The following is a 71,230-nucleotide window of genomic DNA, read 5'->3' on the forward strand; positions in this document are numbered from 1 at the left end:
GTGGAGCCACAAGAGGAAAAAGAAAGAGAGATTGTAGAGAGAAATAAAAAGACAAAAGTGAGTTTTTATGCTAAGGCCAGCTTTTATACTAACGAATTTAACGACTCTTTGCCTAGTGTTGTTGTTTCTTTGTTGCAGGGATATGAGATCGTGATTCCTAGAGGTGTGTTTAGGGGATTGTCACCTATTAGGGAGATAGAGCACTACGTTGATCTTGTGCCAGGTGCGACAATTCCTAACCGACCTTTATTTGAAGAACATGAGTGCCTGACACACTTAAAGGGACAAGGTAAGTTGTTGAGTAGAATGCATGCTAAGTGGGAGGATTGTATTGAGACTTTTCCTCATGTATTCAAATACACACAAGGTATGGAAACTTTTGTGGTTGATGCTTTAGCAAGAAGGTATGTACTTATCTTCATTTTAGATGCAAAATTGTTGAAACTTGAATATGATAAGGAATTGCATGCTAATGATGATGACTTTGCTAGTGTGTATGAAACATGTGAGAAAGCATCGTTTGGTAAGTTCTATAAACCAGATTGGTTCTTCTTTAGAAAGAATAGATTTTGTGTACCTACTAGTTTTGTGCATAAGTTGCTTGTGTGTGATGAACATGGTGGTTTGTTGGGTAACCATGGTGTAAGGAAGACTTTTGTTGTGTTGCATGAACGTTTGTGGGAATATCATTTGCCTTTCAATGACGTGTTGCATGAACGTTTGTGGAAGTATCAATTGTCATTCATTGATGTGTTGCATGAATGTTTGTGGGACTATCATTTGCCCTTCATTGAATTTGTATATATTTGGAGTAGTCATTCTGGTGTCAAGAAAATATTAGACATTTTGCATGAACATTTATGTTGGTCTAATATGAAGAGAGATGTCAATTGTATTTGTGGCAGGTGCATTACATGCAGAATGGCCAAATTTATACTTTTGCCACATGGGTTGCATACGCCCTTACCTATTCCTAGTGAGTCATGTGCAGACATATCTATGGACTTTGTCTTGGGGCTGCCTAGGAAAGAAAGGAGTAGAAATTCTATTTTTGTGGTTATGGATGGATTTATAGAGTTTGCATATAACAGGACCATGCATACAACCACTTCATATTCTCATTTTGAAATTGTTTATAGACTTAATCTATTTACTCCTTTAGATTTAATGTCTTTATCTGTTGACAACAGGAGTAGCTTGGATGGATGTTCTCAAATTCTTGAACAAATTAATGACAATGCATATGAAATCAATGATAATGTTACTAACATTTTTCCCTTTGATCCAGGTGGAGATTCGAGGTCGAATCCTTTTGAGGAGAGGGGGAATGATGGGAACCAAGGTGGGCCTAGTCTTAAAGATATGTTGCACGTTCCAGATGGGCCAAATACAAGTTCAAGGGCTTAAACGATGAAGATTATGCTTTGATTCATTTCATAAGCTATGGAAAGGGCAACAACATAACTTATAGGCTTTGGACACTTGAAGGCTTTCAACTTATTTAATTAATTTCAAGGACCTATTTTATTTGCTTAGAATAATTGGGTTTATACCTATGTAAGGGCATGTTGGGAAAGTTATTATTTTATTCAACTAGGGTTAGGGTTACTGTAGCTGAGTTACTGTAGCTCGGCACTGTAGCCGCGGCACTGTTCATCCAGGGGTACTTTTGGAGAATGGCGGTTTATTTTGGCTAGGGTTTCATTAGGTTTTCCTTTAAATACTCTATGTAGCCTCATTTTAATCAGATTATGAAGTTTATGAAATTTGATGAATTTATTCATTGTGAGTTGAGTTTTACTCCTCTTGTTCTTAATTGAACTTTTGAACTTATCAAAGGTAAATCACAACCTTTGTGGCGTTCCTCCTTTGTAATCTGGGTTCTTGAGACGGGTTCTTCAACGGGTCTAGATTTTAATATAATCTAGGTTCTTGAAACGAGTTCTCATCGGGTCTAGATTTTCCATCCTTGACTTGATTTTTGGCTTTCTTGGGGAGTTTTCAAATTGTCTGTGGGTTCAAGGGAATTCATTCCCGCGGGTTCATATCATTGAATGGAGTATTAGTCCCCCCTCCGCGTTGACGGAGTTGTTGGGGTTTGGGATACCCTACCCTGCTTAGTCAGGGTATGGGGCTTTGTAATCTCTGTCGTGGACAGAGAAGATATTTTCTCTGAAGATTTAGGTCTTTAGAGATTTACTGTCTGGACTAGACTATGTCAGTCACGAAAGTGTACTGGGGAGTTATTAACGATTGTAATTGATTTGTTTTTTCAAATCAACTTTGTAAGTCCTCTCTTAATGAAGGTTGACACCTGTTTATTCAAAAAAAAAAAGAAGCCAAGTGTGTGAAAGCACTCTATTTTGGTTCTTCTCCACATTGTTACAGGGTGATCAAGGCCTATGATTTTTTCAACTGAGATTTCAATATAGAAAGATCTTTTTCTTCACCGCGGATTCTCGCATCATTTTCTTGAAAAGATATTAGATCACCTTGGGACTAATTCCAATGAGTAATGCTTACCATTGCATTATTCACAAAAACCAGATGTAAAGACATTGCAAATGTGCTAGATTAAAGAAATAAGTATATATTTTTAATATTCTCATACTATATTCTCATTTTTTATATTTTGAATTTATTTTTATTTTTATTTTTATTTGGCTTATAAATCTCTATTTTATGTGTATAATATAATACATAATTGTATGACATTGTATATGAAGAGATATTGTAAATTTATTGATAGTTAAATAAAATATTTGAAATGAATTAAAAATATTAAAAAATCTAATATTTAAATGACATAGAAAAAAAATAGATAAGTTGATTTATGATATATTATAAAAGTCAGTATGTAAAATAGAAAAGTAAAATTTTAATGTATTTGTTCTTGTATTTCTGCTATTTTTGTTGTGGAAAAAGCTACTCTCACCGAGAGTTGGGTTCTGATGATGGTCCCGACAATCTTTTTTTATTATTATTTAGTGATGAATGAAATGTTTTTTTAATAATGGTGTAAATTTTTTTATAAATATTGAATGGTGTTAAAAGAAGAAGAATTTTACGAATTAATCACTATTCACTTTCACATCTCATAGTTATAGTTTTTTTTAATTTTTTTTATAGAGTATGCAAGTATTTTTTATAGAATGTAGAGTGTAAAATAGTAAATAAGAAAAAATATATTTATAATCATGAATTGTGCAATCGCTGTATAATTGTTTTATAAAAAATAATAAAATATAAAATCTATATAAAAAAAAATAATTTTTTAATAATAAATTTTATTAATTTTTTAAATAATTATATAATATTTACGTATTTAATAATTATAAATAAAATTATTTAATAAATAATAACTGATCCATATTACTAGGTACTTAACTTTATCGGGATCCATGGCTACACCCTCGGCAGGTGTAGCACCACTCATTTGTGGTCCTGGTTCGTGTAATTGCAAATTTACTTTTCTAGCCTTTTTTTTTTTGTTTTATAGCGGGTTGTACGTACCAGAACTCTTTCTATAATCTATTCATTTTGTCAAAAAAAAAAAGGTAAAATCTAGGGGGCAGCCGCTTCTTGGACATCAATCATGAAAGGACCCTCATTAGCACCTTTTTAGATATATATATATATACATATATATATATATGTATAAAGAGAGAGAGAGGGGGAGAATAATAGAAAATGCACTCTTATCGTTTATTTTTACCGTTCTAATCTACTGTTATGATTTTTTAATTTTTTTATTTATTTAGTGATTAAAGAAGTATTTTTTAATAATATTGTTATTTTTTTATTTTTATTAAAATATTTAAAAATATTAAAAAATATATATAAAAAAAAAAAAAAAAAAACCTAACGGAGCCGCTGGGAGCGGTAGGCGTAGCATCACTCGGAGAATAATATACCTGTTTATTGAAACGAGGTCGAATCATCTCTCAATGATCTAACAACAGATGCTCTAGCATATTATTATGATTTTCCAAAATCATATTGACAACATTCAGAGACCGGAACTGAATACCCAGTTTACAAACAGCTAAGGCCACGAACATCATTAATTCGTTTTTCCGTTATTTCAAGGATTGGGATCCAGAGCAAAGAAAGACGATTGGGATCCGTGTTCGAATGCAGTATACTTGAAACCCTGTTCGACTCTCGAGCCTAAGAAGGAATTTTGTATAATTTAATGTACAGCAGCTCAATAGACATGAATCGAAGATAATCCTAAGAAAACGATTATGAAATAAGTACCGGATAATAATGAGTATGCTTCTTTTTATTTCCTGGAAACGATGAGCAGCTCAGAACTGTATTGAAACCAGAGATCAATGACAGTAAATAGCAACACAGGATCATCACGGACAATAAAAACTTTATATTCGTTTTGTTTTGTTGCTGTCTCCGTAATGTCTATATCAAGGCCATCTTCACAAGAATCGAAATGTAAAAGGAAGACATACGTGAGGGAAAAGGAAAACTTGTTTCTTTCTTCCTCCTAAATTTTCGATAATATTTATGAAGAAAATACCAATCTCATAATTTCCCAAGCTGATAATGGTATATATATACATATCCTATGACGTTGCATGCCCCATAAAAATAAATAAAAACAACATGACAATGAAACCAAGTTCAGACACTAAAATAAGGATAAAAAATGAACCCATTTCACATTGAGAGAGAGAGAGAGAGAGAGAGGGAGTATAACAACAAGCATCTTGTCAAGATTCGCCATTTCCATGTCCATGTGTATGTCGATGAGCCTCCTCTTCTTGCTTTATCTCTTGAGGGATCTCCACCGGTTCCGCCTCCGGTGTAGGCTCTTCGGAGGCCGTTGCCTCCTGCTGCCGTGGCGGCGGAGGGTCGATTCTGCCATCGAGGCACGATGAGCATTTCCTCTCGATCCAGCTCTCGAAATCGTACTGTCCATGACCCATGATCGGCCGACCCGAACAAATCCGGCCGATCATGCCGGCTATGACTCCAAGAATAGTGATCACTGCAAGAACGGCGATCACGGGACCCACAGACCCGTGGCCCGAGTGGGCGGTGTAGGCTTCCTGGGTCACCGCCAGGGGTGGTGTCAGTTGGTCTATCGGAGTAGACATGTAGCCAGACTGGCTATGCAACTCTTTTTGGGTTTTTAAGAGGTTTAACTTTTAAGGGACTTGGGCTGGCTTGAGGGTTTCTCGAGGAATCTTTTGTTTTCAGAAATCAGAAATAACAAAACACAACTAACAAGGGACATAAATGGGTAAAACGAAAACTAGAACTTTGTTTGTTTGGAAATAATGAATTCCGAGAGTGAGAGTGAGAGAGAGAGAGAGAGAGCCATTGGGAAGTTCCTGGAAAGAGAAAAAGGAGGAAGTTTGTGCCTGGTGGTCAAAAACTTGAGAAAGATCTCACGGGCTTTAGGGTTTTTGTTCTTTTTCCTTTGAACTTTATATATATATATATATATATATTTCACACCTCAAGGCAATGAGAAGTGGGAATTATGTGATGAGGAGCAAAGCACAAGAAAAACCTTTTTCAGATGGTGGGCAGGCAGCAATGAGGGTCTCCTGGTTACCTTTTTCTGGTTAATGAATACATTGCGAGCAAAACCGGTTTGACATGGTTGTTTGGAAGCCTTGCAACGGAGGGAGACAAGAGGGAGGGAGTACTTGCAAGATTTATGTAGCATCTTTTGACAAAATTCATGCTTTAGAAACAACAACTCTCTCTAATTGCATTAATTGATGCTTCTATTTCGCTTCTTTTTTTGGTGCTGCATCTACGTACAGTGACACTGTGACAGGGCATGCAGAATGATAGTACGGGCTCACTTTATGTGGTTGGACCGGCCTTCTGTTTTCACTCCAAAGCCCGGTGTATTCAAATTGGTAATTTTCACTCACAAATATGCAAGTTTTTTAGAAAGAAAAACAATCAGAAAATATATCAAAAGAAACCATGCGACCATGTTTAGACCTAAATACACATGGCTATCAACAATTCCAATCGATAATATTTCAATAACCAACAAAATATTATAACTAGCTGGCCTGCATATATTTTCCAATAGCTATATAGCTTGTGAAAATCAGTCATTACCGTTGTCTCTGCTGTAGTGACAGTAACAGCAACTTAGTTTTTTTTTTTTTTAGATTATTTTTAGTGAGTGACTTTTACGCCTAATTTGTTTTTATATATGAGATGATTTGAGATAAAAGTTAGAAATTAAATAAAATATTATTAGAATATTTTTTTAATATTATTTTTATTTTTAAATTTTAAAAAAATTGAATTGTTTATTTTATTTTATGTAAAAATTTTAAAAAATTGTAATAATTAAATCAGATAAAATTAGTTGAGAAATTTTATAAAAACAAATGAAGCCGACGTTTGAATTATTATAGCCCGACCACCCATGTCCATATATGTGTGTATAGTACTATATTTGATTTTGTTCTTGTTTCGGTATTTCATGGAGATCATTTTTCAATTTTAAAGTTGTTCTCTTTCGGTACAGGATAGGTTTCCTTTTTATTTTAAGGTCAAAAAGTCGAACATTATTTTTCTAATTAATCTCAAAAAGTTAAAACTTTAAGCTAATTTGATATTCTAATCCCTCTCTTTTTCTCTCCCACCTCAATAATTTTTCGTCACTGAAGTCTATAATTCTTATGCCTTGTCGTTCTATGTCAGGCTGGACAATCGATAAGATGGCACTTCCTGATCAAGCCTTGAATTGAAAAAATTATTCTCATCAGTTACTATTTATTATTTCACATTTATTTTATAAAAAATACTCTCATATCTTATAAAAAAAAAAAAATTATATGTATAAAAGTGTAAGAGTGAATAGCGATTGATGCATATCATTCTTCATTGAATCGCCCCATTTTAAAATTTAAGGGTCAACTTCCATTATTTACGTAACCATTAACAATGTCCTTTTGGTATACAATCCGAACCATAAGTTGCAATGTGTTTGATGCAATTCAACATCCTTTTACTCGTATTTTTTTTTTATTGTATTAAGAGTAACGTGAGATTAAGATAAAGTGTACAATGATCTAGACGTTAGCTTTCATACTAATCACATAAATTTAAGTGTTTATATAATCTTTATTCATATTTTACATGTTTTATTTATTATTTAATTTATGAATGAGCATTGAGTATATACCATATCATTGTCCAAATTAAGGATCATCTTCAACCATTCGCCCGTATTATAAAGATCCGAGTGCGCCGAAAAATTGCATCAACGCAATGCGTATCATTTCTCAATATTTGAGTTAATTAAGACTATCATCATGTCATCTTCTGACTTTTATATATTAGTATTTACAGTCATATCTCACTTACAGTGCAAATTATAGTTTATATTTTGAATTAAGATATATATATATATATATATATATATATTGTAATTTATATTTCATGAATCTTTGATAGTTTGAGTAATAGATTGGAAAGGGTGTGACAGTTGAAGGTATAATGTATTTATAAGTATTCATTTTAATTACTTCTGAGTAGCATTGAATTGTTTCAAAACATTGGATCGATAATATGATTGAGCCACGTATCCAAGTAGTTGGCCACAAATATCACTGCAAAAATTTGGATGTTGTTGATGTTTCCTACTACTATTATATATTTATGACAAAGATCGATTAAATACTAAATAAGAATAAGAAACAAGACGAAGAAATTAAGGACGTCGTCATGCTTGCTTTTACTACAACAGCAATATCTTTGGCGATTCAGGGAATTGCTGGTCTTCATGAATTAATTGTTTAGCATACAATAAAATAAAGGATCTTAAACAATATTCTTCAATAAAGTATTCGATCGATCGATGGAATTAATTAAAGACATGATGAAAGTCAGTTTTTATATGTTATAATATATATATTGGACTTATAATAAGGTTGCATCCATCGATCAGTTTCATGCGTAGCCGCGCGCGCGCGAGTATGCATGAAGACATTATTCCCTTCGGAAAACAAAATATTACTCGATCCCTAGATAGCTAGCTAGCACTACTTATCACAACTCTCTTTGAAAACATTTGTCTCAGGCGAACTTAATACTTCAATTTCAATAATAAGAGGGAATATATCGAATATTGAATGATTCGAAAACAAAGGTGTCAATGATCATACGACACTGATCATATAAAAATATATTTTTTTTTTTCTAGTATGTTTATTAGAAAACCTTGTCTTTAGATGATGGAGGGCTCGGACTAAGTTGAGTGGTAATGATCACACTATTACTATATATCTGGAGTGATTATAATCACAGTATTTGAAATAATCTAAAAAACCATCTGTCAAAACAAAATTTCCATCAGAAGCTGAAGGGCAGTGTCTGTGGATGTCCAGCCAACAAAAGATGGAATTAATGGAAAATAATGCATTTAAAAAAGTGGGATATATAGATGGTGCGATTCATCAGCACATACGGCCGAGACATTCATTCACGTGAGGTGAGATGCTTTAGCTTTTGGAGCGCTCTGCATACGAAAAGTCTCCGCGCGTCCTCTTGACTGATCCACACATGTTAGCATGCAGGGCAGGCAGGCTTCTTGCTATTTTTACAGGATGAAATCCTCTTACGACTCAAAAGGCCATTTTGCACTTGAATTAGTTCTTCAACCTAATGGAGAAAAATGTAAGCCATTTTAATCTATATCAGCAGTACTCGGGAGATGTAAGCTGATTAAACATTTTTATTACGCGATAGCCTTTACTCAACCTTGATTACACGATAGAATTAGTTCCATACATGCAGTAATTAATTAACATTACAGGCAGGCACCATCTTAATTCACAGACCTGCATTTCCTCCGAATTTCCCCATTTTCCCCTGTGAGTACCCCGACATTACCGAGCTTATACATTGATGCTGCAAAATCATGGGAAAAACTACGCGGATTTATGCTATAACTTTCAACCAATGCAGCAGTTTGTGGGTTCCCCATTAATGCTCGGTCAGATTCAAGAAGCCCTGCGTTGTTCATGAGGCCTGTATAATATGAATTGTCAAAACTGGCAGGACTTGTGTCGAAAGGAGCAAAGTTGCTGTTTACTGTGTCTCCATTGGGGCACATACTTTGCAGGTACGCGAGGAACGAAGAGTCGAGTGTAGGATCAGGCTTTCCAGTGCCTTTGAAGTTAGAGATCCTCCCCTTAATGAAGAGGCAATTGGCAAAGCCTAAGGTGTGTCCTCCTGTAATGGATCACAGGACTAGAACTAAAGCCCTCAACGTCAAAAAAGGGTTATACCATTTACAAGTCTGGTATTTACAATTCTAGTGTGCAACATACCACTTACAATAGGACCCATTATATTTATAAAGAAGTCAAACTACTAATACTTTTCACATAAGCTGATGTAGCAAGCTTCCACGCAAGCTTTCACATCAGCGGTATGATTGGTGTGTCAATAAAAAGGCTTGCAAATAGATCTATTCATAAAAAAAATACAAGAAGTAAGGGCACTAGCTTTTGCTTGGAATATCCCATGAATGAAAACTCAGTAGGTCCACTTTCTTTTCATGGCTTTCGAAAATAACTCTACCATATCAAAGGGATAGTATGATTCACTGAATGAAGTTCACCATAATGGGGACAGCATCAGGTCAAGAATGGGAGTTAGGTACTTCAAACAACTTCCTAGAGTACAAATTTGTTAGTTATAAGTAGAGAGAATCAGGGCAAGAACAAAAACCTGAGAGGACTACAACATCCTTCAAGTCAAGACCCTTTGATGTGAACTTGGCAATGTTATTCTGTAGAGAGTCTACAGGTGACGGTATTTGCTCAAGAACTGCCGACTGACTTGCTGTTCTTGCATCGCGTCGGCCTAATGGAACAGGCCAATCAGTCCCTCCAACCTAATTAAAAAGTTGCAAGAAAAAGGATAGCATATAGAAACCAAAACAATAAGTTGGACAGAGAGTTTAATTGCAGAGTTCTCTGAGATTTCATATAAAAGTGTAACAAATACCAAAACAACAGCATCTCTTGCCGCGAGAGTCAATATATCTGCACAAGAAACAGTTGACGGGCAAAATCTTTCAAGATCTTCCTTTATGCTATCGATGACTTCAAAACCTCTAAGCGAATTGTGATTGGCAGGAGAGTTCTTTTCACCCGTGAAATCTTCTGTGTCATCAAGAAGTACCGAGGCATCACATCCCTACACCAACCAATCACACACTTATATAAGCAACTTAGCAGCTCCATAAAAGTCATAGGTGATGTAAACATAAGAAATAATGTTTGACACAGGCGTGAAGGGGTGGGGCGCAAGATCTTTTCAGTACAACCCGTATGGGAAGAAAAAGGGTCGGCCCAAGGTCAACTGGCCATATCATATGCTTTCTCAGGTGCAATGAACTTTCCAAATATCTAGCTGTTTAAAACCCCCCCAAACTCCCATCTGATCATCCTCTCTCTCTGTACTTTACAGTAGCTGAAGGCTGAAGCTCCAACACATTCTCTGTAATTGTTATTATGCCTGCCATCTAGCAGGTAGATATGTATAGTTATTTTTATGTTTCTTTTTGTGCATTCGAACCTTGATTTAAAGTTGGCTAGATTTTTTTTTTTTAAGTGCTAATGAAGTTATACTATAATTTTTTAAGATGGATAGCCTCTTCTTTTAGAACATTATATTTGGCCTTCTATGGCTTCACCACTGATACCGGGGTGATATTTAATGTCCCTGAAACATTTCCAAAACCATAGTTGCCTATATTCATGTCATGTCATGCCTGAAACACTGAGCAAAGTACTTGAATGTATCATGTAAAGGGAAAGAAACTTATGATAATTAAATATCTGCCTAATTTTTTTTTCCCTTATTGGAAACCTTACAAGACATCACAGATGCACGAGAAAACTAGTAACCAATATAATTGTTGTATAAGTTGTTCTTTACAAAATTTTTTTGCAAAGAAACATGTCTTTATGCATTTGTATATTTTTTCCAATAGCATGGACAACAGGAGATGCAAGGATGCCAAAAAGCAAGAGCTAAGAGGTTTTAGGCAAGAATAATTACGTTAACAATACAATCGTGAAAGTGCAGCCGAAGGAGAGATGCTGCCATCCTGGTGTCATCTCTTAGAGCTGACCAAACTCTGTACCAAACAATGTTCAACAAGAAGGGGCATGATCTAGCATAGAAATTGTGATTGAGTTGGCCAATGGGGAAATTGTAAATTGGGGGATGGGAGTAAATGAGGGGAGACAAGGACACAATGAAACACAGAGTAAAAGTGAGGCAGAGGAAGTGTTTTTGACCCATAGCTTGTGAGCACGATCTATTTGCTGTGAAATGCTAATTCTGTTACACATGGTGTAAGAGCTTGGTATTGATTTATATGCAAAAAAATGGAAAACTGAAGGAATTTGATTGGTTAAACTTAAGTGGGTTAGCCACTAGAGTTGTTACTTATTACTGTGGCCACATTTAGCTCTAAGATATTTTACTAGTTTAGATGCGGTAAGATTTCAATGAAATTATCAAGTACCTTTTAATATTGCTTTCTGTGTGCTCTGATAATTAATTGATTGTTCCTAACACTACAAAAGAAACAAGGACTCGAGCTGTGGGAGATAACCCTCCAATAAATATTATCTTGCTTTAAATGATTATAAAAGTCAAGCCATGCGCATTTGAACCGAATCGATTCATTGAAGGTTAGTGATTGTTTCCCATGTTAACATACATGCCAAAATCCACAAATGTGACTAGGATCTCACAAAAAAAGGTGCAATCAATTCAACGCTAGTCAAATTTTAAAAGACAAAAAACAGTAAATTCATTCCAGTATTGACCAAATCATGCCAGTGGAAGTACAAGTGTCCTGATGAGTAAGGCTTACAAAAGAAATTTCCACCACCACTTTGCATACCACAAAAGCGATTGCACTTCGTATGTAGTTTATTCAGAAAAATAACAATGAAGTGCATGACTTCACGACAAAATATATTTTGGGCATTACTTGATGCTAAGAGACAAAAAATTAAAAGCAAAAGAAATTATTCCCTTTCCTGTCAATGGCATCTAATTATATACATTGGAGGTGATTCGATGGGCTGCATCCCAGTGAGGAATGACTTCGGGGATTGCTAAAGCAGAAAGGAACCATGTGGATATATAAGTTAACAAAAGAAAGAGAGACTAATTTGGCATGTCCAGTAATTAGAAGAGGTTGTATGCGATTTTGTATCCACTCCAATCGCAAAGCCACCATTACTTCAGTCTTCAGACCCCAACAAATGCTGAACGATTCTCGTTTGGCAAATCGGCGCACTGTAATTGGGTAGACATTTGTAATTAGGAAGTGGCAGTTTCACACATGCACCAAGTGTTGGGGAAATTAACACAGCAGAAGGAATAAAAAGAGCACCCATACACACTCAGTGACACCAAAAATTTAACGTGATTCGGCAACTACCTACATCTACAGAAAATAGCTTCACTAATAAATAGTGGAACACAAAAAAATATTACGGAGGAGGAGGATCACACTTCACTCCACTCAACTCAACTCTCTTCTTTTCTCTCAGAACTCGCCCGGCTCTCTCTCTTTTCTTTTCTCCTTGAGTGTGTCTGAAGCTCTCGCATGGAGCTTCAATTTATAGGCGAACATCGCCTCACGTATGAATGCATTTATTTGCATTCAATAGGTTGTTGAGCGCTGAAGGTTGACCAGCAAGGGCAGAGACTTCAACAATTCTCCCCCTCCTTGTCCATTTACCTAGATGCTATCCATTCCAGCTATGTCTCTGCATAACTCAAGCTTCTCACTTGTAACCACCTTCGTCAGTATGTCCGTTGGATTCTCTTTCATATGGATTTTTACAAACTTCAACAGCTGTTATTCCATCGCTTCGTGTATCAAATGATAGCGGATGTCAATATGCTTTGTGCGGGAATGGTATATTGAATTCTTGCTCAAATCTAGAGCACTTTGACTATCACAATCTACCTTGTAGTCTTCTTGACTAACCCCTAGTTCTTGGAGAAAACGCTTCATCCACAACATCTCTTTCCCAACTTCCGATGCAGCAATGTACTCTGCCTCTGTTGTAGATAAAGCAACACACTTCTGCAAAGATGAAGAGAAATCCCGAAGTAGATTTCCTACTATCCAGATCTCCTGTCATATCTGAATCTGTATAGCCTTCTAAAACTAGTTTAGCTCCCCCAAAATACGAGCACATCTTCGATGTACCTTTTAGGTACCTAAGAATCCACTTGACTGCTTCCCAATGATATTTTCCTAGATTTAAAAAGAATCTGCTCACCATGCCTACATCATGAGTAATATCTGGTCTGGTACAAACCATTGCATACATCAAGCTTCCTACTACTGAAGAGTAGGAGACTGTTTTCATTTCTTCAATCTATTTCTTTGAAGAAGGAGACGAGCTCTTGCTCAACTTGAAGTGATTAGCAAGTGGAGTATTGACTGGCTTAGCATCTCTCATGTTGAAACGTCTGATGACTCGTTCAACATATTTTTGTTGTGATAGCCATACCATTTTGGCTTTTCTATCATGAACAATTTTCATGCCCAAGATTTGATGTGTTGGGCCTAAGTCCTTCATGTCAAAGGACTTGGATAGTTCCTTCTTTAGTTTGTTAATCATGGACCTATCCTCACCAACGATTAACATATCATCAATGTAAAGAAAGAATATGAAAAACTTGTCATCCTGGAACTTTCGAACATAGACACAACAATCTGCAACAAGTCTCTTGTAACTATGACTCATCATGAATGAGTTGAACTTCTTGTACCATTGCCTTTGGTTGAGGCCATAGAGACTCTTCTTTAGCTTGCAAACTAAGTGATCTTTCCCTGGAGCTTCAAACCCTTTTGGTTGCTCCATATAGATCTCTTCCTCCAAATCTCCATGGAGAACTGATGTCTTCACATACATATGTTCGAGTTCCAAATTCAAGCTGGCTATCAATCCGAGTATGACTCGGATTGACATCATTTTCACCATTGGAGAAAATATCTCATCAAAGTCGATTCCCTTCTTCTGCTTGAATCCTTTGACAACCAATCTAGCCTTATGCTTTATCAGTTTTCCTTGGCCATCTTTCTTCAGCTTGAACACCCATTGGGGCTTTCTTTCTTTCAAGAAGTTTCACCAACTCATAGGTCTGATTTTTAAACAAAAAAACTCATCTCTTCTTACATTGCTTGCACCCATAGGCTTCTATTAGTATGAGTTTGAACTTCTTGGAAGCTCTTTGGCTCCCCCTCATCAGTAAGCAGAATATAGTCTGATTTTGGATATTTCCTCGACAAAATCAATAGGCGGCCTCTTACCGATCTTCTTGGTTGAGATTCAACAACCAAAGAAGGTTCATCACCATCTAACCCTTGTGGTGGTACACCAGCTTCTGGTGGAGAGGGTTCTTACTCCCCATGCTCGACACCCTGAGCTTCTTCTTTTGCTTCTGGATCTCGATCTTGCATATCCTCATTATTTGTGGTGAATTGTAATGGTCCAGGATCTGAAGTATTGGTTTTCATGGAACACAACATCCCTACTTCTGACAATTCTCTTTGTCACTGAATCTCATAACTTGTATCCGAATTTTTCATTTCCATATCCAACAAAGATACATGGAGTTGATTTGACTTCGAGCTTCTGTCTCAGCTCCTTAGATACGTGTGCAAAGGCTTTGCACCCAAATACTCTCAGGTGAGAGTAAGAAACATTTTTTTCAGACCAAACATTCTCAGGAATTTCAAATTCTAGTGATGCAGAAGTTGATCTGTTGATTAGGTAACAGGCAACAAGAACAGCTTTATCTGTTACCTCTCAATGACTCTTCTCCCATGGGACCACATACATCAGAGTGTATCAGACTCAACATCTCTGATCTTCTCTTCATAGAGGAATTAAACGAGATTCTGCATTGTTTGCCAAACAAACAGTACTCACAAGGGTTTAACGTTGTTCCTTTGGAAACTTTGACGAGTACCTTGTTTACAAGTGTATCCAACCCTTTTTCACCCATGTGTCCGAGTCTCTTGTGCCACAAATTCAATGAAGTCTCGTCTTCCGCTGCATTGAAGCTATCAAATCCAATCTTCACATGGGTTTTGTACAACGTACCGAAAATATGTCATCGGGCGACAACCATAGCACCTTGTGACAGCTTCCAAGTGTCATTGCTGAAGTAGTTGTCATAGCCCTGTCGATCAAGAGTTATTCCCGAAATCAAGTTGAGCCGAAGGTCAGGAATGTGTCGAACATCCTTCAACACCATGGTGCAACCAATGTTGGTTTTTATCTACACTTCGCCAACTCCCACGATCTTTGAGGAACTGGCGTTCCCCATCCTTACTGTACCAAAGTCTCATGTTTTGTACGTAGTGAAAAATTCATTATGGGAAGTGGCGTGGTATGATGCTGTTATGTCTACCACCCACTCAACATCGTGGCTTGCAACATGCAGACACGTCTCGTCACTGGTGGAGAGTATTGTCACATCTACCGAAAGAGTGACAAAAGTTTCACCATCTTCTTCCTTTAGCTTACTGCTTTGACCTTGCTCCCTTAAAAAATTGTTGCAGTGTTTCCTCATGTGGCCTTCTTTGCCACAACAGTAACACTCTCATGTTACCTGTTTGCTGGTTCCTACTACTGCTGGACCTTCCACGTGGCGGATACTTCTCTTTGTTTCTGCCTCCACTTCTCCCTCTATCATTACCTTGAGGCATTTCTCTACTCTCGATGACAAGTGCATGAGATTGATTCATGCTCGTCTCCTTTCGTCTGGCCTTTTCATTTAACAGGGCATCCTTAACCATCATCATGGTAATTTTGTCATATGGAGTAGAGTTACTTAGGGAGAGCACCAGCGTCTTCAAACTGTCTGGTAATGAACTGAGAAGTAGCATGGCTTGTTCTTCATCTCCAAGATTCAACTTGACGGACCCAAATTGGTTAACTAGGTTTTGAAACTCGCTAGTGTGCTCGGCAACATAGGTGTCACTTTTCAACTTCAAGTTAACAAGTCGTGTCATCAAAAGGGTCTTGTTTCGAGCAGTCTTAGCTTGATACATATCCTCCAAATTTTTCTAGTGGTTATATGCATCTGTCGCCTGGGCCACGTGGTGAAAGACACTATGGTCAATCCATTGCCTGATCTGACCGATAGTCTTCTTGTGCATCTTTTTCCACACTTGATCTGTAACCTCATCTAACTTCTTCCTTTTATCTTCCAATGGGTCAGACAGATCTTTACAGTTCAAGAGATCCTCCATCCGAGATCTCCAAAGACTGTATTTTAAGGCAGTCAACTTTATCATAGTGTCTGATGATGAATCCTCCATGTATTTAGACTGATTCTAAATACAAAATGCAAGTACAAGATATTCAAGGTGTGAATATCATAAAACGAATAGTATCGTTGTGTCTAAAATGCCTGATTTTGTTGGAAACGAGTCTTGTTTTGCCAAAATCGGACTCAGATAGATCAAAGAATAAGCAAAAGAACCAAAACAAGAACTCTATCACGCGTGTAGCGCATGCGACATGAAAAATGCTTAGGCCCGTGTGTCACACGCGCCTTCTAAAGTCAGGGAGCGCGTGAGGCACGTGGACGTCACCCGCGAGGACTTCTCTGGAGCGCGTGCGGTGCGTGGTATGCATGGGGGTCACGCGTTTGGTCCTCTCCTGGGCGCGTGTGGCACATTCTGAGAGTGGGTTTCACTCTCCGACCTTCAGGTGGCGCGTGGGGGTGCATGCGGTGTCCATTCGGCCTCCAATTTTCACCAATTTTCTAGTCTCGATGAGACAAATACAATGGCATGCTCAAATTTACAAACTGAGCAACATACTAAGGACGAGTTTTCTATGAAAAACTTCTCTCAACAATCGCTCTAATACCACTTGTTGAGGAAATCAACACAGCATAAAGAATAAAAGCGGAAATAAAATAGCACCTCTATGCACTCAGTGAAACCAAGAATTTAATGTGGTTCAGCAATTGTCTACATCCACAGAAAAAAGTTTCACTATTAAACAGTAGAACACAAGAAAATATTACAGAGGACGAAGATCACACTTTACTTAACTCAACTCCTCTTCTTTTCTCTCAGAACTCTCCCGCCTCTCTCTCTTTTCTTAAGTATGTCTAAAGCTCTCGCATGAATTTCAATTTATAGACGAGCATCGCCTCACGTATGAATGCATTTATTTGCATTCAATAGGATGTTGAGCGCTGAGCGTTGAGCAACAATCAGTCAAATATTCGATTGCTTGCTTGGGCAGGGATTTCAACACTGAGCACTCAGACATATTTTCATATATATATATATATATATATCCACATAAAGTTAAGCCGATTTCCACCAACAAATTAGTCAGAGAAATTTATGAGAACGAATACAAGAAACTTATAACGACATGGGAATGGGTCACTAACTTTTGGAGGAGCCAATTCTCTGGCATTCTTTCAGGCATTTGGTCATGCATAATGCATGCGAGTGGTTATCATAAAACAAGAAAAGAAAGATAGACTATTCGTTGAAATCGAAAAAAAGGAAAAAATAGAAAATAGAAAACGACATTGGCCCATGCAGGTCTCGAACCTGCGACCTTCGCATTATTAGCACGACGCTCTAACCAACTGAGCTAATAGGCCTGTTGCTTTTGTTCTCTGAAATTTACTTATTTGATATAGCCAGAAAATGCTTGATGAGGAATATTCTTACTAATCTCACTGAAGTACATCCTCCTCCAGTTTTTTTATTTTAGTTATCATGTATTTTTTAAAAAATATGCAAGAGAGACATTTTTCAATAGGATCTATTGTGTTAGAGATCACAGTTTTTAGTTGTTAAAGGAAAAGAAGTCAAGGATGGATTAATATCGTTTAATTAGAAAAAAAAATGGGTTTGTTTCATGTTCTAAAGACACGTGACAATTTGATCATAGATCAGTCGGAGAAAAACATTGTCCATATTACTACGTGCTAGTGATATCCATTGGAAGGGTTGAACAACATCGCCTCACGTATGAATGCATTTATTTGCATTCAATTGGTTGTTGAGCGCTGAGCGTTGAGCAACAATCAGTCAAATATTTGATTGCTTGCTTGGGCAGGGACTTCAACACTGAGCACTCAGACATATTTTCAGATATATATATATATATATCTACGTAAAGTTAAGCCAATTTCCACCAACAAATTAGTTAGAGAAATTTATGAGAACGAATACAATAAACTTATAACGACATGGGAATGGGTCACTAACTTTTGGAGGAGCCAATTCTCTGGCATTCTTTCAGGCATTTGGTCATGCATAATGCATGCGAGTGGTTATCATAAAACAATAAAAGAAAGACAGACTATTCGTTGAAATCGAAAAAAAGGAAAAAATAGAAAATAGAAAACAACATTGGCCCATGCAGGTCTCGAACCTGCGACCTTCGCGTTATTAGCACGACGCTCTAACCAACTGAGCTAATAGGCCTGTTGCTTTTGTTCTCTGAAATTTACTTATTTGATATAGCCAGAAAATGCTTGATGGGGAATATTCTTACTAATCTCACTGAAGTACATGCTCCTCCAGTTTTTTATTTTAGTTATCATGTATTTTTTTTTAAAATATGCAAGAGAGACATTTTTCAATAGGATCAATTGTGTTAGAGATCACAATTTTTAGTTGTTAAAGGAAAAGAAGTCAAGGATGGATTAATACCGTTTAATTAGAAAAAAAAATGTGTTTGTTTCATGTTCTAAAGACACGTGACAATTTGATCATAGATCAGTCGGAGAAAAACATTGTCCATATTACTACGTGCTAGTGATATCCATTGGAAGGGTGAGCCAAGTTTGTGCTCAATTGTATTATTAATTGGAAAGTCAAGTTTTTGATTTATTCATTAATTATGTATTTTTTAGAAATGATATTTATAGTCATAGAGTGTGTAAACAGCGTATTTATTTTGAAAAAAAATGAGTAAATATGATATTCACATGAAAAAATTAATTTTTAAGAGTAATGCTACATACAATCTTGATTCGTGAATGCGTAAGCATTGTGCAATCGTTTTAAAAAATAGTGAGGTCTACTATTAAAAAATTAATTTTTTTATGTAAATCCTGTATTTACTTACTTTTTTCAAAGGGATTGCGCGGCTCTTGCACAATCCACGACTGCAAATATCATTTCTCATTTTTTAATAGGAACCTTACAATTTTTCAAAATGAGTGCACGGTATTTGCTTAACTCATAATTATATTTAGGGTTACTCTGTTTTTTATTAAGTAATTTTTCAAAATGAGTACGCGGCGCTTGTACAATCTACAACTGCAAATATTATTTCTCAGATTTGATAAAAAAAAATAAAAAATAGATCAATCTTAATACTTACAATGACTTGATTACCTAATAGCTTTCTTTAAATCATAAAATGAAATAAAAATGAGAGAGAGAGAGAGAGAGAGAGAGAGAGAGAGAGAGAGAGAGAGAGAGAGAGAGAGAGAGAGAGAGAGAGAGAGAGAGAAGAGAGAGAGAGAGAGAGAGAGAGAGAGAGAGAGAGATGTAATATTGTACCCGTCATCAATTGTATTATTAATTTGAACAAATCTACAAATAACAGATGAGCTGAATCCCAATCGAAGATACCATGCTCTGACATAATGGCAAGCTTACAAAAAAGTGTGACAAAAAAAAACCTACAATCATTTCATGAGCTACAACGTGGCATACAATGCTATACATTTTTTTGACTAATTAATAAAGTCGCCGTGATTAGTAATAATAATAAAATCCACGTAATATAGGCTACTCAATTCCCCATAGTAACCATAACAGAGCAAAAACAAAACAAAATCAGAGCAGCACCCAATTAAATCACCCTTAATCAAGGTGAAGTGACTGGAGCTGGAGTAATCAATGGCTTGCCTCGTCCAATGGTGAAACCCTTTGTCCCGTCCGGCATTCTTGGTCCCTTGGAAGCGGCCTGTTTGGCAGATGTTTCGGCCTGAATGCCGCTGTTCGATTGTGGAGATGGGGCATGCAGCCCACGTCCTCCACTATGGCAGCTTTGGCCACGTCCTCTGGATTTTCCACGTCCTCGACCCCATCCTAATTTCTTTGATCCCACTGCATTTTCCTCAGCCTACCAATTAATTGTTACATTAATTCTTTTTAGTCAAAATCACTTTTCTTTTTTACTTTCCTTGCTGTGCAATATAGGTTTTGAGAAACCTAATTTGCAGAAGATTTTTGAATTCTAGCTGTTAGATGCATTTGCTGCATATGGTAAACATACATGCCAAAAAATAGTCCCTTTTTTCTGCACTAGGATTCTCTCTAAGTTATGATTAGTTATCCGAGCAAAGGACACTTACGTTGCTCTCTAAGACAGATTCTATGTTGTTTGGCTGACATGAATCTCCGGGAGATTCAGGTGCCTCGTCCTCGTCTAAGATGCCATCAAACTCTGTCTTTCTGTTCTTTAGAACAGATTTTGGCTGGAAACCATCGCAATAGAATTATAAGAATACGTTCAAAACAGGAGCTTAGTCAAAAAAAAAAAAAAAAACAAGCCAGAATTAGCTTCAAGGAAATTAAAACTAGGTTTAATTTCTCAACACGACATACCGAGCGTCTAAGCAGCAACCTTACTCGGAGCCCTTTTCTCCAGTTCCTTTCATCATTCAATTTCTCAACCTGGTGAAGTTGGCGAGCTATTAATTAATTAATTAATGTTGTTGCCATGGAAGTTTGCATATCAAGTATCTTCATGGTTTTTACGTACCGCTTTTTCAGCTATCTCTGTAGACTCATATTCCACAAGTGCATGTAGCTGAAGAGAAAATGAATTGGGAGATAATAATGTAAGAGAAACTCCTGGGGAAGATCTCCTGGTTTTGATAACAAAATGGTCTAATTCATTCAATCTCCTATACCTTGTTACTAACTAAAAAATCGCCTTTGGAGCGAGATGAATTGGGTTCCTGGGGATGGCATATTCGAATTGATTTCACACTGCTAAGTGACAGCAACTAGATCAGTAATTAATAAAGCAGCAAACACCTTGTTCTCTCATGTAAAAGAACTAAAAGATAAATGGCCCGACCTTCCAACCACACCAAGTATTTTCTCAAGGTTTTGATGAGAGTGATCTTCGGGCAAGTTCTCTGCAACAACAATACGAGCCTGCAAGATAAAACAGCCATTAAAAGAAAAACTTTCTAACCACTTTGATAGAGGAAGTCTCATGTACAGTTCTTAATTACCTGCAACTCCTCTTTCTCTTTCTCAGTGAAAGGATCTTTCCGTCTAACCTTCTTGCCGTCATCACTCACCACCTTTCAAGAGTATTTTTTATAAATAATAGATTGAAGAAAAAGAGAGAAAATGGTAAAGTTGGCCAAAAGACATACAAGCCTTGAAGAGGACCGAAGTGCTTGGGCAAGTACAGGGTTGGGATTATTGCTAACAAGGGACTTGATCTTTTTGGCTGAAGCAATAACAGATATCGGAACTGTTACAAAGACAAGAAGCAAGAATGACTATCTTTTTTTAAAATTAAATCTGTAATAAAAGTATTGACTGCAAAGAGTACTGCTCTTCCTTTATCCTTACCATAACCTTCGGGATCTTTATTTACGTGTTTCGCCAAAGATTCATTTGAAAGCAGACTCATGTTGCTCAACTGATATTCCACCTGTCATATGCAGAGAAACCACATTCAAATTCAAAGATTTGCTCTAAAATGACCAATTAATGCATCATTGTTCCAACAAGAACCGTGACGTGGAAATAGAGACGGTGAGTATGCCAGAAGATGCTTCAGTTTGGATGATTCTGGAACTGAAATTAAGGAGTAAGCATGAGAAACCCAGATTTTAATGGATGCCGCCAAAATATCAAGGAAATGTGTTGATGAAAGAGCATCCATATCTAAAATACGCATCGGAAATTGAGCACAATTGTCGTATAACTTAGCCAATACGCTTAAACGTCACAAGGAACCGAACAATCTCATGATACGACTCCAGAGGACTGCAAGAAAGCCAAGATCATGATAATCGCTACCAATAATCACCTGTTTGATGATCTTCTGCTTAAGATCATCCGTGAGAATGTTCTTGGAGCGATCGGGTGGTGCGACATTCGTGTTGGAAATAAAAAATGCAGGCTCTTGATCACTAACAATGAACCACTCAGACCCAGTACCAGTCCCGCCAAGAAAGTTAAAGCATGGATAGAAATAACCCGAGACGGGCAATTGAGTGTGTGATCTTGGGACAAATTCAGGTGCGTGGGCATTGAATTTGAAAGCTGCAGTGTCGTTTGTTTCTTTCATGTACTTTTCTTGGGTACTGTCTTGGATTTTCTCCTCAGGTTGTGCTTGTGCCATTTTTTCCTATCTCGTTCTCCTACCTGAGATTTGTCTTTGAATCTCAGTTTTTTATTTATTATTTTTATCCCTCTGTGTCTGTGTGTCTCTCCCACCTGAAGTTTAGTAACTGTCCGTATTTGTTCTATCGAGTCCATGTTTCGCGCCCAAAATACGGGCACATATGTTTCAACGGGAGGACTGGTTTTCTTACACATGACCGTTGCTCGTGGGTTTGACTGGTTTTTTAAGGATGGAATTTTGCCAACAGCGTACTCTTTGTCTCTCTCTCTCTTGCCTCTCCACCATTTCCGAAAAACCACTCTACGGGAAATCCGGTCCTTCAAACGAGTCCTCGATAAATAGGGCAAAGTAAAATCTTCAAAGTTTTAGTAGTTTTGTGGATTATACGAGGCCGTCAGTGATATCATAACTATTGAAGTGAAAATGGGAGTGCGAAATGTCGAAAGGTGGTTTGTGGGCCATTTGAGATTGGCCCAATTATTGCCAATACAGTGTTTAGGCCCAAAATAGTCCAAACTTGCTGAGACTTGGAAGTATCTGCTTGCTGGAGTCCTATGGCCCAAGAATACGTCTCTCATTTTATTTTTGGATTTGTTTGATTCCACTAAGCAAGGTTTACTTTGTCTTAATCGGGTTTAAATTCGTCCTTCATAGCTCGAAAGCCTTTTTGTTTTTCCATCTCTATCAATAAAAAAATAAAAAATAAAAAAAAAGGGGGTAAGAAAGGAGCAACCGAAAGCTAATACTCTCTACTTGAATGTGACCGTCAAATATTCCCTCAAAATGGATTTGAGCCATAATATGACTTTAAGCGCACAAAAGGATAATTAATGCGATACTACGCCGGTGACAATAGATAATGGACATGTGTATCCGTATCCATGAATACATAAAGCTTTCACCCATCATACTACACGAGGCTAATTAACCTTGTCATCCAACTCGGGGAAACTAGGTTGAAATATACTGTTAACATTTAAAAATAGCGCAATAGACTAGAAAGGAAGAAAGATTCATTCTCGATCCCTGAGACTCTTGGGGCCTTGATCGATGTTGTATGGAGTTCTCGATGATGATATGGTATAGCTGTACGATATCAGTGTGTACATTCATAACACATTACCTCATTTATGTCATATTACCTCTCAATTATGTCTCATCCCCTCTTTTCTCCTTACATATTTTTCAGTCTTTTGTCCCTTCCCTCTCTCTTCTTATTTTCTCAATCCTTTATCCTTTGATGGACTAGACTCGACTATTTGGGCTAGAATATTTTATCACTTCCACATAAAATCCCTTAAAACTCAAAGCACTAAACTTATGTCTTGATATTGGGACGAAAAGTAGTGCAATTAAAGATAAATTAGATTGATTTCAAATGGTGCTAGAGACGGCAAATTTGGTTTAGGAAATCCAACAATTGGAGAAAATGGTCAATTGTCAAACTCTTTCATTATCTTCTTTTTTCTTTTTCTTTTTTTCTGATGGATCAATGATTTATTTTATCTTATGAGTTCTCAGGTAATAAAATTCGGGAGAAAAAAAAAATGTAGTTGGCAGGCTGGTTGGCGTATTCACCAAATTATTCTGGACATTTGTCCCTTAGGTAGTAGAGATTTGTACAAATGTCGTTTTTGGTGGTGTTTTCCATTTGAATATTTCCAAATTATGGCATTACCACTCGAGGAATCTTAAATAGGAATGGTTTTCTTTGTGGGTCCAACTGTGCATATATTTTGCTATCAGATGGATGGCCATGTGACCAGCCATTGTTCTAAATAAATATATTCTATTCTCCAACTCTCTAATCTTATCTACCAATTAAAAAAATAGAATCCTTATCAGATTTGAAATCTAATCAGTTTACCAAAACAAAAGAGAATTTAAAAAAAAAAAAACTGTTTGGAGAGATATGAGTTGATGAGAGGTTGGTTCCATCTTTTTCACCAAACAAACAATGTGGGCTCCTTTCATAATATCTTGTCTACAAGATTCTCTCTATTATTTTGTTTGTGAGAGTGACTGTTTTGTCGTGTCGACACAGATAAAAATAAAAATAATAACTCTCACCATGTTTTCTTAGTGGGATATGACTGTAGGTTAGGTGAGTGGATGAAATTCTGGGATTTTGAGCATTTTAATTAAACTCATTAAGAGGCTGTTTGGAGACCTCATGATTGGGTCAGCTGCTTCCCAACCATATAATGTCTTAGGTAATAATAAATTGCTATTTCCTTTTATATACAAATCAGTAATTTTCAATCTCAAATTGGTAACGATGAAGATCTTCTTCGTTTACATTTTATTTGGCTGAACATGGCATTCCCAACATTTTTATTATACAAATGGAATCTGATTCCCAAACAGCCCTTTAAGCGACGTGATGATATCAGGGTGAGTTAAATTAGGGAGAATAATGTCAACTTCTAACCTGTCCACTTTCCATTAAATATTAGAAAGCCCTCATTCCAGACCATTGAGGATAACCACAACACAAAAAGGAATAAACCCTCTAAATATTCTCACAAAGATAAGTCCGGATCTTGTCCTGTGTCTTCTTGTACGACCTAAACTCTCATTCCTTTAACACAATAGTAACGCTCGGAGACAGAATAATTTCCCAAAAGATTAGGCTCTGATATTTTTTGAACATGCAGCAGCAAATTTCATGAATTCAAGTGCCAAGGAACTTTAGTTCAATGCCAAGAGTACAACAGATTGAAGTGGTTTTTACCAAACACTCAAAACTGTGCACAGGACATGCAAAAGGGAGACGATCTGAGAAGAATTTTTCTTCTATAAAACATCTACTGAGAAATGAAGAGGTGTGCTAAACTAGCTCAGGTTTTCCCCGAGACACGTCTTTCCAATCTTCACTCTGCTCAAATAGATTCGAAACAGGAACTTCCAGAAGTCACGGATAAAAAAATAAGAGATTCTACTAAATTGAGGTAAAATGAGTGCTTTTACAACTAATTAAATTCAGAAACTAAAGCATGATAAGCTAGCTCCCCTTCCACCTAAATGGATAAATACCCATCAAAGGAAACAACTGAGTTGTCCTATTATTATCCATTAGAAGACAGCAGATAAAAAAAAAAAAATGCATGGAAATGAAAGAAAAGTGCATACTGAAGAAATATATTGTTCTAACTTAGTAAAGAGACTTTTATCATGTGGGAGAAATGGGCCTTGTTTCTTCCATGCAGGCATGGATTTGGCATGTAGAATTCTTGTACCAATCCCGAGACAAAAAAAAAAAACAACTCAAATTTTGAGAAAGAAGGAAAGCTAATCCTGCAAAATTTAACAGCCTCATTCAAGATCCTTCTCATTTATATGTAGTATCATATTTCTTGTATAGTAATTATCTCCTCCATGTATATACTTCCTATCCGCAAAATTCATGGTGGGATGAGCTCTATACATTGATTTTTCCAGGTTTTGGAATGTGACTTTTCCAGCTATAGCCTTCAGATTTTGCATCTTCATCATCTTCCATGATGTCACCCCCGGTGGTTGAAGTCCCTCCAGTGTTTCCAGTTAACTGGAGGGGACCTTGGGGAGATCCAGACTGGGAACTGCTAGCCTTAGAAGATTCACCATACTGATCTTGGGGCATCCACAAACCTCCTAAAACAACAACAGATTGATTTGTAGGAGCAGCTGATGCATTATTAGCTGGAAGCCTTCGAGTATGTAGTCTGTATTTCTGCAAGGATGAGAAAGAAATACCTTCAATCAATTTTGATCATCAAAATTCAAGTTCCAATCAAAAAGTCAACCTTTGATGGTGCCATCGGGTATGTGAAAAAAGAAGGAAAAAGAAAAATGAGGTAATGGAAACATAAATTCTCAAATGGAGATCACTTGATTTATCCCTCCCTCATTCTTTCTTGGGAAAAAGGAAAAAGATATGTAACCTACTTGTAAATGACTCTTAACTTCATCATTGGTGAGTCCGTCCACCTGCATCAGTTCTCTAATTTGCTTTGGCGTGGCCGCTGTAAAATTTCCAGAAACTTCAAATTAGACCCTTTCACATCAAAAGTAAGAATACTGCAATTAATCGATTATAGTGCCAGGCTTTCAGCAGAATCATGGATGTTATGCAATAAAGACTATTTCCCTATTCTCCACCTTTTCCCTCTAAACCAATTTCCTAACATTACATTTATATCTTATCATGTGGATGAAAAGTACAACACCATGCCTCCCTCTTCATATCCAAATCTCCATTTTTAAGATAAAAGTAGCCTGAAGGGGGAAAAAACCAAACATCATAGGTCCTATTTTTCCATTGTTTCGCACAAAAAAGTAGTTAACAATAGAAATCCAACCAAAATTGATTTTCAATTGAAGTATTTATGTGAGTCTAGACTCATTCCATCAAAAAACAAAAGAACAATGAAATTACTAAAATTGTCACATTTTCGTCTCAAACTTTTTCATTTTGATTTAAGTTTCTAACCTTGTGAACCTCCAAGTTGCTGCAAAGCATTGACAAACCGCCTGTGCAACTCTGGTGACCAGCACCTCCTCTGCTTCCTAGCTGTCTGCTGCTGCGGGTGTTGTGTCACGCTCCGTATATTTGCAGTAGGATCAGAGGAGGAAACTGACCTGCTACATCCATTTCTCGAACCGTTAGAATTGGATTCTTCCCTCGAATTCTTAATCCCCGGAGTGAGAAGCGAAAGCCCATGAACTGGAAAGTCCTCCCTTTCTTCCTTGCTCGCAACGGGATAACCTGAATATGCCTTGAATGGCATAAATCCCACCCCTTCAACCCTGTTTTTACAAGACTGGAATGGGTCCTCACTTCCTAATTCACTTGCTTCCTCGCTCCCCTGCCATAACCACATAAAACATCAATTCCCACGGAGTATTTCAATCAGATTGTCTCGTAATTGGCAATTAAATTTTGGTGAAGTCCCCCGACATTCATGGTCTACGAAGACATAAAGTAGTGATCTTTTTTCTTTATACCTTCGTTTCTGATTTGGCGTTATGTTTCGTGCAATCAGTAGAGGGATGATCATCAGTGTTCCAGAGCTGAAATGAGCTCATCCAATTCTTCTTATCCCTGTAGTCTTTTTCTTTCTTGGTTTCTTCACTTCGATCACAATCTTTCTTCAGTGGTATGAACTCCTCCAACAGTGGTTGAGCCTCATTTGGCGCAGTGCATTGTATTGACTCCTCCTTCAGAGCTCGAATCGCTACAAAAACGCACGCGCACAGATAAAAAAGAAAAATGTCAAAATAACATAACTTTATCGATCAACATGTTCAAAATCTAAAACCCATGTCGGGAATCCAAGATTCCAAAAACCCGTTCCCAGAAGAGGATTTTCATATGTATAAGAACAAATACCACAGAAAGAAAATAATCAAAACCCAAGAACCCATCTCCGATATTGTATCATTTAGTTCCGAATTAATAAATAAAAAGAAGCCTGCATATCCGAAACTTCTTAAATCCAAGCCCATCCCAAAAACCAAATTTATTTCCAAAAAAATGGCATAATAAAGAAAAGAAAATCCAAAACCAACCATCGTTCAATAAAGTCATGCAGAGAGGAAGCTCGCGTTTAAACGCGTCGATCTTCCTCAATTCTTCCTCCAATGTTTTCACGAAATCTTCGAGCTTCGATGCCCTCTCCGAGACGTCCCCAATCCTGGAAACCTCCCCGAGGAAATCACTGATTGATTTGGGTACAAAAGTCGGCCTAAAATCCAAGCTCAGCTCAGGCGGAACCGAACCCATTTGCGATCTTTCTTCCTATCACCTTTGATTCTATCTAAAAATTGTACAAAACGGAGTGACAGAAAAAAATACAGAGAAAGATCCCGAGGATCTGTGTATATAATATATAGGTGTAAAAATTTATTTTAGAGTGAGAGAGGTTGCGTTTAGAGAGAGAGAGAGGTGGGTAATGCCGTAATGGAAAGGAGAAACAACTGAAAATCGGAATTTTTACGCGGAGATTCTATTTGGTTAAGGAAGCCAGAGCATCCCCGAGTTTCGACGGTGTTTATGTATATATAATGTCACAATCGTGTCGTCGCGTATTTTATCCACGGTCCAAAACGCGGTGCCAACTCGGCGTCCGGGCCGGTTCAACTCGGCAACGGATCGGAATCTCCTTTTGTTGAAATCTCTAAACTACCCTTTATTTAGGTCGGTTTTTTTTTTATTCTCTTAACGAGAAGGGGTGGGCCTTATTCCTAGGGCAATTTCTTGGTCACAAGGGTGTTTTGGAAACAGTGGTGAGTTACAAATACTGGGTGATAAATGAGCAGTATATATTAAGTAAAATATCATAACTTGTTTTTTGTTCAAATTGCAATTTAGGACATTTATAACTTAATTCATTTAAAACCAATTCTTATCCAAATAAAATTTATTTATAAGTATTTATTGACAGAAAGATTGACATATCATAAAACATAAGTAATTATTTACGTTTTAAATCTGTTGTGATTTACTTGATTCTATAATAATAACAATAACATTGGATAGAAATGTACCTAAGTTCTGAAGTTGCATAAAATCCTATGCACCACAATGTAGTTTAGCAATAAAGAAATTATATGCATCAGTTACTATTCACTTTCACATTTTATACTTATAATTTTTTTTTTATAAGATGTGTCGGTATTTTTTATAAAGTATGAGATAGTAAATATTAACGGATTAGAAAATAAAATCATATTTAATTAAAACCTGAATAAAGGAAGGATTCAGCTCCAACCAGTTTATTCCCAGTCTCAAAATTGCTTTATGTGCTTTGACCAAAACAATATCTACAAATTCTTCACCAAAATACCATTTTTGAAAGTTTGAAAGTCTGCTTTCCAACCACTTTTTTTTTTTTTATAATCTGGGGACACCATTGAAGAGAATGACAATCACCATCATTATAGAAAAAGTGTGTATATTGAACTCTTGTAAAGCAAGCCTTCTAGGAAAGAGCGGAAAAGAGGATGGAACTTGGAAGTCCCAACCCATTAATCCAAAAGCACCAAAGGAACTTTTGAAATACTCAAACCTACTGAATTTTTTTTTTATATTTTTATCAGTAAGTATGAAATGGCATGCAATAAATTAGTGTAAAAAATCTTGAAATAGTCCATTGAAAATAAACCTTGGATTGGTCAATTCCATTTTGCACTAAGAAAGTTAATATTAAAATAAAAATTAATAATAAAAAAAGTAGAGATTTGTATAGTCAAATAAGGGAAACCATAAATATGGATGTGTATAAATTATGTACCACTGTTTCAATGTCCATCATGATAAGTCAAGAATCATTTCCCTTATGGGAACAAGAAGACCGCCAAAGCGGAATATTGAGGCCAGCCTATACATACATATGTTCATAAGATTCCAACACGTGTATATTGTATATTTTAACCAGCTTTCCTCCTTATCTTCAGATATTTTATTTATTTATTCTCTATTTTAATATGCCCATTCATTTTATTGACAGTTGTTGAGATTCTTGTTCTATATTGTTGTGGGTTCAGTGCTTTTGGAATCGTCACTTTCTGACCTTAAGGGTCATGGCTTGGCGTACTTGGTGGGATTAGAAAAAACTTTAGTCGCTTTGTTGATTCCAAAAATCTCAATTTATTGGTTCATATTTACTCGACCATCCACATCGAATAATTCTATTTAAAAATCTTTATATTATATACAATTTATACGATATAAATTAGGCCTATACAAAAAGTCCAATGAGCCGATCAACCCGTATGATCCAATTAGATTTACCCGACAATAGTCGGGTTCATTGGGTCCAGATTATTTAACGGGTTCGATAATTCTCATGTCGGTTGAAACCGATCATCGGTGGATTTGATCTTGCGTTGATCTTTGGCAAATTTTGAACGAGTTACTCGCAAAAACCCGTCAATCTTCGACAGATTCCCCATTGCTAATCAGACCCACCAAGAAATCAATAATTTTACATTTTTCTCTGAGAATAAATCAAGCAAAGCCTCTGCTTCCTCCCGAGATAAAGGTTGTCGATGATTTCAAAGAAAATTACATTAATCTTGAACTAGATCTCAAAGAAAATGAAATACATTACAAAGAAAATGAAATACATCATAAGTTTTATTACTGGTGAGGCATCCGACAAGTTCCAGAGGTAGAAGCGATGATCAACGGTGATGATTTATGCGCGGTGGGCCCTGACCACTCTCAGCTTCGAGGACTACGTGGAACCCCTTAAAGTGTACCTGCAGAGGAAGGGTGGGTTTGGGAGGGGAAAGGTTGAGCTGTTGAGGGAGGGTGGGTTTCATATGCAGAGGAAGGGTGGGTTTGGGAGGGGAAAGACTGAGCTGCAGAGGAGAGGAAGAGGAAGAGGAAGAACGGACGATGTGGAAGAGACTGAGTTTGCAGAGGAGCAAGAAAAGGGAGTGGGTCTGCAAATGAAGGTGAACGGGTGAGAAAGACGATAAAAAGCAAGACAAACGGGTTCAATCTAATCCGACATTTACAGCTTGGGTCAAGTCGAGCTAAAAACTCACTTCACTGTGGGTCGGATCGGATCGGGCCAAAATTTGGTCAGATCGGGTTTATGTGCAGCCCTAATATAAATGATATGATTAGATTTTAAAAATACAAATTAACTTATACCATACATATGAATGATCTATGATATAAAAACTTTCACATAACATTAAAATTTAGGGAAGAAATACATGGTGTGTAATGTTTGTCACGAGATATGAAGTTCACATGGAAGGTAGAAAAACACTAACAAAATGAAAGATCAGAATCTAATGTTGAAGAAAGTGATAAGGTCGATCTGGAGTGGTTGGAAAATTAAGGACTTTGGCTACCTTCAAAGGTAAACTATATGGTTTTTTTTTTTTTAATAAAATATTAGTATCTTATTTGGAAGACAATGTGTGACATGTGATTGGACCGTGTTAGACACCAACCTTAATTGCGTGCGGACCAGCCAACTTCAACAGCTGGGGAAAGCTTTGGGATAAGGAATCTTGTGGGGGCTGCGGGCCCCATTTTCGAGATTGCCTGAGATTTCAACCATGGTTGCATTATAAAATAGGACAGAAGGAGCAGATGACATGATGCTCTCTCTTTCTCTCTCTCTTCTTTAAAAAAAAAAACAAAAAATCCCAGAAAAAAAAAAGGCAAAAAAGGACAAGCTTTTACAGCCGTTAGATTCCACCTCTCTTCCATGGAATTAAGAATCTGCCTTTTGGTCTAAAAGTTACAACATATATTTAAAAATAATGTAAAATCCGAAAAATGCAATATAATATTGTAGCAAAAACGTGTGGCGTATGGTTTGGATCCACTCCGGTTTCCCGCATCTCCACTGGTCTTGTCGGATGCTTGTACTTGAAGAATCTGTACGTCAGGTTAATCCCAGTTATGCCCCTTGATTTTAACGAGTTCTGAAAAGTAGAGAGAGGGTGAGTGGGGAAGGAACTATCAACTACGTGTCGTTTTTGGCGTGGTAAGGGGTTAAGAACTTAATATTCGTGTTTTTGAAGGGTCAAAGAGAATAAGATTCTTGTAAATCCTGCCTGTTTCTGTAATGATGGCATAGAATTGGAGCCGAGTCAGGTCAGGTCAGGTCAGTAGGATCTTTCAACAATTTTTAAAAGTTGGGTCAAATCTATGAAAAATATTCCCCCTTTTTTTCTCTTTGCTGTTTGATGGGTTAGTAATTCAAGAAAAAAAAAAAAGAAAAAAAAAGATAAACAAAAGGGAAAGTGTGGAATTTGCTCTACAGAAAAGGAAGAAAAACAGGTTGGCTTGACCAACCACTACGTTTTGATGGCCCAAGCTAGCTAGGGAGCTTCTCATATGTATCCGTCCATACTTCTAAGAATCCAAGGAAAAGATAAATAAATAAATAAATCCCATATGTCACAATATACATTAATGGGTTCCAACTTGTTGAGATGATTCGAACATTCTTAAGCCAATATAGCTAGTCTTCCACCTCTAATTATAATAAGATCTTATTAAATATTTTAATCACAAATAAATTATATAAAAATAATCTCATAAATTAATATAATTCGTCAAATTATAAAATTATTTTTATTGTAAAGTAAATCTAATGGATCAGATGAAACGCATTAATTTATGAAATTACTTTTATATAATTTTTTTTTATAGATGTAGCAGTACTCTTCCTGCAACTCTATGTTGCATGGTTTTGCAGCAAGTTATTAAAATTAAATATGCTTCATTTTATCATAAGATTTCGTTATCTCCGATTATATTTATTGATTTAAGAATATTAGAAATAATTTTATATGTCGATCATTTAGGTTCAATTTGGATAATAAAATTATTTCATCTTATTATTAATTACAAATTTTTTAAATTTTTACACAAGATATAATAAATAATTTAAATTTTAAAATAAAAATAATATTTTATTTAATTTTTATTTTAATTAATTTAATCTCATCTCAATTTACTATTCAAAACGAGACCTTAAGTGCACGCTAACTTAAAATATTTCGCATTAATACGTGTAATTGAAGATGGCAAAATTTACTATAAATAACAAACAAGTCGTCCTTGACGAGTTTAAAAAGAAAGACTACTTGATCGAGCCGACATAAATCTAGAGAAAATATAGTAGGTCAACAAATGGTTATTTAGTCGGTGCGTCAGCTTAATTTGCCGAGAACATGCAAGATGGAATGGTGAGTCCACAAGTACATATCCTCAAAATCTCTTCTTCTTGGGCTCCCTATTAATTCCGTCTTCCACTTTTGAGCAAATGTTAATTCGATCATCTCTATTTAGTCGTGTATTTTTTTTTTAGGACTTTGGATATTATTGATGAATAATGTCGTATTATCTGTAGATAAAGTATTGAGCAAATGAACAATCTTTTATTATAGAATCAATTTTATAAAATGAGTTAAGTTCACGAATTTATTTAAATATGACTATTAAATATATCCATTCATATATTTTTATTTTGTTAATGATTAAAAAAGTGACTATTAATAAATTTATATATATAGATTAAGAATATGATACTTTTACATAAGAGTCCTGCTATAGCCCCCGCTCCCTCTCCCGCTCTCGGTCCCGCTCAGTGTAAAATATAGTATTTTTTTATTTTATTTTTTTATACATATATTTTTTAACACTATCAAATATTTTTTAAAAAAATAAAAAAAATTATAATATCATTAAAAAATACTTACTTAATCATTAAGTAAAAAAATATATATTAAAAAAATAATTTCACATTGAGCGGGATCAAAAACGGGACCGGAAGTGGTGAGAATAGTATTATTCTTTACATAATGATCTATCGTTACTGTGTGCAGCTTTTACAGGCATGCATGGGGCTTAGGTCATAAAACACCACGGAAGCAACCCTACAGAGTTAGCAAACGTGGTTACCCCACGATTAGAGACTATATTTTTTTGTTTTTTTCTCTACTTTGTGAGGTATAGTAGCTAGTGCTTATTAAATTCCCACAAGATTCAATGAACAAGCCAATTCCCTTCGTTTTCAAGAAAGTTTCAAAAACAATAGATTGAATCCAAGGAACAAATTAATCAAAGATACCTTATTTTAAATACTTTCGAAAAGGACACACGCTATCCTTATCGATCGCCCCCCCATGAAAGCATCTTTCACGTGATGACAAAGCTCATGTTCATGCATGGCCTTTGTGTGTGGTGGTGAGTCGGTGACCTCCTCATGAGGGTATCCTTTCATGTACATATATCATCTTTTTTTTTTTTAAATAAATTTGTTTACTTGGGGCAATTTTCTGAGGCTGTTATTGTCATTTCAGGGTTTGGTGTCCCTGTCTACTTTTGGGAGTTGTTGAGTGGCATTATTATTGCTCCTGCTCGTTCCTAGAAAGAATTCCACTTTATAGGGCACCTTTTTCTCTCCCAAAACCTGCAGGGCTACATCATCATTCTCCCTATTCTTTTCATTATCTTTAGTTTTACCCATCCAAAAGTTTCAACTCTCAGGGAGAGAGAGAGAGAGAGAGATAATTCATGTGTTGAGGGTAAAATTCTCGAAAAGCATTCTCAATGGTCTGCATTAATTATAAGTACTGAGTTTTTTCTTCGAAGCTGTATATATAATCATCAGCCACTTTTGGTCAGTATCTCATGTAATGAAATTCCAATATTTTAGTCTAATTAATGTGACTGACTACTGTATGCTATAGCAGTATGAGTATGGCTCTGGCTACATTAATATTGGTGCCGGGAATATCCGTTTTAGTTCTCAGATTTTCGATTGCATATATAGGAAATGTGTGCTGTGTTTAATCATGAGTAGGCTGCATTTCCGCCCTTTTCTTGCTTCATGCGCATCAACTACAGTATAATGATAAGTATTTCCTCCCTCCCTTCCTTCTTAGGGTTAGGTTAGCTTGGCTTTAGAGAGAGACAGAGAGACAAAGATGCAAAATAGGCCAAAACAATGAAAACAAAACACTTTTTGCTTTGAAAAATGTGCTCCATGCATTGAACGCAACATCCCATCATTAAATTATTTAAATAATCCGTATTCATGAGTACAGTTGTCATATTATTATTTTCACTTCGATTTAACAACGATTTATTAAACACCCATTAATTAAACATCATCTGTGTTACTGTCTGTGATCGAATGATGTTTTCATTTTTTCCAAAAATCTTGAATCTTTCAAAAGACTGAAAGAGACCCTTTCAGGAAGCTTTTATTATACATTCATGACCTCTTCCAGCCAGTTATCCTATCAACTAAATGAATATTGCAGAATTTTTATTTGTTCTGTGGACTCGATGTTAAATAATACAATGATGAAGAGCATTTTTCTTCTAAATCTCTCATATCAGATTTGACTCTGAAGGTTGAAACGATGCTCCTCTTCTTTTTAAAAAAAGTATAAATATAATCAGTAAAAATAAATAAAGCAATTCCTTCATATACAAAAAGCTGGGAAGCCCACAAAAGAAAAAAAGCTGTTGGTGTTGGTGGGGATGGTGAAAAAAAAACGTGGGATGCAGCGTGGGGGTCGCGTGGCATGACATACTATAAAGTAAATGGGGCGGGGAATCGGTTCGCCGCATCCGAACGGCGGTGCTCTCAACCATTCGAATATTGGTGGATCCCACCTCCCATAAGATTCTCTCTTTGACATTTCTCTCTCTCTCTCTCTTCCCAATATCTGACCATGTCTCCTCCACGGCTCATCCCACCTGTTCTTTGGATTGTTTTCCACCACTTTCCTTTTCCTTTTCATTTTCCATAGTACATTTCCAAGTCCTGCACGAAACAAGAACGAAAGAAAAAAAAAAAGGTTGTGCTGTGCCCTTTTTCTGTTTTGTGAAAATTTCACTGTTCTAATCTCTAACGCCAATGCAAATTGCAATCATTCCTTATTTTACAAGAAAATGTACAACTACTTATAACCTTCAACCCTCCTCTTGAGTTGCATTGTTGCTATTGGCTTTTTAGCTCTTAAAATCCACTTTCCTTTTGGTTCTGATCACATGCTTGATGTTGATTTTTTTGGGTTGTCCCCTCAGTTTGGTGACACATCCATTCTTGGGAAAAAAGAGTTAAGACTCTTATCTAAGATCCGTGAAATTGCAAATTCCTCGTCGTTCGTGACATCGACTGGTTTAAAGTACTCTAATGATCTAAGAACAGCTAACCTTGCCTTATGGCTGGTTTTCAGGGACTGGAAATCTCCTATATCTAATGCCCAACATTCCTTATCATAACCCAAAACTAAGACACAGCTCATGAGTCATGCCATGCCATATGAAGCCCTCAGTTCAGCTCTCAGTTCAAATAACAAGAAGGATCGGAACTTCCAAAGAAATTAATATTTAGAATGCTGCAGGGTCAATGCAACAGATCATCAGTGTCTCATGCTCTTGCTAGTAGAGAGAGGATTGATTGTAACACAAACTGACAAAGTTTTTAGTGGGTCAGTTAATAATACCAAAATGCTACTTTAATATCAGATAAAGAGCTAGGAATCTAATGGGATGAATCATGAAATCTTGGTAAAGTATATACCGTAGTGAATTTGTAAGGTATTTTGAGTAGTAGTAGTAGTAGTAGTGTGTGCAGGCACGCCGGCAACATATCAGAGAAACAGATTCTCTTTGTGAAGGATCAAACGGGACATGAAGGTTTTCTTGACCCTGTTGTCCCTAAAAAGATGACAGGTCATTTTTGAATTGCTTTCCATGAGTGGCAACGTCTTATCTTTCCACTTTCTAATGGTCCCTATAAAATTCTTAAAAAGATTCTCTCTCCCCAACACCACCGAGCAACAAGATTTCGAAAAGAAAGTGCATGTATGTTACGAGGAACATTAGCAGTAAGATTACCCTAAGTCAGTAGTTCCCCCCCATCTGCACTTTTTTGAAATGAAGGAAATACAAATTCATAACCGGGTTTGCATAAATATAATAACTTTTGGGCAAAAATGCCTTTTGAGCTCGCATTAGAAAGAACTCAATATTCTGCACGTCTTGATGAAATTGGAGGTTAGAAGCTTTGAGAAGGTGAAGCCAATGAAGAAGTCCACTCCAGAAAGTCCCTTTAGCTTATCATCTCATATAATTCTCCGCTTGTCAGATGTGTCCTTCAGAAAATGCATCTTTATCATAATCCCACTTCATTATTTGCATCAAATATTGCCAATCATTGAATCTTGTATTAGGCTTTCACATGTGCAGTGTGAGAAAACAGATTTGCAATTTTTTTTTTTTAATATTATAAGCCCAATGAACAGATCCCGAGGTAAACTGCAGCCGACAGTCATGTAGCCCAGAAAAGGATCAATGGGCTGAGAATCATGTAGCCCAGAATAGGGTCAAGGCCGGCGCTGGCCACCCAACTCTCATGCATTATCCCATCCCTTTTTTTGATAAAAAAATGTATCATTTTCGTCCCATCTCGTTCAACGCAGCCCGCTATTCATATCGGGAATCGCGGTTCTCTGGAATGGTTCCCTCCTATGGTAGTCAGGCCTCCGCATTCGGCTGCCGTGATGCATTCCAACATTAGAGCATGAAGATGGCAGAATATGAAAAAGCTCTTTTCACTAGCTTAATTATATAAATAAGTTGCTCGATCTCTATTTGAATACGAACATCTATGCAAAATCCCCAGGATATGATATCCTGAATTGTTGGGGAGGCCTCCAAACTTCATGAAGCAGTCTTTCCGGTGCTCATTCTGCATCATTTGCAGTCCATAAAAGGAGGCGGTCCATAAAAGTCATGAAGCATCATCACTACAATTAGAGGCCATTTCATCAGTTTCTGACACATCATCATAATTCATGTCCTCAGTTTCTCCCGAAATGTTTTCCGAGGTTGCAACACCTGCTTTCAGAAAATCTTTCATGTCATCTAAAACATAAGGTTCGATTAGTTTCCAAAACCACGAGGAATTGCTTCCCAGAAAACCTATCCAAAATACTCTTCCCTTCCTCTTCACCCTGCACTCCAAGGACTTTGCCTTCAATGCTTTTACAACCTTGTCAACACCCTCAGGATTTCCTTTCAGCTTCAATAAAATATCCCCTGAAGAAGTTCTATAGCCCCCATACATATACCAGTATGCAAGAGCACATGGCGATAGCCACCTATGAATTAACTTTGGGATCATGGGCCTTCCTTTTGGCCAAAACTGGTCCGCATAGAAACCAAAATAAGAATGGGAGATTGTACAAAATCTACATGGTATGTCAACGGCATCTTCGCTTGGCTTACATGATGGATGTAACCACTCATAATATTGCTCATGTATATGTCTCTTCAAAACAAAATGAGAGCTGGAATTTTCATTGAATTCAAACCGAAGCATGTGGTTCTTCCTCTCTTCATCTGATTCAATCTGCAACCCACCCAAGAGCAGACCCACCAAAATCTCTCGTTGTTCTTTGCTTAGCTTCAGACTTACTGGTTTCTTAACCTGTTTCCTACTCAAACTCAGAACATAATCAAGCTTCTCCATTAAAGGGGAATCAATACCGTATCTCTTCTGGCACATCAGATCATATATCTTCTCTGCCTTTACATACTCTCCTGAAGACAGATATCCACCTAAAATAGTGTTGCAGGATCGAGAGTTAACACCAATTGCCTGGTTACTCCGCATTACATTAAAGATCTCCTCAGCCTTGTCAAGATTGCCAACTTTCACCAAAGAATCCAGGTATATACTGTAAACGGTGCGATTGGGTTGACATTTCTCAAGGCACTGGGAGAAGACTAGCTCTAATTTATCATGTAGGCTCAAGTTGAAGTACATATTCATCACATCAATATAAGATGGTGTAAGTGGCTTCAAATTACTCTTTATGAATTCCACCATAAGGGACTCTGCAAGTTCTACTTCTTGAGCCTTACATAAAACCTCTATGATTTCATGATATGCTGCAACACTGGATGAACCCAATTGTTCCTGCATCTCTCTGAATATCGTCAGGGATTTTTTGGGTTCTCCAACCTTGGCATAGACTTCCATTTTATACACAAAAGCCAGAGGTGGGATGCCACAGTCGATACAGAGGAGTTTGAGCCAAGTTCGTTCTGCTTCGCCCACATCTCCCTCTTTTGAGCAAACACGCAACATGGACAAAAGCACTTCTTTTCCCTCTTCAAGTCCCGCATTTTGCATTTCCTTCAGTAATGACGTTATTCTCTCTCTATCAACGGTGTCCTGATAGCTATGTAACCAAATAAGGCCACCATAGATATCCTTGTGTATCTCCAGTCCACTTGTCACCAAATTGTGAAAAATAAACTCAGCTTGTTTGAGATAATTCTTTGAGGAGGCTCCTGGTTTGCCTACAAGAGCTTTGAAGAGGGAATTATGCAAGCTAAGTCGGGGCTGGTAACCTCCAAGCTGAATCATACGATTGTAAATGCTACATGCTTCCTCCAAGCAACCTTCAATTGGTGAACTAAGATAGGCAACAATCAGTATATGGAATGTAGATTCACTAGGCACACGTCCCTGATTGATTATATCTTCAAATATCTCTCGACATTTTGAGAACTTCCGCTCCTTACCCATGTAATCAGCTAGCTTGGTAGCCAGAGCAAAATCAAATCGATACCAATGTTGTTGCATCATCCATTTGTACACCTGGGGAAGAAAAAAGTTATAAGACGCGGCTCAAACAATCCAAGCCAAATCCAAGTTGCATGAATAAATAATAAAACAACCAAATTATTATGAGACATGAGCTATAAGAATGGCGGGGGAGGGGAAAAATCAGGAAGATACCACAAATTTCTGGGACTGGTGCAATTTAGATGGTGGACTGGTTCAGAAATCTATTTTTTTTAAGTACTAAAAAAACGTTTGCCACAGCTCTAATTGGACTGGTTCATCAGTTGCATGCCTAACCTATCTGAGTGATTTCATTTGTTATTGAGTTTGGATTATAAAAAGGAAAATGTAGAGAGTGATAAACGAAGGGGATGGAAAAGGAGGAAAATACAAAAGTGAGTAGAAAACTTGTACATAATTGTAGTATAACAACATTTCAATTACTTCCTAAACTATTTGTGTTGCCACAACGTGAGATAACAAATAGGTCATCTTCTTTCTCTTTGATGCTATGCGGGTAATTTCACTGTCATGAACATGAAAATAATTCCTATGCAACAAAAAGACGGGCGATTTTAAGTACACAAGAATCAGACATCTTAGCATCCAGCATTCAAGACCCCTGAACATAAATTCATCAAATTGACAATGAGCCACAATCACACCCTGAATATTTTTTAAATAGGTCACTATATAAAATAGAAATCCACCAATTACCACAATGAAGTATTGACACTAATCAGCAATGGATTGAACCCTAAATGCACGGAATATGGTAAAATCCCTCGGTACGGGGACGGAAAGTTGTGAAATTCACCTTAAACCCGGCCTCGTTCTCGCGAATCCGCATACAATGCACTGCGACATAAGTGGCGTCCTCTTGCCTCATCCACTTCCGCTGTGCATTAAGTACCCGAACAAGCGTCCCGCCCTTATGCGCGGGGAGTTCCTTACATAGCCATGCCAGCCTCGACCGCCTCCACTGTTCCGGCAGCTCAGCCAGCTCCTTCACGTCCAGAGTCGGCACCGCGGCGTGCTTCAAATCCAGATTCCCAACATTTTTATCGAAATCAAAAGCCGCCTCACTCTCATTATTGTCACTGAAATCCCAATTCTCCTGTGTTTCGGACAGTGGAGCCTCGCACGCCAACTGTTCGACGGAAGTTCTATTAGAAACCGCGCAGAGAGTACGAAACTTCAGGGGTTTTGGGGACAAATAGAAAGGTAGGGTGAATATAGAGCAAAGGAATCGGTGGTGTGGGCGGTGGTGGGAGAGTGGGAAAGAGAGGGAGCGGAGAAGGGAGAGGGAGGAGCGCATGGGGATTGAACGGATTACGCTTTTGGGGTAAGGTTTCGAGGAGCAAAGGCTAGGTACGAACGTACACGTAGAGGCGAGGGTAAGAGTGGAGGATGGCGGGAGGTCTTGAGCTCTGCTCAGAAGCATCTCTTTGCTCTCTCAAGTCTTATCTGCTTTGAGGTTGGACTTTGAGGCTTCGAGCTTCGAAAGGCTTTGCAGGTTAATCTCTTCGAGACGGTTTGGGCACCCACTTTGGGCACTGACCGCTGGGGCCCGTGGGTATCATTAGGCCCAGGTTGATTCAAAACCTTATTGACTTTTAAAGTGATAAAAAAAAAAAAAAAAAGTGGTAAGAGTTAAATTTTAAAAATTATCTTTCATATTAAATTATATTATATAAATAGTGTGTGATATAAATATTTTTAAATATAATTATTAAAAAAATAACAAAGAATAAAGTTATTCGTGACTTTGCAAGTATAACATCCATTTAAGCATAATTATTGCTAACGTAATAATGATTTAATTTATATATTAATTATCAATAAAAATATAATTTATTTTTAAATAAATAAAAATTATTCAATCTATTATCATTGAGCTGTCGGTATAAGCCAATACTGTTGTGCCAAGTGTCAGAGTTTAAACTCTTTATAAAAAAAGTGTGCAGGTTTTGTACGATAAAATGGGTCGGTGCCCTATACATGAGGCAATCGAGCAATGCGACATAATTTTTTCAACTTTCATATATTATATTTTAAAAAATTTTTAATATATTTTTAAAATCTTTTTTGAGTTTATTTTTTTAAAATTAATTCAATTCTTCTATTTATTATTTATATATAAAATATTTGATAAAAAAAATAAAAAAAATATAATATATAGAGATTGTGTGAATAATAATTAGTTATATAGATTTTTTCGTTTGGCATAGGGAGCTCAATCGCACAATTTTTAAAGTTTGTTTGGATATTAGATGAAATTTAAAATTGAGTTGAATTCAGTTAAGGGTGCTATCCGCATGGTACGTGCGGGGCGCCCCCGCCCCGCACCATGCGGGTGTTGGGGGTTTTTCCCCCGCCCCTTGCCCCGGTGCCAGGGGGTGGGGGAAAAACCCCCATATGCCACACCCCCCGCCTAGGCACTATATTATATTAAAAAAAAAAATTTTTGGGTTTAAAAATATTTTTTTAGACCCAAATTGTAATATAATTTAAATAATAAATTAAATTTTATAAATATAAAAAAAAAAATCTAAACTTATTAGAGTTAGATTTTGGATTGTTTTGGCCTCCTAGGCCAATCTTTATATAGGAGGCCAATGCAATACAATAGTCATCCTTAAGCAATGTGGGACTAAGGATGATTATTGTATTGTCTTGGCCTCCTATATAAAGATTGGCTTAGGAGGCTAAAGCAATCCAATGACTTGAATATAATTTTAAGTCTTTTATAAATTGTGTATATCTATATACAATATATTTATTTAATATATATAAATAATTTTTTTTTATATGTGTTTTGTATGTAAGGGGCTGGGGTCATCCCGCCCCCCGCCCCCGCTAGGCCTTCTCTATGCGGGGCGGGGCAGCGGGGGCGAGGCCCCGCTGCCCACCCCTAAATTCAGTTGTGTCTAACATCTAAACGAGTTAAAATAGGTATTTGTTCAATAAGTTCTTTTATTTTTGAAGATGAGATAAGTTAAAATTAAAGTTAAAAATTAAATAAAATATTATTATAATATATATTTTTAATATTATTTTTATTTTGAGATTTAAAAAAGTTGAATTGTTTATTTTATTTTGTATAAGAATTTGAAAAAATTATAATAATTAGATAATATGTGATGAGAAGAATTGTGAAAACATACGAAGTCTTACCAAACTGTTTTGGTTTTTTATGCATCCTTCCCATTGAAGGTGTTGAATTGAAGCAATGTATATTCCAAACTTTTGAATAAATTATCTTTGAATAGTTTTGAAAAGAAAAGTCACCAACTTCTAAACTTTGTAATGAAGTGATTTTGTGAGCAAAGCCTCTTTCTTGTTTCCAAATTTGGGCTCTATGTCTCGTCCCAACAAAAGGTTTTGTGCATTTTTTTTTTAATAGTATGTGCATGAGACTTGAGTTAAGATAGGATGGTTGGTCATTCTAGTCCTACAAAATCACAATTACTTAAACTTGTAATTTTATTTTGTAATTTTATTTAGAAGAATTAAACTTGAATTTATTGGACCTATTTATATACAGTTAGGAGACACACTTGCCTCTCTAATTGATACAATTAAGTCAAATCTTAATTTTATATATGATTATGATACATATATGGTAAGTTGGTAGCAGGAATTGAAAAGTCTTTTCATCGTGACTTGCCCACCTTATTCACTTGTCAATGCAATTAATTTCACTTTATTGGAATTCATTTTATTTATTTATTTTTTTTAAAAAATCTGTTTTGACATTATAGAATGGAAACGCAATAAAAAATCCAGACACGTTCATAAAGAAAAAAAAGGGCGGATAAGAACACGTGTCTGCATTTATTTTTGGATTGGGACGATTTTTAAAAAGGGTAAGAATTTGGATTGGAATCGATTTTTAAAAATTCGAAATTTTGCATTTTTGTATTTTTAAACAAAATTTATATGTTATAAATATTTATTGATGCAACATTTAAATTCTATATATTTAATTTTTTCAATTCAAGGCTACATGTTTATTGACCACGATTCATTGGACATAATATATTTTTTTCTTTTAAATTTTTATCCATTTAATTGGTAGAAATGAAAAAAAAAAAACATTCAATCCGAAAAAAAGGGATATCGAGTGTACCCCAATTTTTTTATATAGGTACTGGCTGGATTTGTTCCGAGTCAGAATCCAGTCATCCGGACCGGAACGAGAAAAAATCTATTTAGATGAACAGACCTAATTGTGGGTGCACGACACAGGCGGATACTGAGGTTAGATTTAAATAGTGAATTGAGATGAAATGAATTGAGATAAAAATTGAAAGTTAAATAAAATATTATTTTTTAATATTATTATTATTTTAAAATTAAAAAAATTAAATTATTTATTATATTTTATATAAAAATTTATAAAAATTACGATAAAAATTAGATAAGATGGAGTGCAAACTGAGCCTAAACATCAGCTGAGCAACCTTCTATATTTCACCAAAAGTTGAGGGCTATTTCCGTCATTCTACTGTGAGACTCTGCACTGAATTCGAGACAATATAAAAATGAACAGATAGGAATTAAAGAGGGAAAGGAAAAAATATCTATAGTCTGTACCCTCAGCGCACGCTGTCCTCTCCTTCCAACTTCTCGGTGGATTTGAATAACAGATAAAGGAAAGCACAGAGACTCCCTCTCAGAGAGAAAGGGATTCACGAGCTCTGTCACCGTCTCCCTATCTATCTCTCTGCTCCTCTAAAAATCTGGGCACCACAACCCCCCCCCAAACCAGCTGTGTGGGTGTGCTGTGGTGGGTGAAGCTTCACGGGCTCTAGCCTATTTTCCAGTCTCTTTCTTCAACTACCTGCTTCTCTTCAATCTAGTGGCCCACGTTGAGCCACGTCGCCGCCTCCACCGCCCTTCTTCCAGCTTGATCTTGATTAGGGTTTTGTTTTGGCCACCTCTCAACTCAACCATTTGCTGTATTGAGTTTCTTATAACATCCCCACAACAATGACATAATGTGAGAGAAGGACATTGAGCTGTGCGTTAGTGCTTGGCTTTTTTTAGAGAGAGAGAGAGAGAGAGAGGGAGAGAGATAAAGAGGAAGAGAGATCGTTCGGCGATCACTGTGGGGCCGGGCATGGACATGCCGATAATGCACGATAGTGATCGGTACGAACTGGTGAAAGATATCGGCTCGGGAAATTTCGGGGTGGCTAGGCTGATGAGGGACAAGCAGACCGAGGAGCTGGTCGCCGTGAAGTACATTGAGAGGGGTGAGAAGGTTAGTGTCTAAGATACAAGGGTCCATTTGAATAGTATTCCATTCAATTTTTTTAAATTTTTAAATAAAATATAATAAATCAATTTTTTTAAATATCAAAACCATAATAATAATAATAAATAATATTTTATTTAACATTCGTCTATAATCATACAATCCCCTCAGCTTATAGTTTCTTCTTTCGTTCATTCTTTCTTTAATTCGAGCTCAGTTAGAGTTTTCTGTTCGCAAATTTAAGGATTTCCATATATTCTTTCTTTAGTAGTTGAGTGGATTATTGGGTTTGAGGGTCAATGAGATTAGTTGGTCTATGTTCGATTCTGGTTACTTCGGTATGTACGTGTTTATGTTTTGAAGGAATTGAGTTCTCGTTTGTTTTCAAGATGAGATGAGAAGAGATGAATTGAGATTAAAATTAAAAAATTAAATAAAATATTGTTAGAATATATTTTTTAATATTATTATTATTTTGAGATTTGAAAAAGTTGAATTATTTATTTTATTTTATGTGAAGATTTGAAAAAATTATAATAATAAGATAAGATGAGATGAGATGTTTTGGATCTTGGGTCTATGGGTTATCAGTACAGTACCTTGCGTAAAATTGGACCCCGCTACTGCTGACTTTTTTAGTGAGATAAATTAACAGAGAGACTCATTTCCACAAACCCCGTTTTAATAAATTTAGAACAAATGCTAGTATGACGCATGATTTTGTCCGCTCATTCTCACGGCTCATTTATTTATTTTTTTAAAAATATTTAAATATATTAAAAAATATAAAAATAAAATAAAAATAAAATAAAAAAGGAAAAGAGAGATTTGTGCTAGACACGCACAGCGGTCTATGGGGGCACGCTAGCACTGCCCATAATTTTATGAGCGATGATACAGTCCTGGGGCTAGCTCCGTGCACACTTTTTGAAAAATAGTAGAGTCACAAAAAAAAGTGAATTATTTCACATGGGTTTTAAATTTATTCACTTTTTTTAAAGAAAATGTGCGAGATTTAACTTTACAAATCATTTTCCTAATTTCATTTACTAACAAAAAAGAAAAAGAAATTATGTTATTCTACACCAATTTTGGAAGTTTTAACCACCTAATTTGAGCTTGACTTTCTATTAGAGGAGTGAAAGACTTGTAAAGCTAATCTTATTTATGCTACATACGGTAGGACATATCATATAATTGGTCATGATCAAGATCTTATTGGAAATATTGTCACGAAACTGAGGTCGGTTTTCATCCTTTTAGTAGATTGTGTTGGCTGAAACTGGCTGAAACTATCGGTCAGTCCCTGTGATATAGGCTACAGACCCTGTCATAATATGCTTTGTAAATAAAGAATCTTGACGTGCTTGGAGCCGTGTACTTTTTATGGATTTCTGTTTGGCTTTGTAGTTTACCAACTTTTATATCGTGTTAACAGATAGATGAGAATGTACGGAGGGAAATTATAAACCACAGGTCCTTGAGACATCCCAACATTGTTAGATTCAAAGAGGTCTGTCAAATCTCATTATTTTATCATATTTTCTCCCCTCGGTCTATTCTGAAATTCATTAACATGAAGATGTGACTATAGGTCATTTTAACACCAACTCATCTAGCTATTGTGATGGAATATGCCTCTGGAGGAGAGCTCTTTGAACGGATATGCAATGCTGGGCGGTTCAGTGAGGACGAGGTTTGTTATCCACCATGTTCGTTTCATTTCTGATGGTTCACCTGTGCTCATCATTTACTGTACTCCTTTCTTGTTGCAGGCGCGCTTCTTCTTCCAGCAACTTATATCAGGAGTTAGCTACTGTCATGCAATGGTACGTGAATTAGCTTTATAATATGTCTTAAAAGATACAAGAATATGTCTAAGATGGATATCTTTCTCTGTATCTTTTGTGAAGCAAGTATGCCATCGTGACTTGAAATTGGAGAACACATTATTGGATGGAAGTCCGGCTCCTCGTTTAAAGATTTGTGATTTTGGGTACTCCAAGGTACTATTTTTTTTTTTTGCCTTTTATATTGGGCAACTATGGTGCCTTTCTGTGATTTAAAAGCTTGATATTTGCATTGAAACTCGAAATACTTCAAAAGTACATCATGGGAGGGTAATTTGATTGTTTATACACTTTTATTTTTAAATTTTATTGTTTATACATGTATCAATAAAATTTCGTTTTGTATTTTCCTGTTAGGGTGCTATTAATAAAATATATTTACCTCTTTTTCAACAATATGGTCCAGTGCTTAGAACTTTGTTGTTGTTTATTTGTGGTATCTTTGTATTCATTTGTCCATCATTGGTCCTCAGTATTTATGTATTTAGACTTACCCTTTTCTTTTCTCAGTCCTCAGTGCTGCATTCACAACCAAAATCAACTGTTGGCACTCCTGCATATATTGCTCCAGAAGTGTTACTGAAGAAAGAATATGACGGCAAGGTAATGTTACTACTCAATGGAGGAATTTGATTCTGTCCAACTACTATTGTATCATCTATGGGGTACCTCTAGTTCCTCGTGGATTTTTTTTTATTTTTTAATTAGGAGTGCAACACCAGAATTTCCCAGGAGGTCACCCATCCTAGTACTACTCTCACCCAAGCACTGATCATTTATGAAGCTTTATAAATCTATTATCATAGGTTTTCCGACTTTGCATTGTAACTGTTATTAGCTTGTGGCTTATAAGTTGGTTTCTTGAACCCTACATCTGAGCATCATTCTACAATGACATTATAAGGTTAACCTGTTTGGAGGTCTTCACCATTAATAAGGTCAAATATTGGAGTTATTTCAACCACTTATACAATCGGTTTCACGAATGTAGGATCTGACTTCTAGCCCTGACCTGACAAATCCACTTGCATTTACAGAGGTTACAACCAGGTTCACTTTGAATCTTATTGGCTTTTAACTGCCATTCAGATGAAGCTTGGCCTTTGTTTTGCATTTCTTTCCCAAAAAGATGTTTTTGATTGTTAAGTAACAAAGCAAACTGTTCTAGGGTTCAGTTTTTTTCACTATCCAATGCATACACACCTAACAAAGAAGTTAATTCAAATTTTTTTCTCCCCATCCTAAGAGCTGGCATCTAGATCCCCCTCCCCCATGTGTGTACATACACACACAAAATTTAAAAAAAAAAAAAAAAAAAAAAAGAAAAAAAAAAAAGAAAAGAAAAAGAAAGAAATCATTTTGCTTTAAAATTATATTCCTCACTTGCGATTTGATTTGCATGTTTGCTCCATGCATGGTTTCTACCATCCCTAGAAGACATGGGGATTGGGGCCAATGGAATGGTCAAAGTGACATGATAATATAATGTGCCACACACATATTGGACGGACAAGAGAGAAGGTTCAAACGTCGTCTATTGGGGTAGGACATTAGACGATAGGGCTGCTCACGAAGAACCTCCTAACTGTATTGATTCTGTCCAGCATATTTTCTACCAAAATACTTTCTGTAGTGAAGTGACCAAATGTTACTGCTGTGTTGTGGTTGATTTCCTGACAAATTTCTTGGTAGATGTCATATGATAGTACATTGATTTTTTATTCTACACATGCATTCAACATAATAATTGATATAATTACTTATAATCTGCTGGGATGTCTACAGATTGCTGATGTGTGGTCTTGTGGGGTGACCTTATATGTCATGTTGGTGGGTGCATACCCTTTCGAGGATCCTGAAGAGCCTAAAAACTTCCGCAAGACAATTCATGTAAGCCATTGGACCATATTGGTGAGTTTGTTAGCTCCACTGAAATGATTGACTAAAATGACTCAATGTCTTTGCAGCGAATTTTGAATGTCCAGTACTCAATTCCTGACTATGTTCATATATCTCCAGAGTGCAGCCATTTGATCTCGAGGATATTTGTAGCTGACCCTGCAAAGGTTGGTGCACTTAGTGCGTGTGCATCTATTATTATAGAACTTCCATTTTGTGATATGACTGCCATTTCTTTCTTTTCAAACACCATGTCGTGGTTGCTTCTATGTGTTATTTGATTTTGAATTTAATTGTTTTTCCGTTGTATTTATAAAAGCTTTTAAAAAATGTTTATGCTCTTCTTGTCCTATTTTCTAGGTATGTTTTTTATGAACATGTAAATAGGGCCAAAGTTTTGAGATTTTATGGAATTGGCATGCATACACATACCTAATCCTGCCATCCTGAAGAATTTTGAGAGATGCAGTGGTTACCTCCAATTGCCTAGCCCATGGGCCGAAATGACCCCCTCAATATACCCACCCACCAAAGAAAAAGTTAGTGCTGTTCTTGGATTGTAAGCATTTATAGGAGTTAAATTGTTGTTTAAAGTGATGGTGTAAATGTGTTTTTAATCTCTTATTTGCCAACTTGCTCACTGACCGAGTGAGATAAGTGTCAAAACTATCCTACTTCAGCAACTTTAAGGATTATAGACAGTGCACAGGGTGGGTGCTTTTCATCTCCATTGACACTTTCCATTCTCATTGGCTGCACAAAAATACCCAAGATTCTTTACCCTTCCCCTTCCTTTTATCCGATTTCCTCTTCATGTCTCCAATTGGAGACGTTTGGATTCACAGCTCATCTCAGCTCATCTCAACTCATCTCAACTCATCTCACTACTATTCATTACTATTCAGCAACTTTAACTCACAAATCTCACTACTATTCACAATTCATCTCATTACTATTCATAATCCATCTCAACTCATCTCAAGTCATCTTCGAATCCAAACGTCAGAGGTTACCTGTGCCTAGCAATGGTCAAGATCTTTCTAAATGCCAACCTGCCCTGGATTTTGCTTGGCTTGTGGCTTGTCTGACCTGCAAGTGACGACAATGTATAGGGTGCTTTCCTATGTAAAAATTATGTGGGTATATATGTGCTTGTGTTTTTCCAAATCTTGGTGCTTTCTGTTCCATGCCTTGCTTTCCCGAGTCTGATTAAGGCTAGTGGCAGAATATTGACTTTCTAATTTACGTTCCCACGAATTCACTTGGCAACAGAGGATAACTATTCCTGAGATTAGGAACCACGAGTGGTTTTTGAAGAACCTTCCAGCAGATCTCATGGATGAAAACTCAGAGAACACTCAGTTTGAAGAGCCTGATCAACCCATGCAGAGCGATGAGGATATCATGCGGATAATTGCTGAGGCTACCATTCCTGCTGCAGGGAGCCAGAGTCTCAACCAGTATCTGACTGGCAGCTTGGAATTTGACGAAGACATGGAGGAGGACTTGGAGACTGATCCTGACCTTGACATTGATAGCAGCGGAGAGATAGTCTATGCAATGTGATCATAACCACTGCCTGCAAGGGGCGGTGTGTGCATTTTGTGTGGACGTAAATAATCTCCTAGGCTTTTTTTTCTTGGGACTTGGGAGTGTGGAAGATTAGAGAAAAAGCTTTCGCCGTCTCTGTAATGGAGGATTCTGTGGTGTGGAATTTGTACATGTCAATGAGAATCTGTTCTCACCTATGAATAATCTTTTCCGGTGATGTGCATCTGTTCATGACCTGTATTTTTATGTTTTGCTACTTTTCAAGTGGAATTATATATCGCACTGGTAGCACTGTAACATAACACTGTCTCTTTTCTTTTGGCGACCAATGTAACAGTATGTCAACTCCTACCTTATTTCGTTCGGAGATTGGTTTATTATTTTTCTCGTGCTTTCAAGAACTAACACTGCGTTTGGTTCGGTTCATCCGCAGATTAAAAGGCTAAAGAAGAGAGTTTATCTTTCCATTCTTTGGTTTGTCAAGGTAGAGGAAAAAATGCAACCAGGTATCGAGATGATGTCTCAGCTAGCTCGAGAAGATCACAGGTCAAAACATACGAAGTTAATCATAACAAAGAAAAAGAAATGGCAAGAGTTCAAAAGTCTACCTTGAAACCAAGCATTCCATTTAATGACAGAAGACAAATCAACATTTTTTTTTATCGTGGGGCGCTTCTAGCCGGTCTGGCTGCTTTTAGTATAGAAACAACCCTCTACTAATTATATGCCACATCAGACATTACACGTAACATATAAAATATACATCGATAGAGAATTGCAAGCTCACACAACCCCCTTTCAAAATTGTTTCTCCCTTTCAAAGATACTCAGTCCGTCTCTTGCCAACGACCACCTCAGTCCATCCCTTGTCGAACCCCACCTCTCATTCCGACGTTGACAGTTCCGACGCCCACACGTCTCATCTTTAGAGGTTGTTCTCATCCATAAAATTGTGCGATTTCTCATGGCAAATCGGCTGGATGAAACCTGTGAAGGAAGTAATGTAAGCTATTTTATTATTAATCTTCATTGATTTGGTCTTTAGAAAACCTTGTTTTTTCCTAGTTCTTAAAGTCTATTGAAATGCCTTGTTTTAATTCCTTCTATGGTACAGATTGATACACACAAGACCGAGAGAGAGACTCCCAGAAAATAGTATCATAAAATCCCCAAGCTAAGATATGATTATATTTTTTGTTTTGGATAACTGATCAGAAACAACCACATCCAAGCAAGAGTTCATGTGTTAATTTTGAATATAACAAATCATAGAGATATCAGACAGGTCCACATTCAAAGAAAAACTAGTTGTTTAGGTAGAGAATACCTTAGAGCCAGTTAGCAGACGACACTAACAGATTAATTAGCCTCTCTTCTTCAACAAAATCATGCTCAAAACTGCTCCACTCAACAAAATCATGCTCTACTCAACGAAAATGGAAGAAGAAGAAGAGATAAATAAGAGAGATTGCTTACTGTTCTGTCGCGAAATAAGATGAGAGCTCGCATGGCTGAGAGAGGCGGTCATTTCACCACCACCATCGTGAGATGGGGCTGTCGTCACGGAAGGGGGTGGGTTGAGAGGGGCTCCGATTTCTTTTGTTTTAGGGGTTGGGCACATAGAAAGGGGGGGGGGGGGGGGGGGAGGGTATCAAACATTGAAAAGGCTCTTTCATCGTATGCATCTCGATCACATAGTTGAATAGGTGTGCCTCATACGTGGCATCACAGGGTTGGCAGGCTATTTTTAATCTCTTATAAGCCCAACCGGCACTAAGGTATTCTCTTTTCTATTCAATGCTTATGTTCAAATCCAACTCTTCTTTTTTGTTGTACAGAAAATTCCGATTTTGTCAATGGAAACTTATTATAAAACCAATACCAAAAGATACAGACTCCAAAAGGCTGAGACAACATTGAAGCTCACCCCTTTTGACAATCAGCAACATACGGCCAACCCTCTCCTATATATTAAAAATCTAAGATGCATATGGGCTTGAGTTGGATGGCTCTGATCCTATTTAGAATTGTAAATTTCAATGACTTGGGATATAGATAAAATTTTGGGGAGGGTTTCTTGTAGTTTCTCAACTGACCAAGAAATCTCATCTTCCTTAGCCTAGTGGGGTATGAGCAGGAACCAATGAAAACATCTAATCATTATTAATTTTAAATATAAATATTTTTTAATTGTAAATTTTTATTTTTATCTAATCATTACCTAATCATTATAACTTTTCTAAATTTTCAAACAAAACATAAAAACTAATTCAATATTTTTAAATCCCAAAATAAAAATAATATTATAATAATATTATAATTTTATAATATTTTTATTCAATCTTTACTCTCTCATTTCTCAAACAATAAAATATCTTAACTCAAATTATATAATTACAATTTATATACTATTTACATATTTCTCATTTGATCTCACCACATTTATGTAACCAAACAAGACATAAAAACACCAGAGGTGGTGTGTCTTGAAAGAATTACCATTCCATTGTCAAACAAACTTGGGAAAGCACGAAAATATTTTGTGGTAAACATAACTTGTATTTTAGATTTTTTTTCTATTGCAAAACACAAAAAACTAACGCCTAGTTTGTTTTCACAAACAAACCAAACCAAACACAAAATATTAATCTTTACAAAATTTTTAAACTTCCAAATAAAATACAAAAAATAATTTAATTTTTTCAAATTTCAAAATAAAAATAATATTATAACAATATTTTATTTAACTTTCATCTCATTTCATCTATGTAAATAACTGAACGAGACCTAAGGTGTTGTTTGGGAATAAAGATGGTTTCATATCATTTCATCCCATTTCATTTCATTTCCTTATCAAATATCACTCAAATACAAATACTTTTCAATTTTAAATTTTTAACTTTTTCATCTAATCATTAACTAATCATTATAACTTTCTCAAACTTTCAAATAAAACACAAAAAATAATTTAACTTTTTCAAATTTTAAAACAATAATAATATTAAAAATTTATATTCTAACAATATTTTACCTTTATAATATTTTTATTTAATTTTTTCTTTCATTTTTCAAAACTTAATAAAACATCTTAACTCAAACTATTTCACTACTATTTATAAATCGTTTCACTATTATTCACATATATTTCATCTCATCTCATGCTCCAAGAGAAAAAATATTCAGAGGGTAGTTGTCTACATCACAAACCAGAAGGAATAACATAGAGAACTCTGGAAGCTACACTACGGAAACTCTAAAATAAGCCTCTAAATATAGGAACATAAGTACAATCAAATCACATTAGTTTATAAATTTATTTTTGTGTGATCTATTTGTGACTTTAGCACTTTTTCTAAACTAAAAGTAGTATGATGATAACTAAAGAAATACATTACAAACTCCCAATAATGAAAATAGTCCCCCAAGTAGGATGATTAATTGTCCAAAACCAAGTCCCAACATAGCAAAATCACTCCAAGGAGGATGGATTCCATGCTGTCTCAAATGTCCCTATGACAAAATTCTAATTGAATCTGGAGCTCGGAAAGGCACTACTCGATTTCTCTGGAGCTTTCTCCCACCTCAACATCTTCAAGCCAAACAAAACTGGGAACATACAGAAGTGCAAAGAATCTTGAATGAATACCAGTAGTCTCCAAGAATATGCAATTTTCGTTTTTGAAATCATAAGAATATATATTGTCATCAATGAAATATATGATCTCCTCGTTTTCCTTGTACTTGATGATCTTGAAACCACGAGGTGACGATAAGCTTTCCATTGGGTTCTCTAAAGCAAGCACTTTTGTCCAGGATTCGGTGACACCATACTCCTTCATCACCCACACTTCAATATCTGGATTTCCATCGCCGAGGCCATAGATGTTGGATACACAGAGACAATCTGTCAATACTCCTAGACCCAACCACTCAGGACACTCTTCATTATCCAAGGGAGGACGAGGTAGCTCCAAAATTGACTGGAACTCCTCACTGTCAAAATCAAAGGAGCAGATATAGTCATTGAGTTCGGGGCTATCTCGAGTGAAAATAAAATGGAATGCTCCGTTGAAAAAAGTGCCATCTAGTGTCGTACAAAACAAAAATTTCTGTGGGACATCTGCAATGTTTCTCCAGGTGACAGCACCAACTCCAAGCGTACAGATCTCTGCTGCCCATTTGGTTCTTGACCGGGATTCTCTTCTGGGTTGAATTTTAAGCACCTTGTATAGGCCTGTCTCTGGACTAATTCCAATCCTCAGCATGGGTTTGAAGTGTGAAATGCCATGCTCCTTTTGGCTTTCGGGAAGAGTTATGCGCTTTCCGATGATTGGATTAGATACACTAACTCGTTTTTCCCTGTAATTCCACGAGCAGATTAAGCCATTCAAGGAAGCCGCACCATTAAAATCAAACTCCATCCCCAATTTCGTTATCATTACATTATCTTCTCTAGATAAATGCTCGAAAAATAAACAGTCTGGACTTACTCCTGTTGCGAGGGCTGTGACCGATCTCGAGAGATGGAAGCTGACAAATATAGGGCCTGAAAGCAAATCCCGCCATTCCTTGCATACGCCCCTGCATTGGACCAGCGTCTTCATGGGAAGTCTGCAGAAAATATCTACAAGGACATCGCCTGGCACTTCTTCTAGACATGCATTCTCCCTAGTATCCATTGCTGCAACTTGAATGAAGAATTACAATGGAAAGTCTTCGTTCTGTGTTCCACACATCAAAACCTTCCTGCAGATGTCAATTTTAAGGCTTGCACGCTCAAGGGATATCAATCTTTCATCCTCTGTTTGGTTGAATACTACTATAAAATAACAGTTGATAAACACGATAACACTACAGGAGTTTTAATTCAAAAAGAGATGCATTGTAAGTAGAATTATAGCTCAATTATATTTCTTAATCTCGAGTTTGTTTTGTTTATAGATTGATCTTTTTCTCTTCGAGAAATGCTACAAGGAAAGTCTTGCACCACACACCTCTATTTAATCAACATGTGATTTGTCATTTTTATGATTTTATTTAAATACATACATTAAGATAAAATGATAAAAATGACAAATTAAATATTGATTAAGTGAAGTTGTGTGGGAGTAAGACTAAAGATTTTTTTTTCTTCTCCTAAATGCAAGATACATCTTTTTCGGTCTTTCTGGGCAAATCAGCATCATAAAGGGATTGACTTGGATGAGAAACATGATCAGGATGAGATACGCGGGGAGTCTTTTCAGATAAACAGGTTTAAAGTTCTAGAATGGGAAGAAGTATGAAGATTTCTATGAGCAAATTACTGCCTTGAAACGGTCTGGCCTATTGGCTTATGAATTCCGGGTTGAAAGTGAAGATTGACAAGTAAAAATTGTCAAAATACATATTTGCTAGAGATTTATTCGGTTGAAAACTTGTCCAATTATTAGAAGATAAGTGTTATAGTTACAAAAAAATCTACAAAAGTAAACTCACAATTAAAATGATTTTATATAATACGTTAGATCTACTAATAAAAATAATTTTAAAATCTAACATAACATATCAACTCACGTCAATTTATAATTAAAGCATTTATCTATTATTTATCATTCGAACAACTGGAAAAAATAGGCCCTTTATAATGGTTGGGCCGTGGGCCAACTTACTACTCATGAATTGGGCCACATTAGCAATCATATAGGGTCATGCGTAAAAGAATTAAGTTCGGCAGGGCTTAGGGTTTTTTTGGTTGAGTGATGCTAGGCTGCCGCACAACAATAACTGTTGGTGGGTATGTCGTTTAGGTAAAATTCATCTTTTTTATTTATTTTTTATTTTGACATTTTTTTAACATCTTTAAACATTTTTTAAAAATAAAAAATATCAATACACTAATAATCACTTCTTTAATTAATAAGTAAAAAAATTTAAAAAATAAATAAATATATGAGCGGTCAAAATGAGAGGACATACTAACATTATTCTTTTCTGATTTTGTCCAAAGAAGAAGAATCAAACCCGACAATTCATAAATGGTACTTTCTATAAAATAAAATGTCTCTCTTTTATATTTCATTTAGTTGGATAGGGGAGGTTCAAAATAATTTGATAATGGTGATTCTTTTATGTCTTTGTTTTCAATACGTTGTTATGAGAATACAATGGTTGACTTCCTCCATGTATTCAGGATTTGTCGGTTATGATTGCCATCCTTGCCGACTTTTCTGATGTCGATGCTGTGTTTTTTTGTTTGCCGCATGGGACTACTCAGGTTTTTCTTAGTCCCTTAAGATCTCACATAGAGCTTGGTGCTCTGATACCAGTTTGTCAGGATAAACCGGTTATCAAAGGCTAAATTGAAATATAATAGCGGAAGCAAACAAAAGAAATAACGATAATCACACAAAGAGCACTAAGATTTAAGTGGTTCGACTCAATGTGAGCCGAAGTCCACTGTCGATGTTAGTCTCAATGAATTTACTATCAACAAAGGTGCAGTATAAGAGATCAATCACAAAATTCTTAATCCCAAAACCCCAATACCCCAATTGAACTCTCAGGATTATTTACAAAATGATTCTCTCTCTCTCTCTCTACAATGTTTGGCTGCTAATGAGTTCTAAAATACATGAGAAAAACATGTATTTATAGTCCATGCCGCGAGAGTCTAAATTTTAGAACATTCACTCGAACCGAGTGTCGAGTGGTGTCAAGCGGACGGTTTAGGAAAGGCACTCACTCGAGCTGACTGTCGAGCAAGTGTTGAGCAAACTCACTGGTTGGCCTTCCGCTTGAGCTGACTGTCGAGCAGGTGTCGAGCGAACTCTCTGTTTGAATATTCGCTCAAGCAGACTGTTGAGCGAAGTGTCGAGCTAAGGTTGCTTGAGCCAAGATTGAGCCACAGTCGAGCTAGGGTCAAGCAACAGTCAAGCCAAGCCTAAAAAATAACATTTTCAGTAGGAAATCAAGCCAAACTCAACAAAACTTAGTATCAAGAATTGTCATGTCCAAAAATATTTTTTTTTGTACTTGGCGAATATGAGGCATAAGAGGGCTACTTGGTGATGTGAGAATATGAATTCTCTCTCTCTCTCTCTCTCATTTATTTATCTATCTCTCTTCAATTGTGCTTGGAAGCACAAGTCTTAGGTGTGAAAGCTAAACTCATGACTCTAACTCTATGAATGTTGTTTTATTGAGATGAAGAGTGCACTTGTCCTCAATTTCTCTTTAGAAATGAATTGAGGTCATTGAGGGTTACAGTACTTTTGGGGGGAGATGGGTAGGGGTACTAAAACATTGAGCATACTCATCCTAGCTTGGCATTACGTACTTCCTTATTTGTCATGTAAATGAGTATTTCATCACCTGGATGCAGAAAGAAGTTGCATATGGTTTGACAAAGATTTTGAGAGAGGAAAGAAAAAGCGCACGTCTAGTTGCTAATCCTGGTTGTTATTCAACATCCATTCAGCTTCCTCTTGTTCCATTGATAAAGGTTTGTGTTCACTATTCTGTTATTCATTCAAAAAAAAAAACTATTCTGCAATATTGTCATTGAGTTCTCTCGTCATGGTTGGGTAAATTAATTTTGCATGTCTTGATTGGTTGACCACTACATCTTCAGAAGCCAATTTGTGAAAGTTGTGTCTGAGATTGGTTGAATAGGAATTAAGACTTTAAAATGAGGAAACGTATACGCTTAGAAGCTTCTCAAGAAAACAAAGGAAGAACTATGTTCAAAATAGAGTTTGAATTGAATAACCTCGATACAGTTTAAACTTCAAAAAAGTTATTTGATGATAATTAAGTTACTGATTTATTTGACTAATTAATGTTGGAACCTTTGCTGCTGTAATCATTCTATAATTCTAATATGAAATCAGCTTTCCGAGCTGAACATATTTAACCAAACTTTGAGAAAATTTTTTTTTTTTATAAGATCTTTATTAATAAGCCCAAAGGTGCAACCCAAGCAAATATGTAGTATACAAGAGAGACACCTAACTAGTAGAACCAAACTGCAGTTTTCTTTTTTCAAATTTATAGGTGCATGGTTTGTGAGTTGCATGGTCACACTAACTTGATACTGGCCAGTGCTCCCATTGCTAACTTCTATACTTTACAGTTTTGATGGTTTTCTGCATACTTTTTGGCTTGCAGGCTAATCTTATTCAATATAGAAATATTATTATCGACTCAAAATCTGGACAATTCTTAGCTAAATGTTCCCGATGCATGTTTTAATGACGTATGCTAACTAGTTTACCGTGTAGGGCATGGTGGTGCTAAGGAGGCAAATTTGTACACTGGAATTTTTGAAGGCATTTATTCTTACAGGATGACCAGGCATGGCCATGGTAATATTTTGCACTTCAATTTTGAACTTGCATATACTATTACTCATGGATCATTGTGTCTTTGCATGTGTACTAGGACCACTTGTTTAGATGTTCAACAATTATTAATTTTTAAGGACGAAGAAAAATTGAATTGGAGGCAGTTACTTGCCCTAAAAAGATAATTGGAAGGCTTTGCACCTTTTTCAAGAAGTTGAATGGAAAGATCAGTTATTGATTGAAAATAATGGTATTATTGGTCTACAAATAACAATCTGAGTGCACTTTGTTAAACATGAAAGAAATGTTATCTGGGTGATCTAGAAGACATTCATGATTTTCTAGGAGAAAGTGGCCTGTGTTTGACCATGATATTTAATGAAAATTTGAAGTTTCAGGGCATGCTATTCAATGACCGATCGATGACTAAGCAAATGCCCTCTTGATCTTTTAGTTTACTGCTCAGCTATCAAGAAGAATAGCCTGAACAATAGTTCAACATTCTTTCTGAAGATCGAAATAACGAGTTCTCAAGGAAACATGGGCTGGTAAAGAAGCCCTGTATTTTCTGGGTATTTTCTGGATATCCCAACATGATATTCAGATTCTGTAAAGCTTGACATGAAGCTCCCTTTACAAGATTATCAATTTGCAAAATGTTCTAAAAGCTTAGCCAATGATCATCCATCCCTAGGATAACAATGACTGTACATGCGGAGTAATTTTAACATAGAGAAGAACAAAAACATACGATTGAAGTAATTAATGCCCATCCCGATATTCGATCAAGAAAGACATTTATTAAATTATAATTGGACACTCGAACATTATGAGTGTGAGGGACGACTCTCTCCAACAAAATAACAAACTCTTCATCCTGCAACAAAAAATTAAATGAATTTGAGAATCCCATAGATTATTACTAAAGTAAGTAGGCAAGAAATAGGCAATATATATACATCAAACCATGCGTGAGCAATCCTTGGTCAGAACCCAGAACATGGAAAGATCAAGATCAAGAATCTCTCTTCGGTCAACAAAGAGAGAGTCTTCCCACAAGTTCTTACTTATATAAAGAGAGTAAGCCAAGAGAATAATTGGCACCTTGAGAACTTCTTGCAGAGAATGTTTCCCTTTTGCTGTATTTGGCAACATGCAGAACTTTGAGCAGGATATTGAAGATAGATTTAGCAAACTTCCAATTTCAATTCTTGATTATATTGTCACGCTTCTCGACATCAAGAACCTTGCACGACTCAACTTGGCATCGAGAAGATGTTGAGAAATATGCAGATCTTGCTCGAGGTTGAGTTTCCGCAAAAAAAATTTGAAGAATGGCATCTCACATCGACTGCGCTTCAACAGGTTTCTTGACAAACTCATGCTTCACTGCATCATGAACAGGGTGAAGACAAGAAGCCTCAACCTGTGTTGGTCATTGCAAGGGACCGTCGAGAAAGAGGAATACTGAATTGATACGTGGCTGCAACAGACAGTGAGACCTAGTCTTGAAGAACTTGAGATCAACGTCATCACTAAAGGGTGTAAACAATTTTTCTTGCCACCTTGTATTCTCGACTGTGATCCTAGAGGTCCTTCTTACTGAGATGGAACGAAAGCATCCTCAAATTTCCCTCTACATTATCTGGATAGTCATGTTGTTGCTTTAAAACTTTAGACACTACTTTTTTCACTTGTTCGAATCGAAAAGGACCACATGGGAGAATGGTTTTCATCTTTCAAATCCTTCAAGGTATTGGATCTTTCACACATAAGAGGGATATAGAGTCTGACCATAATCTATTGAACAATTAGGAATTCGAAGCCTCCATAACCTCTGTGATATTAATATTCATCTAGAAAAACTCAATCAACTTCAGATAGTTTGGTTTACAACATCTCCTTCTTCTTGTAAATCATTGAAAATCTATGCTCTTAATCTCCAAGACTTTTGCTGGATGGGACATGTTGTATCACGGTATGGAGGGTCTTTTGAGTCATGAGTTGCGGGTCTCAATTTGTCTCTTCTCCTATCCCCTCAATACTGGAAGAATAAAGTTCAAACCTTCCATAAGGTTCTTTCCAGAATACGAAGTGCCATATCGCTCAAGCTACATATGGATTTCGTTGAGGTACAAAGTTATACTAATTCTATCCTTTCCCATATTGATTCTTGAAAGTTAATTAGGATTTAGAATTTCGAGCCTCATATTATAATAATCTGACAATATTGAAAGACAAGATGATCGATCGGAAGAGGGATGAATTCCAGCTCTTAAAAGTCATAAGCTGGGGCTGTGAGAAATTGGGATGCTTTGCCTGCTTGTTTTACAGTCTTTTTCTCTTATATTTGTCACGAGCTCCAGGTGCATTTTCACAGATCTATATATACTAGACCAGATTTAATGGTCACAATGATTGCATGTGGTTTTCCTTTGGATCTTGCACCCCAAAAACTTCAAAACACTATTTGAGATGTGAGTCAGTTTGACCATTGTTTTGAAAGGATCTTGCAATTCTTTCCTTACACTAAGTGGTGCAAAAACTTTGATATCACCTTCATGCCAATATTGGAATCCAATTAGGTTTTTAATGAGAGTTAAATTCTGTATACTCGAGATTTAACCTTGACTTTAGTATTGATTAAGTCAGACTTGGACATCTTAAGTGGGATGTTATTCCATTGGCCATCCCCCCGTCCACACCCCAGGAAGCCCTTCCTCAGAGATTTTGTTAAATGAACAATAAATCATTCCATGAATTCACAAGCATGGACTATTATTCCCTTTCTAAATTCAGCACATGACAGTTCAATATTTTGTTTTCCATTAAAGTTAAACCTTTTTATGTCAAGTTTTGAATATACCACTCTAAACTTTTTTTTCAACAAATTTTCTTTTCTTCTTCTCTAAACAATCTCAAAATTTTAGCTAGCATTTGGGGTAGATCAACTTTTTTGATAAGATGTGCCTTGTAAATGTTGCAGGCTTTGCTTAAGTATGGTTGCTTGCCTTTCTTATTTGACAACTTAGAGTACTTGAAAGTATGACTGCTTCAAGTGGAAACCAGGTCCAAGCATTATCCTTCCTGCTCAAAGGAACAACTAATCTGAAGCACTTCATCGTACTTGGACCCTGATACTTTTCCTTGATTGATGTAACTAAAACAACAATTTGCTTTCTCAGACTATCGTTAGTACTTCTCTATCTTTTTAATCGAATCGATTTCACGCTCAACGCTGTTTCTTTTTTAATAGGTGACGGATTGGATCCCTTCATACGAGCTTTAATTTAAGATGAAATATTGGAAATCTCAAAACCTTACATGTATTCATACTCTGAAACAAGTAACTATGGAGCTTTTATTTGATTGGGAAAATGAATTAGAACTCATGAAGTACTTACTCAAGAATGGAAAAGAATTGCATGCGCTGGCCCTCTTATATCCCACATAACTGCCATCAAACTTCATTACCAAGTTAATAAAACACAAAAAACCTTCCACAAAACTGCAACATGGTCCGATAGCATTGTATTCTCTGGGTCATTATCTGAGAGCTTTTGATGCAGGAAGATTCGAGTCAGATTATGTTGAGTTGTCAGATTACATGTTGATTGAGCTGAAATACCTTGAGGTGGCAGATTAGCACAAAGATGGCAGGAAATATTGATCTTTCCTTGACTGTTGCAGTTTTGGGGACGTTTCCGAATTGGGGTCATATGCGCGATTTCCTTGATTGGGGCATGCAATCGTGAATTGAGCCTCACATGCTTGCACTCTTTTTTTAGATGGAAATAATGAGTTCTCAAGGAAACAAGAGCTAGTAAAGAAGCCTTGTCTTTTAACATAGAGATGGATGAACACAAACATACAACAGAAGTAATTATTGCCCTGCCCGATATTCGATTAGGAAAAACATTTATTAAATTATAATTGCACCCTCGAACATTATTAGTGTGAGGGACGACTCTCTCCAACAAAATAACAAACTCTTCATCTTGCAACAAAAAATTAAATGAATTTGAGAATCCCAAAGATTATTACTAAAGTAAGCAGGCAAGAAAATGGTAATATATATACATCAATCCATGCGTGTGCAATCCTTGGTCAGAACCCAAAACATGACAAGATCAAGAATCCATCTTCGGTCAACATAGAGAGAATATTCCCACAAGTTCTAACTTATATAAAGAGAATAAGCCAAGAGAGTAATTGGCACCTTGAGAACTTCTTACCAATATTGGAAACAAATTAGGTTTTTATCAAGAGTCAAATTCAGGATACTCAAGATTTTACCCTGATTTCAGTATTGATTAAGTCAGACATGGAAATCTCAAGTAGGATGTTATACACTTGGCCATCCCCCCGTCCACACCCCAGGAAGCCCTTCCTCGGAGATTTTGTTAAATGAACAATCAGTCATTCCTTGAATTCACAAGCATGGACAATTATTCCCTGTCTAAATTTAGCACATGACAGTTCAATCTTTTGTTTTCCTTTAAAGTTAAACATTTTATGTCAAGTTTTGAATATACCACTCTATACTATTTCTACAACAAATTTTCTTTTCTTCTTCTTTAAACAATCTCAAAATTTTTGTTGGCATTTAGGGGTGGATCAACTTTTATGCTAAGATGTGCCTTGTAAATGTTGCAGGCTTTGCTTAAGCATGTTTGCTTGCCTTTCTTATTTGACAACTTAGAGTACAACACTATAAAGTAGGATTATTTTAAGTGGAAACCATGTCCAAGCATTATCCTCCTTACATAAAGGAACAACTAATCTGAAGCACCTCATCACAGTTGGACCCTGCTACTTTTCCTTGATTGATGTAAGTAAAACAACAATTTTCTTTCTCAGACTATTGTTAGTAATTCTCCATCTTTTTATCTGAATCGATTTCATGCTCAACCTTGTTTCTTTTTGAACAGGTGACAAACTAGATGCCTTCAGACGAGCATCAATTTAGGATGAAATATTGGGAATCTCAAAACCTTACGTGTATTCATTTACTGAAACAAGTAACTATGGAGCTTTTATATGATGGGGAAAATGAATTAGAACTCATGAAGTACTTACTCAAGAATGGAAAAGAATTGCATGAGTTGGCCCTCTTATATCCCTCAGCACTGCCGTTAAACTTCATTACTGGGTTAATAAAGCACAAAAAACCATCCACAAAACTGCAACAAGGTCCAATAGCATTGGATTCTTTGGGTCATGAACTTAGAGCTTTCGAAGCAGGAGGATTCGAGTCAGATGATGTTGAGTTGTCAGATTACACGTTGATTGCGTTGAAATACCTTAAGGTGGTAGATAAGTGCAAAGATGGTAGTAAATCGTGATCTTCCCTTGATTGGGACAATTTTGGGCACGTCCAAATTGGGGTCATATGTGTGATTTCCTTGATTGGGACAGGAAATCGTGAATTGGGACACACATGCTTGGACTCTTTCTGAAAATGGAAATAACGAGTTCTCAAGGAAACATGGGCTGGTAAAGAAGCCCTGTCTTTTAACGTAGAGATGGATAAACACAAACATACAACGAAAGTAATTATTGCCCTTCCCGGTATTCGATCATGAAAGACATTTATTAAATTATAATTGGTCCCTCAAACAATATGAGTGTGAGGGACGACTCTCTCCAACAAAATAACAAACTCTTCATCCTGCAACAAAAAATTAAATGAAATTGAGAATCCCATTGATTATTACTAAAGTATGCAGGCAAAAAATAGGCAGTATATATACATCAAACCATGCATGTGCAATCCTTGGTCAGAACCCAAAACATAGCAAGATCAAGATTGCATGTTGTTGAATAATTGGCACATTGAGAACTTCTTGTAGCACCTTGAGAACTTATTGCAAAGAACGTTTCCCTTTTACTACATTTGGCAACATGCAAAACTTTTACCAGGATACAGATGACAGATTCAGCAAGCTCCCAATTTCAATTCTTGATCACATTTTTTCACTTCTAGACATCAAGAGCCCTGCACGACTCAGCTTGGCATCGAGAAGATGTCGAGAAATATGTAGATCTTGATCGAGATTGAGTTTCTGCAATAAAAATTTGTAGAATGGCATGTCACATCGACTATGCTTCAGCAGCTTTCATGACAGGCTCATGTTTCACCGCAACATGAATGCGGTGAAGACGATAAACCTTAACCTGTGCTGGTCATTGCAAGGAACCATCGAGAAAGAAGAATACATGATTAAGATGTGGCTACAACAAACAGTGAAATCTAGTCTTGAAGAACTTGAGATCGACGTCATCACCAAAGGGGGTAAACCCTTGTTCTTGCCACATTGTCTTCTTGATTGTGGATCCCTGAGGTCCTCTTACTGAGATGCAACGAAAGCATCCTCAAATTTCCCTCTACATTATCTCATAGTCATGTTGCTGCTTTAAAGCTTCGAATCGAAAACGACCACATGGGAGAATGATTTTCATCTTTCAAGTCCCTCAAGGTATTGGATCTTTGACACATAATAGTGACACAAAGTTTGACCATCATCTATTGAACAATTGCAAATTCGAAGTCTCCATAACCTTTGTGATATTAATATTCATCTAGAACTACTCAATCAACTTCAGAATACGACTCTCTCCAACAAAATAGCAAACTCTTCATCTTGCAACAAAAAATTAAATGAACTTCAGAATCCCATAGATTATTACTAAAGTAAGTAGGGAAGAAATACACAGTATATATACATCAAACAATGTGTGTGCAATCCTTGGTCAGAACCCAGAACATAGCATGATCAAGAATCCCACTTCGGTCAACAAAGAGGGAGTCATCCCACAAGTTCTTACTTATATAAAGAGAGTAAGCCAAGAGAATAATTGGCACCTTGAGAACTTCTTGCAGGAACGTTTCCCTTTTACTGTATTGGGAAACATGCATAAATTTCAGTAGGATACTTATGATAGATTCATCAAGCTTCTAATTTCAATTCTTGAACACATTGCCTCTCTTCTTGACATCAAGAACCTTGCACGACTTAGCTTGGCTCGAGAAGATGTCGAGAAATATGCAGATCTTGCTCGAGGTTGAGTTTTTGCAATAAAAATTACAAGAATGGCATGTGACATCGACTGCGCTTCAACAACTTTCTTGACAAACTCTTGCTTCACTGCATCATGAACAGGGTGAAATGAGAAGCCTCAATTTGTGCTGGTCATTGCAAGGAACCGTCAAGAAAAAAAGAATACAGGATTGAGACGTGGCTGCAACAAACAGTGAAATCTGATCTTGAAGAACTTGAGATCGACACCATCACCAAAAGGGGGTAAACCCTTTTTCTTGCCACCTTGTGTTCTTGATTGTGGATCCTTGATGTCCTTCTTACTGAGATGCAATGAAAGCATCCATAGATTTCCCTCTACATTATCTGATACTCATGTTGCAGCTTCAGACACTACGTTTTTACTTGTTCGATTCGAAAACGACCACATGGGAGAATGGTTTTCATCTTTCAAGTCCCTCAAGGTATTAGATCTTTCACACATAAGAGGGATACAAAGTCTGACCATCATCTACTGAACAATTACAAATTCGAAGTCTCCATAACCTCTATGATATTAATATTCATCTAGAAAAACTCAATCAACTTCAGATAGTCTGGCTCAAAGTTTTAAATTTCGTACCGTACCGGCCGGTACGGCTGAAATTTTTCGTTTCGGCCGTCCGGCCGGTACAGGTACTATATGTGTTCCGTACCGGCCAAAATACCGGCCGTACCGGACTGTACCGGCCGATATTTCGGCCTGTGTATTTTTTTTTTCATTTTTTCAAATTACAAATTTATTTTTTAACCCCTAATTCAGACTAGACTATTTATAATTTATATATATATATGTATTTATATATAATTTATTTATATATAAACTATTATTCTGAAATATAATTTTTATATATATTTATATATATAATTTATTTATATATTGACTATCCCGAAACGTTATCCTGAAATGCTATCCCGAAACGGTACCGATACCGAAATATTTCGTTCCAGTGTCTTGACCGGTACGTCGTCCGGTACGGTATTTAAAACATTGGTCTGGCTTGCAACATCTCATTCTTCTTGCAAATCATTGAAAATCTATGCTCCTAATCTCCAAGACTTTTGTTGGATGGGACATGCTGTGGATTTTTTTCACGGTAAGTGGGATCTTTTGAGTCATGAGTTAAAGGTCTCAATTTGTCTTCTACTATCCCCTCAATACAGGAAGAATAAAGTTCAAACCTTCCATAAGGTTCTTTCCAGAATACGAAGTGCCATATCACTCAAGCTACGTATGGATTTCGTTGAGGTACAAAGTTACACTAATTCTCTCCTTTCCCATATTGATTCTTGAAAGTTAATCAGGTTCAGAATTTCGAGCATCATATTATAATAATCTGACAATATTGAAAGACAAGATGATCGATCGGAAGATGGATGAATTGCAGCTCGAAATTGTCTTAAGCTAGGGCTATGGGGAATTGAGATGTTTTGCTTGTTTGTTTTATAGTCTTGTTCTCTTATATTTGTCATGAGCTCTTGGTGGATTTTCACAGATCTATATATATTAGACCAAATTTAATGGTAACAATGATTGCATGTGGTTTTCCTTTGGATCTTGCACCCCAACAACTTCAAAACACCATTTGAGGTGTGAGTGAATTTGACCTTTGTCTTGGGGGGCACCTGCGATTTTTTCCTTACACTAAATGGTGCACAAACTTTGATATCACCCTCATGCCAATATTGGAATCCAATTAGGTTTTTATCGAGAGTCAAATTTAGGATACTCAAGATTTAACCATGACTTTAGTATTGATTAAGTCAGACTTGGACAATTCAAGTGGGATGTTATACCTTTGGTCATCACCCCGTCCACACCCCAAGAAGCCCTTCCTCAGAGATTTTGTTAAATGAACAATCAATCATTCCATAAATTAACAAGCATGGACTATTATTCCCTATGTAAATTCAGCACATGACTTTTCAATCTTTTGTTTTCCTGTTCTGAATATACGAGTCTAAACTTTTTTGTCAACAAATTTTCTTTTCTTCTTCTCTAAACTATCTCAAAATTTTAGTTGGCATTTGGGGTGGATAAACTTTTATGCTAAGATGTGCCTTGTAAATGTTGTAGGCTTTGCTTAAGCATGGTTGCTTGTATTTCTTATTTGATAACTTAGAGTACTTAACAGTAGAATGTAGGATTGCTTTAAGTGGAAACCAGGTCCAAGCATTATCCTCCTTGCTTAAAGGAACGACTAATCTCAAGCACCTCATCATATACTTGGACCCTGGTACTTTTCCTTGATTGACGTAAGTAAAACTACAATTTGCTTTCTCAGACTATCGTTAGTACTTCTCCATCTTTTTAATCGAATCGATTTCATGTTCAACCTTGTTTCTTTTTTAACAGGTGACATAATTGATGCCTTCAGACGAGCTTCCATTTAAGATGAAATATTGGGAATCTCAAAACTTTACGTGTATTAATCAATTGAAACAAGTAACTATGGAGGTTTTATCTGATGGGGAAAATGAATTAGAACTCATGAAGTACTTACTCAAGAATTGAAAAGAATTGCATGCGCTTGCACTCTTATATCCCTTAGCACTGCCATCAAACTTCATTACCAATTTAATAAAGCATAAAAAACCTTCCACAAAATTGTAAGATGGTCCGATGACATTGGATTCTCTGGGTCATGATCTAAGAGCTTTTGATGCAGGAGGATCTAAGTCAGAGGATGCTGAGTTGTTAGATTGCACATTGATTGCGCTGAAATACCTTGAGGTGGCAGATCAGTGAAAAGATGGCGAGAAATCATGATCTTTCCTTGATTGGTGCAGTTTTGGGCACGTTTCTGTATTTTGGCCACAACGTTTTTCACTTGTTCGAATCGAAAACGACCACATGGGAGAATGGTTTTCATCTTTCAAGTCCCTCAAGGTATTGGATCTTTGACACATAAGAGGGATACAAAGTTTGACCATCATCTATTGTACAGTTACGAATTCGAAGTCTCCATAACCTCTATGATATTAATATTCATCTAGAAAAACACAATCAACTTTAGATAGTCTGGCTTGCAACATCTCCCTCTTCTTGCAAATCATTAAAAATATATGCTCTTAATCTCCAAGACTTTTGTTGGATGGGACATGCCGTGGATTTTTTTCACGGTAAGTACGATCTTTTGAGTCATGAGTTAAGGGTCTCAATTTGTCTTCTGATATCCCCTCAATATAGGAAGAATAAAGTTCAAACCTTCCATAAGGTTCTTTCCAGAATACGAAGTGCCATATCGCTCAAGCTACGTTTGGATTTCGTTGTGGTACAAAGTTACACTAATTCTCTCCTTTCCAATATTGATTCTTGAAAGTTAATTAGGTTCAGAATTTTGAGCATCATATTATAATAATCTGACAATATTGAAAGACAAGATGATCGATCGGAAGATGGATGAATTGCAGCTCGAAATTGTCTTACGCTGGGGCTATGGGAAATTGAGATGTTTTGCTTTTTTGTTTTATAGTCTTGTTCTCTTATATTTGTCATGAGCTCCAGGTGGATTTTCACATATCTATATATACTAGGCTAGATTTAATGGTAACAATGATTGCATGTGGTTTTCCTTTGGACCTTGCACCCCAACAACTTCAAAACACCATTTGAGATTTGAGTGAATTTGACCTTTGTCTTGGAGGGCTCCTGCAATTCTTTCGTTCAACTATGTGGTGCACAAAGTTTGATATCACCTTCATGCCAATATTGGAATCCAATTAGGCTTTTGTTCAGAGTCAAATTCTCGATACTCCAGATTTAACCTTGACTTCAGTATTGATTAAATCAGACTTGGACAATTCAAGTGGGATATTATACCCTTGACCATCCCCCTATCCACACCCTAGGAAGCCCTTCCTTAGAGATCTTGTTAAATGAACAATCAATCATTCCATGAATTAACAAGCATAAACTATTATTCCTTGTCTAAATTCAGCACATGATTGTTCAATCTTTTGTTTTCCTTTAAAGTTAAACCTTTTATGTCAAGTTCTGAATATACCACTCTATACTATTTCTTCAACAAATTTGCTTTTCTTCTTCTCTAAACTATCTCAAAATTTTAGTTGGCATTTAGGGTGGATCAACTTTTTTGCTAAGATGTGCCTTGTAAATGTTGTAGGCTTTGCTTAAGCACTGTTGCTTGCCTTTCTTATTTGACAACTTAAAGCACTTAACAGTAGAAAGTAGGACTGCTTTAAGTGGAACCATGTCTAAGCATTATCCTCCCTGCTCAAAGGAACAACTAATCTGAAGCACCTCATCATTCTTGGACCCTTGTACTTTTCCTTGATTGATGTAAGTAAAATAGCAATTTTCTTTCTCAGACTATCGTTAGTACTTCTCCATCTTTTTCACCGAATCGATTTCATGCTCAATCTTGTTTCTTTTTTAACAGGTGACAAACTTGTTGCCTTCAGACGAGCTTCCATTTAAGATGAAATATTGGGAATCTCAAAACCTTACGTGTATTCATCAACTGAAATGAGTAACTATGGAGGTTTTATCTGATGGGGAAAATGAATTAGAACTCACGAAGTACTTACTCAAGAATGGAAAAGAATTGCATGCGCTGGCCCTCTTATTTCCCTTAGCACTACCATCAAACTTCATTATGAAGTTAATAAAGCACAAAAAACCTTCCACAAAACTGCAACATGGTCTGATAGCATTGGATTCTCTGGGTCATGATCTGAGAGCTTTTGATGTGAGTGGATCCAAGTCAGATGATGCTGAGTTGTTAGATTGCATGTTGATTGTGCTGAAATACCTTGAGGTGGCAGATCAGTGCAAAGATGGCAAGAAATCGTGATCTGTCCTTGATTGGTGCACTTTTGGGCACGTTTATGTACTTTGGCTATAACTTTGGCTACGGGTATCAGAATCGTGCATATGACCCCAATTCGGAAAGCTCTTTTTGGCGCGCACGTCATTGTCATTAGGCATGCTCGATGTGCATCATTGTCGAGGTCAAAATCCACTATTTTTACCTCTGAATAAGACTGAATCCCTATTTTTTTTTTCTATTTTTGCCTTTTATTGTAATGTTTCCTTTATCGTTTAGGAAATGATTCTAAACTCGATTTGGGCCAGATTTTTAGCAGATTACTTCTTTTATTACTTATTTAATTTTATTGTGATTATTGAGATTTTGCTATTTTTGGTAAAATTTTGATATGATCGATTTTCAACTATTACAGTCTGGCTTGTGGGTTGATTTTGTCATTCTTGGATTTTGACAATTTGAATTGAACATTAGAGTTGTTTTATGTGTTTTGGATGATTCTCTTGTCTTCCTTCCATATAAATTATCTATTGAAATCAGCCTACAGAATAATCACAATTATGTCTGGCGTCAGCTTTGCAGTTGGATTTTTCAACCCTCTAGCATATGAGAATTGATTGTACCAATTCTTTCTATTTTTCGTTCATTGATAAAATGAGTCTTGATTAATGTTTTGGGGTATGATGTTCAATGAACAGTCAATGACTGAGAAAATGCCCTCTTCGATCTTTTAGTTTACTGCTTAGCTATGCAAGAAGAATATGTTGATAAACTGTACCATATTGTTTCTGTCAGCATCCAATTCTATAACATAGATGGGTCAATCATTTTCTTTCCTTAATGAAGCGAAGTGTTAGAGCATTGAGCTCCCTAAAACTTTTGCCAAATTTTACTCAAAATCCATCTTTCCCTATTTTAACTGAA

General features: G+C 36.4%; 7 protein-coding genes and 2 non-coding genes across 10 annotated transcripts; 1 reads left to right on the forward strand and 8 right to left on the reverse strand.

The window, feature by feature from the left end:
* Window positions 1–4,730: 4,730 nt before the first annotated feature.
* Window positions 4,731–5,117, reverse strand: LOC108982759. The gene has a single exon (XM_018954219.1). The coding sequence runs from the start codon at window positions 5,115–5,117 to the stop codon at window positions 4,731–4,733; it is 387 nt and encodes a 128-aa protein (XP_018809764.1).
* A 3,649-nt stretch (window positions 5,118–8,766) lies between these two features.
* Window positions 8,767–11,348, reverse strand: LOC108982758 (peroxidase 10-like). Of its 2 annotated transcripts, XM_018954218.2 has the most exons (5): window positions 11,074–11,348; window positions 10,015–10,206; window positions 9,736–9,901; window positions 9,118–9,234; window positions 8,767–9,030 (listed from the first exon to the last, which is right to left on the reverse strand). In XM_018954218.2, exons 1-5 carry the CDS (start codon window positions 11,317–11,319, stop codon window positions 8,828–8,830), a joined length of 924 nt encoding a protein of 307 aa, XP_018809763.1. In that variant the 5' UTR covers window positions 11,320–11,348; the 3' UTR covers window positions 8,767–8,827. The 2 variants fall into 2 exon arrangements, with proteins under 2 accessions (XP_018809763.1, XP_018809762.1); XM_018954217.2 differs by having other exon boundaries at window positions 8,767–9,234.
* A 6,275-nt stretch (window positions 11,349–17,623) lies between these two features.
* On the reverse strand, window positions 17,624–17,697 carry TRNAI-AAU. Its single transcript has one exon. It is a non-coding gene; the product is annotated as a tRNA-Ile (tRNA).
* A 758-nt stretch (window positions 17,698–18,455) lies between these two features.
* On the reverse strand, window positions 18,456–18,529 carry TRNAI-AAU. Its single transcript has one exon. It is a non-coding gene; the product is annotated as a tRNA-Ile (tRNA).
* A 1,075-nt stretch (window positions 18,530–19,604) lies between these two features.
* On the reverse strand, window positions 19,605–22,471 carry LOC108982761 (la-related protein 6C). The gene is made up of 10 exons (XM_018954221.2): window positions 22,119–22,471; window positions 21,656–21,737; window positions 21,454–21,554; window positions 21,307–21,378; window positions 21,147–21,226; window positions 20,977–21,055; window positions 20,826–20,873; window positions 20,669–20,737; window positions 20,416–20,538; window positions 19,605–20,183 (listed from the first exon to the last, which is right to left on the reverse strand). Exons 1-10 carry the CDS (start codon window positions 22,431–22,433, stop codon window positions 19,926–19,928), a joined length of 1,227 nt encoding a protein of 408 aa, XP_018809766.1. The 5' UTR covers window positions 22,434–22,471; the 3' UTR covers window positions 19,605–19,925.
* A 3,097-nt stretch (window positions 22,472–25,568) lies between these two features.
* Window positions 25,569–28,476, reverse strand: LOC108982763 (transcription factor HHO6-like). Its single transcript, XM_018954223.2, has 5 exons — window positions 27,987–28,476; window positions 27,423–27,652; window positions 26,908–27,283; window positions 26,364–26,440; window positions 25,569–26,148 (listed from the first exon to the last, which is right to left on the reverse strand). Exons 1-5 carry the CDS (start codon window positions 28,198–28,200, stop codon window positions 25,858–25,860), a joined length of 1,188 nt encoding a protein of 395 aa, XP_018809768.1. The 5' UTR covers window positions 28,201–28,476; the 3' UTR covers window positions 25,569–25,857.
* Window positions 28,477–36,657: 8,181 nt separating this feature from the next.
* On the reverse strand, window positions 36,658–41,042 carry LOC108982762 (pentatricopeptide repeat-containing protein At2g15820, chloroplastic). Its single transcript, XM_018954222.2, has 2 exons — window positions 40,368–41,042; window positions 36,658–39,583 (listed from the first exon to the last, which is right to left on the reverse strand). Exons 1-2 carry the CDS (start codon window positions 40,992–40,994, stop codon window positions 37,706–37,708), a joined length of 2,505 nt encoding a protein of 834 aa, XP_018809767.2. The 5' UTR covers window positions 40,995–41,042; the 3' UTR covers window positions 36,658–37,705.
* A 3,080-nt stretch (window positions 41,043–44,122) lies between these two features.
* On the forward strand, window positions 44,123–50,495 carry LOC108982764 (serine/threonine-protein kinase SRK2E). The gene is made up of 9 exons (XM_035684754.1): window positions 44,123–44,819; window positions 46,252–46,326; window positions 46,408–46,509; window positions 46,589–46,642; window positions 46,727–46,819; window positions 47,174–47,266; window positions 48,449–48,553; window positions 48,631–48,729; window positions 49,835–50,495. The coding sequence occupies exons 1-9, from the start codon at window positions 44,676–44,678 to the stop codon at window positions 50,126–50,128; spliced, it is 1,059 nt and encodes a 352-aa protein (XP_035540647.1). The 5' UTR covers window positions 44,123–44,675; the 3' UTR covers window positions 50,129–50,495.
* Window positions 50,496–53,664: 3,169 nt separating this feature from the next.
* On the reverse strand, window positions 53,665–54,792 carry LOC109010222 (F-box protein At3g07870-like). Its single transcript, XM_018990984.2, has one exon. The coding sequence runs from the start codon at window positions 54,790–54,792 to the stop codon at window positions 53,665–53,667; it is 1,128 nt and encodes a 375-aa protein (XP_018846529.1).
* Window positions 54,793–71,230: the final 16,438 nt, after the last annotated feature.

The sequence above is a fragment of the Juglans regia genome, chromosome 13, assembly GCF_001411555.2.
Source record: "Juglans regia cultivar Chandler chromosome 13, Walnut 2.0, whole genome shotgun sequence".
Lineage (NCBI taxonomy): Eukaryota > Viridiplantae > Streptophyta > Magnoliopsida > Fagales > Juglandaceae > Juglans > Juglans regia.

Bases quoted from the DNA above. Each gene is read 5' to 3' on its own strand.
- LOC108982762 (XM_018954222.2), bottom strand. From the start codon at position 40,994: ATGCTTCTGAGCAGAGCTCAAGACCTCCCGCCATCCTCCACTCTTACC. The intron at 39,584-40,367 runs GTGAATTTCACA...TTTCTTCCCCAG, and splicing joins AGAACGAGGCCGGGTTTAAG to GTGTACAAATGGATGATGCA.
- LOC108982763 (XM_018954223.2), bottom strand. From the start codon at position 28,200: ATGGGTTCGGTTCCGCCTGAGCTGAGCTTGGATTTTAGGCCGACTTTT. The intron at 27,284-27,422 runs GTATAAAGAAAA...TGGTTATGGCAG, and splicing joins ACGCCAAATCAGAAACGAAG to GGGAGCGAGGAAGCAAGTGA. The intron at 26,149-26,363 runs GTAGGTTACATA...TCATCCTTGCAG, and splicing joins AAGTTAAGAGTCATTTACAA to AAATACAGACTACATACTCG.
- LOC108982758 (XM_018954217.2), bottom strand. From the start codon at position 11,319: ATGGGTCAAAAACACTTCCTCTGCCTCACTTTTACTCTGTGTTTCATT. The intron at 9,902-10,014 runs GTATTTGTTACA...CTTTTTAATTAG, and splicing joins CAAGAGATGCTGTTGTTTTG to GTTGGAGGGACTGATTGGCC. The intron at 9,235-9,735 runs GTTTTTGTTCTT...GATCCATTACAG, and splicing joins GGATGTTGTAGTCCTCTCAG to GAGGACACACCTTAGGCTTT.
- LOC108982759 (XM_018954219.1), bottom strand. From the start codon at position 5,117: ATGTCTACTCCGATAGACCAACTGACACCACCCCTGGCGGTGACCCAG.
- LOC108982764 (XM_035684754.1), top strand. From the start codon at position 44,676: ATGGACATGCCGATAATGCACGATAGTGATCGGTACGAACTGGTGAAA. The intron at 46,327-46,407 runs GTCTGTCAAATC...ATGTGACTATAG, and splicing joins ACATTGTTAGATTCAAAGAG to GTCATTTTAACACCAACTCA. The intron at 46,510-46,588 runs GTTTGTTATCCA...TTCTTGTTGCAG, and splicing joins GGCGGTTCAGTGAGGACGAG to GCGCGCTTCTTCTTCCAGCA.
- LOC109010222 (XM_018990984.2), bottom strand. From the start codon at position 54,792: ATGGATACTAGGGAGAATGCATGTCTAGAAGAAGTGCCAGGCGATGTC.
- LOC108982761 (XM_018954221.2), bottom strand. From the start codon at position 22,433: ATGGCACAAGCACAACCTGAGGAGAAAATCCAAGACAGTACCCAAGAA. The intron at 21,555-21,655 runs GTAAGGATAAAG...TCTTTGTAACAG, and splicing joins TAAAGATCCCGAAGGTTATG to TTCCGATATCTGTTATTGCT. The intron at 21,379-21,453 runs GTATGTCTTTTG...TACTCTTGAAAG, and splicing joins TTCGGTCCTCTTCAAGGCTT to GTGGTGAGTGATGACGGCAA.